This window comes from Mustela nigripes, chromosome 3, assembly GCF_022355385.1.
Source record: "Mustela nigripes isolate SB6536 chromosome 3, MUSNIG.SB6536, whole genome shotgun sequence".
NCBI classification, from domain to species: Eukaryota; Metazoa; Chordata; class Mammalia; order Carnivora; family Mustelidae; genus Mustela; species Mustela nigripes.
The window spans coordinates 104764066-104836154 of NC_081559.1; positions in this window are offsets into that span (position 1 = coordinate 104764066).

The window sequence follows — 72089 nt, forward strand, 5'->3', positions numbered from 1 at the left end:
AACCTGTTGAATATGGGCGAGGAGGGAGGTGAGGGGAAGGATGACTTCTGGGTTTCTGCTCCTTAAGTAGCATGGTGGGTGTCACTCTGTAAGAGAAAGGAAGCAGGGAAATGAAGTATTTGTTGAAGGGAAAGAAGACTATCGAGATTGCTTTTGGACTTGTTGAGTTTTAGGGGCGCCTCGCACTTTTGGGAAGAGATACTCTGTAGTAGTGGGAATCCGGGTTTAGAGTGAAGGATCTGTAAGTGTGGGAGTCCTCAGCAGGAGCCAGAAGCCTTGGCTGGGGAAGAGAATAAGCATGGGGAAGACTTGGAGTGAAGAGGCCAGAAGGGGCAGGACACAACTGTGGGGAGTAGGGAAGGAGGACCCAAGAAGGAGGCTTAGCATGGCTGGCCAGAGAGCTGCAGCTGGTGACTGAAATGTGCCTGTTGTGTTCTCCACTTATTTCCCTGCCAGGGATTCCCATGTAATGGAGCCTTGGTGACTTCTCTGTAGATCCCCCCTTACTGGGGTTTTGTTTTTTATGGTTTCAGTTACCTATGGTCAAATGCTGTCCAGAAGTAGTTGATCCTCTTTGTGGTGCATTCTAAGGTCAATAGTGGTTTGATGCTCTGTCACTGTGGCCATGTCATTCACCTCATCATGCAGGCATTTTATCATCTGGCAGCATCACACGAAGGGTGAGCACAGGACAAGAAGGTACTGTGAGGGAGACAGAGAGACCACACTCATATAACTTTTATCATCATGGTATATTGTATAATTGTCCTATTTTATGATTAGTTACAGTGTTAATCTCTGGCAGTATCTATTTTATAAATTAAACTTTATCATAGGTATGTATTCATAGGAAAAATCATAGCATATATAGGGTTTAGTACTATTCATAGTTTCAGGCATCCACTAGGTTATTTTCCCTCTTTTGCTCTCACCTAAGAACACAGGCAGATGCTCTTGGCAATGGAGGGTCCTAGATAACCTCTCTTGTGAGCTCAGTGACTTGAATGAAGTCCAATGTCCTTGGGGCTGGTTGGTATCAGTGACCAAGGTGAGGGGTTAGCAAAGAAGAGCTGAGTCACTTCTCTGCTGGGCAGAGGCATGAGTGTGGAAGCTGGAGCCCAGAGCCAGAGGTGGCCACAAGCTGCCATTGTCCATCCCAGACATTCAAAATACTTAACCCAGTATGGGGGAGGGGTGGCGTGATCTGGCGGGCAAGTAATGCCATGGCTTTGGAGTCAGAGCTCCTTGTTACGTTTTCTAACAATGTGACTTTGGGCAACATGTACCATTAGCTTCTTACACCTCAGTTCTCCATCCTACGTAATTGAGAGAATACATAGTTCCCAGTGTTGTTCTGAAGATAAAGCGAGAGAAGCCTATCTGTGTGAATCACTCAGCACGGTGCTCGGAATGCAGTAGCATGTGTCCAGGAAATGACAATAACCTTCTCCCTTCCTTGTTTTTCCTTGTCCCCAGCTGGAGGCCTGCAAGAGATTCTGAGATTTGGGGCTGGGACCTACACTCAAGTTCAGGAGATAGATAAGCAGAAGGAGGGTGTTTCAGGAAGAGGAATGGCCAGGGTGTAAGCAAAGAGCTATGAAAGGTCATGGCGGGCCTGGAGGATGACAGCCTGGCAAGTATGTTGTAGCAGCTGTAACAGTGTCGTGAAAGCTTGTGAGAGCTGAGTCCAGAAACATACATGGGGGCCAGATTTTAAACAGCATCAAAGATCTATCATGGAGTTTCACTGTATCCTGTAGACAATGCAGAGTCATGATAGGTTGGGAAATGGGGTGATGTCACTACACCCATGCCTTAGAGACACTGTTTCTTGACCTCTTTCAACAGGGAGCCATGCTCTGACTCCACCAGTGAAATTCTTATGGAGGAGTTTTAGCACCTTGGTGATTTAGGGGGTCATAAGCACTGATGAGGGGCTGGGCTTCCCAGGATTCCCACCCATAGGAATTAATAAACTCTTTTTAGCTGAGATTCCACCACTGGAAAGCCAGCTGACCACCACTGTGTCAGAGCCTGGGAACTTTGATCACAGATTCTTGACATCCACTGGTCTAAAGCTGAGCCGACATGTATGCCTTCATCACCTTCACCGTTTTTCTCAAGATGCCTCTTTGTGGTTAGGGAAGAAAGGGAGATCAGTATGTGCTTATTATGTGCCAGGCTCTGTGCTAGGCCTTTTTTTCCTGGGCTCTGGGCTTTAATGCTCACAGCCACATTCTGGGAGCGATATTGTTCCCCATTTTACTGCTGTGACACTGAGACTCACAGAGAGCTGGATGAAGCTGTCTGTCCTCTGTCACTCAAGCTACCCATGAAATCAGAATTCAAGCCTAGGGCTTTCTGACTGTGAAGGCCTTGATCTCTTTCCCCTTCTATTCCATTCTCTGTCTGGATGCCCAGGTACTGTAAGAGGGCTCCCTGTGCTTACAGTTCTGGGGAGACACTGGGAGGCCAGGTGCTGTAGAGGGGTGTAGGGAGCAAGTCTCTGGGGTTGGACCAGCTGTAGACTATCAACCCTCCTTGAAGATTTCTTCTCAGTTCATCTATCTTCATTTGTTAAGGTTTTGCAAAGAGCTGGGGCTTAACAAAACTACAATTCAAAGTCTCGTGGAGACTGAGGGTGGGGTTAGGGTGGTTGCATCTATTTTTGTACTTCATCTTGACAGTGACTTTACCTGTGACCATTACTGTCATTTTGTAGACAAGGAAATGCGGTTCAGACGGGTTACATAACCTGCTCACAGGCTCACGGGAACAAGCACAGAACTGTTAAGTAGAGTTGCTGAGATTTAAGCCAAGTGTATGATCTTTCTTCTGTGTTCAACTCCGTTTTTTCTCACAGAAGACTCTTTATCCCTGTCCCTTGAAAGACCCTGTAGTTAACTTGTGCGGTTTCTGGTTTGTACCTTCTCTGAGCATGACCCACTAGATAGCTCATGCCATGCCCTGTGGGGTTGGCTTATGTGTGGCATTTGTAAGGTTGGTTGTTTCTTGCGTGGAGGAGGGGGACAGTTTCGGTTGCTTTTCTAAACAGGTAAGATCCGTGATGGTAGGATGTTTATTCAATCAACAGATACGAGTTGTGTACCTACTCTGTTCCAGACACCATTTTGGGCACCAGGAAAATAGTCATGGACAAAATAAACACTCTGCTGTTTTCCCCGAGACTTCTATTTTGGTCAGAAGATAGACCATTTAACTAACCAAAAGTTTACCAACTAATCAGCTAACAAACATGCACCCTTTGCTAGAGAATGGAAACTGCCATGGAGAAGACAAATAAACAAACAAACAAGAAAGGGGATGGAATCATCTTTGGGGAAGGAGCTTACAATTTACAAGAGATGTTCAGAGGCAGCGATAAGGTGACATCAGAACAAATTTTGAAGGTGATAAAGGTTAGGAAACAGAAATAACGGGAGAAGTCTAGGAAGAGTGTTCCAGGTAGAGGGAATGGCAAGTGCAAAGGCCCTGAGGTAAGAGGTGAAGTTCTATTTGTAGAGTGGTGATTTGGACTGAGAGCAGTCCTAAGAGGTGACAGGGTGAGGCAGGTGTTGGGGAGCTCTGGGAGAACAACTGAACATGAATTGTTTTGTTGAATTTTTCTTTTATTATGAATGAGATTGGAAGTTAGAAGAGGGTTCTGAGCCTGAGAGAGACATGACTCCAGTGATATAGTAACAGGGCTGCTTTGCAGATAAAAGCCAGGAGTCAGGAAGCGATTGCAATAACCAAGGCCAGTGGTTAGTGCCCAGGACCAGATCTGCCTGTGTTCTTTGGAAAGCACTCTCCTTCTACAGCTCATAGAAGAGTGCTTGGCAGACTGTAGGTGCTTGATAAACATTTGCTAAAACCAGAACGCAAGAAGGGCAGTGTCGTGTTGTGGCTGAAGAACGTGGCCATTACTGTGCGAGTTCAAGCCCCAGCCTTGCTGCTGTGAGGTGCACTGCTGTGTATGACCTTCTCTCCCCATACCTCAGGTTCCCGAGCTAAAAATGGGAATAATGACAGTGTTGAGGTCACAAGCTTTGCGTGAGGATTGCACACAGTGTGTGTCACGTGCATGCAAGAGGCCACGCCCCATGTCAGTGCTCAAGAGATATCAACAATCACCAAGTCAAGAGCAGGCATTATGCTCTGTGCATTTGTTGAAGAGCTAAGGGAAATGTTGAAAGGAAAATACTAGAAATATTTTTGCAGTATTTGGAAATGTGGGAAGTTCAGAGTATTTCTTTTGCTAATGCTTTCATTCAAGCAATTGCAATTTTTGCCTACCGTCATTTTTCTTTCCTGTTATGCCATCAGATTTTCTTCTTGGCGACATAAATTGCAAATATGCTGGTGGTCCAGTTGGGCAGGAATGGGGACATGGGTTCTGTCCCTTGCCTCTGCTTCTCCATGTGGAGCAGCCCTCTGTCTCTTCCTTTTGATCAGGCTTCATGGCAGCCATAGAATAAAGTTTATTGCTAATGTTATTAGTTTCTAATCAGAGCCCACTGTGATTATTACCTAATAGTTATTGCTTTGCACTTCCAACCAGATGTCAAAAATAATGAGCCAATAAAACTGCTATTAATTTAGTCTGCATGACAATTTTAGGCCCTCAGAGCTTGAGATTCGGGGCCTCATAAAAGCAGGGCACAAATAATTTGAGTGCTCAAAAGTAATAACAAAAATGGTGAGAATATGAATTGATATGTAAGCATTTCTAATTTAAAAATGAAATGCGCGGCTCTGCATACCAACATCGCTCGTGTGCTTTTCTGGGATGCATGGAGCCATCCTCCCAGATTCTGTCCTGCAGAATTTGGGCAGCATGGCTGAGGGAGTTTGGCTCTTTATAGGAAGAAGATATGGTGCTGCCACAGATCTGTTTGATTCTTGTGAAAGAAGAGGGCCAGGTTTGCAGGTGCCTGGAAGAGGGGTCTCCTGGAATCACAGAGAATTCAGTAAAACCTGTATGTGCTGCTGTCAGGCTCTGGGATGTTCTTCTTCTTCTTCTTCTTTTTTTTCTCTCAATATTTTATTTATTTATTTGACACAGAGAGAGAGATCACAAGTAGGCAGAGAGGCAGGCAGAGAGAGGGGGGGAAGCAGGCTCCCTGCTGAGCAGAGAGCCGGATGCGGGGCTCGATCCCAGGACCCTGAGATCATGACCTGAGCCGAAGGCAGAGGGTTAACCCACTGAGCCACCCAGGTGCCCCTGGGATGTTCTTTTTAAAGGTTTTATTTATTTATTTGACAGAGATCACAAGTAGGCAGACAGGCAGGCAGAGAGAGAGGAAGGGAAGCAGGTTCCCTGCTGAGCAGAGAGCCCGATGCGGGACTCAATCCCAGGACCCTGAGATCATGATCTGAGCTGGAGGCAGAGGCTTTAACCCACTGAGCCACCCAGGCACCCTTGGGATGTTCTGATGGACCCCTGCCCGTCCTGACACACATCCTACTTTAGAGAATTGTCCTCTTTCTACTCATGCCCTTTGTCATCCTGTGTACTATGGGGTGTCAGAGACTTGTGTTCAAACCCTAACTGCTTTGTTATCTGAGGGAATGGTCTGGAACATCATCTCTGAATCTGAGCTCCCAAGTCTTGGAAAGCAGCAACATTAACAGAACCTACCCTATAGGATTATAGTTGAGCATTACAAGAAACAACAGAGGGGTGCCTGGGTGGCTCAGTGGGTTAGTGTCGGCCCTCAGCTTGGGTCATGATTTCAGGGTCCTGGGATGGAGCCCCATATCAAGTTCTCTGCGCAGTGGGGAGACTTCTTCTCCCTCTGCCTGCCGTTCCCCCTGCTTGTGCTCTCTCTCTCTCTGTCAAATAGATAAATAAGTAAGTAAGTAAGTAAGTAAGTAAATAAATAAATAAATAAATAAAAAGAAAGAACAGATCAAAGGAGCTTAGCGTCATGCCTGGCACACAAATGAATTGGGTAAAATGTTGCTGTTCCTTAAATGATGCTGATGTTCTCTTCCCCATTCTCTTCACTCATTCGTTCCTTCTATTTGTTGGTGATACTTGAAAAAGTCCACTGTTCCCCTTCCCCCATCCTCTTGTGCATAAGCCTGACCCTGTTTCCTTTCACTTTGCTGTAGTACCTGAAAGACAAATATGCATTTCGCAAACACTCATCGTGGCTCATTTCAGTGGTAGGAGTGCGGGCACAGGGGGGAAGGCTCAGTCAGTATTTCAGGCTCCTAGTATCTGGGGGCTGTAATTGAGGAGACCCCAAGCACACGAGGGGGAAAGAGGCGGTGTGGAGCCGCCGAGAAGATGTTGCCTCACAGACGTAGGCTGATTATTTTCCAATGGCCGCTTTTCCGGATACACTCCATTTCCTAGCCAGCGGACTGTGGGCAGAAATGAGGTACAGAAGCTTCCCTACCCTGTGGACCGGGCCCCTAAACCCTCCTTCCCAGTCCCTCAGGGGGTCTCTTCCTTTGTCTATCAACTGGCTGTAAGACAGGCAGTCCAGTACTTTGGAGCCTGGGGATGTCAAGCCACTGGGTGGGAGGAGCCTTATCCGTGAATGACCTCCCCAGTCACCTGCACTGATTGGAGAAGGCACTGAGATTTGGGGCTGTTTGTTACAGCAACTGGGGCTCCCTGACTCATGCACATGGATGGGACCTGGCCAGGCAGATGAGCAGAAGGAGAGCACTGCAGGCCGAGTGGACAACATGAGTTCAGGCGTGGAACAATGTGCCTGGGAACTGAAATTGGTTAGGTTTCTAAGATGATCGCAGGAAGGCTGGGGGCAGAGAAGGGTGGCCCCAGAAGGGACTGAAGGGCCATGCTTGTCATTTAGGATTACGCAGTAGGCAGTGGGGACAACTGGGAAGTGCTAAGCAAGAGCTCAGACCAACCTTTCACTTTGGGGATGCTGTTCTGGGGGGATCCTCCAGGGACAGTGGCTGAGGGTGACACAGGACTTGTCCCAGGCTGATGGATAAAGAGGCCTTCCAGATGATCTGGGGGAGACATCGTGGAAGCCTGGAATGGGAAAATGGTGGTGGAGGCAGAGGGGGAGCTGGCAAAGTAGCTGTTTAAGAGGGCAAATCCACAGGAGTTGGCCACTGAGCTGAGCTGGAGGTGTGGGGAGGGAAGCACCGACTGCTTGCTCTCCCGTTAGATGCTCTCTCCCCCACTCCCGTTTCATCATGACGCTGGCTGCAGAGTATGAAATTTGGTTCTTGTTTTCTGGGTGCTCTCTTGCTTACCACAGAACGTGGTGATCCATGCTGATGCTTAAGCAAACACCGCCTTGCCCGTCCACGAAACTACTCATGTCCTGGCCCTGCTCTGCTGTCACCCCGGGGGCATCGCATGTGGAGGGAGCAGGCATCCATGTGCATGTTCTCTTGCTTCTGCCTACCTTGCTGGGACCGTGTCCGAGCTTCGATTCTTCCATTAGTGGACCTGGGGTGTTAGGCTTGTAGCTCCCTCACTCATAGGTGGATGGTGGGCATTCAATCGTTCCTTCAATTGAATGTGTTAATAAATTCTTCACAAAACAAGAAGAGGGGAAATTATTTTAAATTGATTCAAGTAGAATTTTAACATGTTCAGCACAGCCTACTTTGTGCTCAGGTTTAACACTTGGTGTGTTAATTGAGCGGCCAGTTCGGCCAGATTATCCTGTTAAAGTAGAAATCAATATTAATATTTCCTCACACTGTTAACCGTCTTTCTAGAATTGGGATTTTTATTCCCTTCTTTTCCCTCTATGACTTTTGTTACCTTTGCATTTCTAATTGTGTGTGGAACTTACGGAGGTTTGTTTTGTTTTGTTTGTAAAGAACACAGGAGGTTTGCGGTGATACTGCATTTCCCATCCCATCTGGGATCAGTGTTTGTAATAGACTGGCTTTTATGCCCAGCTCCCGAAGAGCATTCTCATTATCTGATAAGAGAAGCCGATTTTCACTAGCCTTCCGAGGTAATGCATCTTTTTCATTTGTGTTGTTGCATGTCCAGGCTGGTGGGGTGGGGGGAGCTGTCTGACATACGTCCTGGGGGAGAGCTTTGCTGGCCATTGGCAATGTGCCTCTGAGGCCCACACCATCCACTTGCGACCACCGACCTGTGTTGCCAGCCTTCTCTTTGTGTGTACTATCTTCTAACAAGGTGTGGATGCTCCTCTGTATCCCCCGGGATGTTCACTCGCGTGTGTTCCCCCCTGCGTGGGGCCCTGGGGTGCTTCTGTTTGGGCGTATCATGGGTGCTTCTGCCAACAAAGACTCTTGTTCCTTTTCTCATGATCCATATTGAGTGTTGTCAGGGATTTTATTATTCCCTCTAGGAATGGCTCTCAATCTGTTAGGCATAAACTCCTCAGTGTGCCATATAATGGCACCTGTAATCTGTCCCTGCTTATCTCCTTGGCTTCATCTTCAGCCCCTATAACAGGAGCCCAAGTTGGAGTTATGCAGAGCTGTTTGCAATTTCCCATAGAAACCTTGCAGAGGTGTCTTGCAGTGCTGTTCCACCTCCCCAGAAAGCTGTTCCCCTCTAGCCACTCCTCCAGGTTGAGTCTGAAGAGCACTTCTGCTCAGAATCTACCCGTGTCTTGCAGAGGAGCTGGCCTGTTTCCCCCTTTAGAGTCCTTGTCTGTCTTTTCTTCCTCCCCCACCAGACAACGGAGTTCCCTGGAATTAGGACTCTGTCCTCCCCATCTCTCTTGCTCTCCCCTAGGTGCAGCCTGGCATAGAGACACACCTGGTCACGGCTAGCTGAGGGACATCTTGTCACGTGTATTATGGTAACCAGCCCCTACAAGGAGTACTTCCTGTGCCTTGTTTCATTCCATCCACATGACACCTCTGTGAAAGCAGGTGCTTTTTTTCCCTCTGTTCCACAGATGAGTCATTCTGAGGCACAGGAAGGTAAAGTCACGTGGCTAAGGTCACTCAGCTAGTAATTGGAGGAGTCAGGAACCGACTACTGGCCTCTCCTGTTCCAAACCGTATGGACTGAGCCATGTTGATACATGGCTCTTTCCCTCCTCTCTTTTCTCCTGCCCCTACTTAATGACAGGCTTACGTCTCCCCCATGACCTTCCTGCCTCTCTCAGAGATAGACATTGTTGTAAAGGAAGATGGTGATGTTTGAAAAGTCTAAAAATGTAGCTTAAGCGTGCTGCGCATGGTCTGTTTGCTGCCGGACCCCCCAACTCCCCACTCCATATACTCTCTGTCTCTCTCTGCCCTGCTCTGTGTCCCAGGGCTCAGCTCTGTGGGCTCTTACCCTGCTCTCTGGCTTTCCACACAGCCGGCTGACGGGGGCACTGGGATGGGGGACAAGGGGCAAGGCAGCTCTTTGCCCGCTCCCTTCCTGTGTTATCCCAGAGCGGGGGCTGGCAAACTCTTTCTATGAAGTGCCAGATGGTAAATATTTTAAGCCTTGTGGCCCAAGAGACAAAATTAAGGATGTGATTTAGGTACTTATATAACCATTTGAAATGTAACCATTTGAAAATGTAAAATCATTCTTCACTCATGAGCTTTAACAAAGCAGGCAGCAGACCAGATTTGGTCCACTGGCCGCAGTTTGCCGACTGATGATCTGGACGCTAGAGCCAGGCTTCAGTGTGTCCCAGGGTCAACTGCAGGGCTGTTCCAACGCAGATCACAGACCCACACCCTCAGGCGTTCCGATTGTGTGGATCTGCAGTGGAGACGGAGGGCTTGCCTATCTAACAAGGTTCCAGCTGGTGTGGATGTTGCTGGCCTGGTCCCCACAGTCCAGGAACCATCTGTGTAGGGAGGGCACTTGGCAAGTGTTCCCTCAGGAGCAGGGACTCCGTTCTATCCCTTTGCCCCATCGGGCCCGAGTGCTTCCCCATCCTTCACTGGTCCCCTCAATGCTGCCTGAATCTCTGCAAGCCGTCCTTCCCTCTGGCTCTCTTCAGTTAAGCCCTTTGCATGTGCTGCCTTTGTTTGCTGAAATCTTACGGATACTGCAAGCATTTTCATTTTCCAGAAATGGTCTGGGAACAGAGCGCCACATGTAACTCTTGGAGGAGAATGTTGCATCTCTGAGTCATTCTTGTGTTGACCACATCAACGTTACGTTGGGGTCGCCTCTGTGTGTGGTTCTGTGGGAGCTGGGAGCAGGTTACATGACGAATAGGACAGGGTCGAGTCCCTGTTACGAAATAGGCTTCTGTAGAGGGCTATGGGTGCCCAAGTCAGTGGAAGTAGCTCTCCAAGGGAGGTGACATTTGACATAAGTTCAAAGAAAAAGCAGGCATGGGCTCACCAGGGACTGGAGGGTCCTGGGAAGTGGAGCATGCAGAGCACCCACGTGTGGCGGTGTTTAGGGAGCCATGGGACTTGGTTTGACCTAAGAATGATGTGTGTGTGTCTGTGTATGTGTGTGTGTGTGTGTGTGTGTGTGTGCATGTGCACATGCGTGTGTGCACGAGGGAGGGGCATGGTTTGAGAGCGGCCAATACAGCTAGAACAGTGAATAGAGGCAAGTTTACAGGGAACTTCGCTGCATCCTGGGTAAACATGAGGTCACTGGCGGTTTTAATCAGGGAATGACATGGTGAGATTTCCAAGAAGGAAGATCACCTAAGTGGGGATTGCATGAATGGAGCAGGGCACGGCTGGTGGCAGGGGAGGATGGGCCCCTAGAGGCTGCTGGGCTGGATTCCCACCCATCTGGGTCAGGACTGGCTGAGCCTGAAGGTGGTGACGGCAGGTAAGCTTTCAGGTAATCTCAGATCAGTATCCGCCATCGGGCATGGACCCCCTGGTGGGTCTGTAAGAAGCCAATGCTTAGCCTAATCGAAGGCTTTGCTGCCTTCCTCTGGGAGGTGATATTCTTGCTCTGCCAGAGGCTGAACCCCAGGACTCCACTCGATGGCTTCATTTCACAAATTAAAAATATCAACTAAGCGAATCATTTCAAAGACTGCCAGTGTAAGGAAACCATTGCAGCTCAAAGTTTGTGTTTCCTGTGAAGCACGTGCTTCTCTGAAACATTTACCCAACACCTCAGAGAGCTCCCACCAACACATCTACCTTTTTGGAAAGGTCAGACTTTTTAAAGGTTAATTGTTACCCTTAAGAAAAACGTAAAAACAAACTGCACGGCTGCATATTTAATAAGTGTTTGGAATAGCATTTCCCAGAAGCACAATTCCTGATGATTTGATTTAAACAAATAAAGCGGGCTCTGCAAGTAAAGCGCCATGGGCAACTTCGGACTTGGAGAAAGCGCGCATGCCGTCTGTGGTTTAGGGAGTATTATTATACTTCTAAAATGTCCTCTGGCCAAAGAACCCCAGCTGGCCAGGAATGGGAGCCATGCTAAATCCTTGGATCTGTGTGTGTGTGCTATGGTGGCTGAACAGGTGAGCTCCGAGGGACCTCAAGATTTCACTCCCGGCCCTCTTGTCAGACCTCTTTCTCCCTTAGCAATGGCCTCCCCTCCCAGGTCGACCAGCAGCCTCTCTGACGGGGACTGTTTCCCTCTCCCTCCTTCTGGTCCGTAGGAGAGCTCTCCCCGAATGCCCTGCAGGTAGGCGCCTCTAGCCACGTGGCCAAACCAGACCCGTGTCTCCATTTCGGGTAGTGCTGGCTCTGCCATTCACCCCTCCCTGTACAAGCTCTTCCTTCCCCCTCCCTGTACAAGCTCTTCCCTCTTCCTGCCTGTGCTCACCGCCCTCAACTTGAATCGGCCACTGGTTTTCTCATGACTCTGTGTTCTTTTAGGATACTGTCCACCCAGTTGTCAAGTTCTGTTGATGCTTTTCTCCCAGTCTGACTCAGGATTGTGTCTTTTCATTGCTGTGGCCACCCCTCTGGTCAGAACCTCTTTCCTAGATTACCACAATAACTTCCCACCTGTCTTTGTTGTGGGGCTTCCGTGTGGCCCACTGACACAGACGAATTTTCCTGAAGATCCCTTGTGATTCTATAAATCTCTTGATCAAAGTTCTTACTGTTTTCTTATTACCTCTGAAATGGAACTCAGAATTTCAGCATCTTCTAACCTTTGTCCTAATCTTTTAACTCTCCACCCACCCCCATTTAAATTGGAAGAATAGTTAAGAGAACTCCTCTCTTAGCCAGTTGGTAAGTGTACAATATGGTATTAACTAGAGGCACCATGTTGAACAGATCTGTGGAGTTTATTCATCTTATGTAACTTTATCATGTCAAAGTAAATCGTTTCCATACCCCAAACTACAGCTCAACTCCCCCTGTGCCTCTCCTGTAGCCCTTCACATGCCTGGAGGCCTCGAATGCCCTCTATGCTCCCCTCCTTCAGGGATATCCTGGGGGTGCCCCATCTGCTCACCCCCTTTCCTGATCACTACATGTGTGTCTACCTTGGGTGTCATTTCACACAGGTTGCTGGGTCTTAGGGCTATTTGTGTACAACAACAATAGGTTGTTAATCCCATTGGAATGTAACTTATTTACCTTTTAACCTCACAGGCAAACTTTCTGAACTTTTTTTTTTTTTTTTTAAATCTGTAGAATAAGGGTAGCTCTTCCCCCAAAATAGAGGTTTGGTAACTATTAAATGACTTAAGCATACAGGTTCCTAACAGAGTATCTGGCATCCTGTAGTAAATACACAACTATTGTCCATAGTAGGTAGGGTCATTTTCAAAGGACGGGAGAAGGAAGGGAGAAAAGAAAGAGTGGAGAGAAGGAGGAGAAGGAAGGAGGCAAGAAAGGGAGAAAGGGGGAAACAACGTACAGCTAACTGCTAGAACATCCTTAACTGTTTTCTCCTTTGCAGTCAGACTGTCTCCTTCCTGCCCCTCTGGCATAGGCTACTCCATCCCACCTCTGTGCCTTTATCATATCTTTAGATTTTTCCAAAAGTACTGCCATGTGCTAAATCCCTTAAGTATTTAGATAAGATTTAGGAGGGATCCTCTCCATATCCCTCACTGGCCTCCTTGGAGGAGGCTCCTTAGAGTTGTGCTGGCTCCGTGGGGCACATCAGGAGGAGAGGGAAATACAGGTATTGATTCCTGGCTTCTTTCTTTCTTGGTTAACCAGGCAGGCTCCCTGAGTGAAGGCCTCCCCATCTGATGTTGCTGTCTTATTCTTCAGGTCAGGTGACCCCTCCTACTTTCTCCCCTCAGCTGCTACTCCTGCTTGTTACTCATGCCAAGGTGACTGTGTATTCCTCTATCTCTGCTCACAACTTAAATAGCTACTTTATTAAACTCCCCTTACATCCTTCTAAGATGCTAATATTTTGACTGATACACCCCATGAATGCTCAGTGGATTCAATCTCAGAAACATTGTGTCCAGCAAAGAAATCTTTGAATGCTTGTGAAAATGACCCTACCCACTATGGACAATAGTGTATTTACTACAGGATGCCAGATACTCTGTTAGGAACCTATATGCTTAAGTCATTTAATAGTTACCAAACTTCTATTTTGGGGGAAGAGCTACCCTTATTCTACAGATTAAAAAAAAAAAAAAAAGTTCAGAAAGTTTGCCTGTGAAGTCAAAAGATAAATAAGTTACATTCCAATAGGATTAACAACCTATTGTTGTTGGACACAAAAGAATGCATGTGGGGGCACCTGGGTGGCTCAGTGGGTTAAGCCTCTGCCTTCAGCTCAGGTCATGATCCCAGGGTCCTGGGATCGAGCCCCCCATCAGGCTCTCTGCTCAGCAGGGAACATGCTACCCCTTCTCTGTCTCTGCCTGCCTTTCTGCCTACTTGTGGTTTCTGTCTGTCAAATAAATAAATAAAATCTTAAAAAAAAATGCATGTGAAGTTCAAGAACAGATAAAAATAATCCATGGTGGCAGAAGTCAGAGCTGTGGTTGTTTGGTTTGGGGTGGACTTTTGGCAGGAGGGAACTTTCTGAGGTTTTGGTTTTTTTTTTTTTCCCCCAATGATTAGGATGATGGCTATGAAACTATATATCATTGTCAAAACTCATTGAATGCATACAGGCATTTCTTTGTATCTAAATTATACCCCAATAAAAAGTAAATATATGGGATTACATAGAAAAGTCCTTACATTGACATATATTTGACAAAACACTAAACACAAGTTTGTGGTATGGAATAAAAACCATCTTCCTTGCTCTTCAATACACAGATCAACACACATCAAAATTCTATACAACTGGTACCTTGATGAACTCGCAAACTTGGTGGGGGACAGCTCAGTGCTGTCTCCAGCCATCCTCCACAAGGCACAGCCACAGACTGGTGACCACTAAATGGTCAGGTGTCATTGAGTACAGGCAGTGTCTTTTCACAAGGAACGTAGGATGTTTAGAAACTGGGGTACAGTTCCTGGCACAATTCTATACACAGAGTAGGTGCTTAAAGTTTAAAACCAGAAGTCAGCCTTCATTTAAAAAACATTCAAAGAATGCTTATTCTGAGCCAGACAGTGAATTGACTACTGGCAGAAACTATTCTTCACTTTGAAAATTGAATCTCATGTACTTGGAAGGAAGGCTCCTGGCCCTTGGAGATTTGGTAAACCTCATTTAACCCTCCAAGGTCATGGACTTGTGAAGGAATGGGACCCTCCCACATTCTCTGATTCTTTCTTTCTTTTCTTTTTTTATTTTTTTACAGTTTTGTTTGTTTTTTTTTTTTCCTCAGCAGAGGCCCTCATCTCTACTTCTATTGCCATTCCTGTCACGTCAATGAGACTCCCACAACAACCTGGACTCAGAGGCATGCTGTTTAGGTGATCTCCATAAAAAGAGAAAATATACTCCAGTCAATCATCATAAGCTGAGTGACTTTATGAAGGATATTGGGGTGTCATGGTGGAGGGTCACCCCTGAATATGGCCAGCCTCTGAGTGTTCTCTGCTTGCCAGCTCATGGTCCACTGACTTCCTTCACTTGGATCTCAGCCAGCGACCTTCCCTACCCTACCACTTGGGAAGTGGACTCTATTTCATCCATTCTTCCTTGAACCACTATGTCATTTTCCCACTTATTTGAATCCTTTTTTTTTTTTTTTTTCAGGGACCAATCCAACCAGGTTATTTTAACTTTCATACAATTTCCTGAAATTCTTGTAAATATAATTTTTCCATCTTGTTATATCTGCTAGAAAAATGTTTCAATCTCCTGATGGTTCCAGTGCAGATTATTTCTCCAGGTGATGGACGAGGAAAGGACAATAAATTGTGCCCAATTGTGGTCTCTGGCCATCCTTATCCAACATTTCTTCCATCTTAGTTGATGTGTAGTACCTGCCTCTGAGACCCTGCCTGAGAAGGCTGTTTCCATGGCACAACCTGGATTTGGGATACATGTTGTCCCTTCTACACAAAGCTTCTTAGCCAGGATGGGACACTCATGGTAAGTGGCAGTTGTCAGGTAGCCTGGGGGGTATCCAGCTGTCATGGGTAATAGAACTGCATGGACGTTTAAAGGCAGCTGGATATGAACAGCCAGAATTCCCAGGCTAGATCTTCTATATCTACTCCACCCTCAGAGCCATATCTGTCTCTAACATACCCTTTGGGAGCTAGGGTTGTAAGGGGGCACCTACTTTGACTGGCTCTTCTTCATTCTCTGATCTTAGTTTCTGGAGTCCCCACAGGAACTTATCGTTTTGGTGCAGTTGGTCCCAGGACGTCTATCAAGAGTTGAATGCAAAATAAATGGAGTGCAGTTCCACTGTACAAAGTGTTGGGCACCATTTTGTATTTTCTTGAATCTGTTCCATGTAGTTGGGCTCTGAATAATGCTGTGAACAGTTGCCTGGGAGATCACACATGCATCTGGAGGGGAGTAGGTGTAGTGTCTCTCCATAGCCTCTAAGTTGTTCAGAGGATCCTTTCTGACTAGATTTGAGGAACCTAATATGACTTCTTCTGAGAATATTGCCTGGTTGGGGGGTTAGCCTTTTGAGTAAGTTTTAGTTTGGGGAATCTGAATGTAAGCTTCTAGATTTCTGTGAGGATTTTTTCCTGAAGGTAACAGGTTCCCTGAAGGTAGCAGTCTACTATTTCCCTGAAGTCATAAGAACTGGGAGACTTTGTCTCAGCCTTTTGTGTTGGCTCGGTTTCTCTGGCTGTGCCTCATTGTCAATCACTTCCTTGCCACCTTGCTCCAGTTGGGTCTGATCTTCCAAACTGCAATCATGAGGGGTTGGTATATAGCTTACTGCAAAAGTCTGGGGGAGGTCTTACACCTTGATGTCTTTTCTCCTTCCTATTGGTGCAAGTTCAGAAATGTGCCTTGTGGGTCATGGTACCCTCACACTGCTGCATGCCAGTGTGAGTCCTCTTGGATATTCTTCTCTGGAGACAGAGAGATTTATGACTTCTGACCTTGTATAATTTCTAATTCTGGATCATTCATTTTTTTTTCTATTAGTCGCTGTTTTTCCACATCTGAGGTCTGCCTTCCTTAGAACACTTCAGTGGCACATTTCCATTGTAGCTCAAAATCCTCCTCTTCAATCTGGCATTACCTTCCCATGATGTCTTATCTAGCCTGGCATCCATGTATCTGTGACTAGGGAGTCCAGGCTTGCTTGAAGTTACCCCTTGACTGAACACAAGGCTCTGGGGAAGTCTGTGCTGACAGGAGAAGCAAAAGGCCCTTCTCAATTATCTCAAGCTGGGTGATCAAGGACTGACATCTTTTAGGATTGAGCATCATTAGAAGCTGCATTAACCACCAATTTCCAGGATTACCTATGGTTGATCAGCTTATAAGTTGATTTTTTGTTCTTTATTACCCTGGTCAGGACACCAGGACATGCTCTGTATGAATTGCTCTGTACCTGCCTTGACAGGAACATCATTCCCTCACATTGTCATGTTAGTCTCTGGGTTGTGTCTCTGATTTCATCTGACCCAAACTTTGCCATGGCCCACACAGGAATGATCATCTTTCTCCCCTCACCTGTACATCCACTGATTTGGCCATCAGGATAACAGTGGTCATTTCATTTCCATTCCACGGGGGTTCAGTTTCTCAGCTTTAAGATCCTAGGCAGTACCCTAAGGTCACTTGGGGCTGCTTTTCCTCCTGATGTTTTGGTAAATAGGACTCAAGTGTTCAATTTCATGGACTGTGTGAGTTCAGCGCTTTCTGCACAATTCCTGTGAATTCTAAACGTGTGTCCTCAGGGTCCCCCCCAAAGACCTCTTTACTGACTTGGATGCAAAACTGGGCCCATTCATAATTTCCTTCTAAATTTGACTCAAACCAAGCTCATATTATGCCACTTCTGTGTTCTGTTTGTTTTTGTTTTTGGTAGGAAATAAATGCTACAGGCCAGACAGCTTTTCTTATTCTCCTTCCCTCAATTATGATGAATAGAGTTTTCTTTCTTTCCTTAGCAAAGCATTCCAGAGTTGGACCTTGATATAGTCACCATTATTACTCCAGGCTCAATTGCAGGCCATAATGCCAGCATGAAATGGGTTTGTGTTTACAAACAAGGAGGTTGGTGATGATTATTTAACAGTAGTTGGTCTAAGAGATGTGATCTAAACGTAGATAAATGAGAAAAATGAGAGTTAAGCCACTTATTTCCCCATTCAGCTAGATTTCCACAAAAAGTGCATTAGCTGTTTTTCCTACTCCTTGTGCAATTACTTTTTATTAAAATAACTGCATTCCTATTATTAAGTATTTACTACATTCATATTGTAAATAAGATTTATAATATGCCTTAAATAAATGATACACACTGAGTTACAACTGGTACTTGGTTTAGTTCAACTTCCCAGCCACTTTTAATGCAATCCTGGGATTAACACTGAGGTATAAATATATTCCACACACATTTCTTATTCTACGGGTCATACTACTTTATAGACATGTTCTTTCCAAAGTGTCAGCTTGTCAATCTTTCAAAAGCCTCGACATGGTTCTTCATAGGGATTTCTGCTAAAAAACATTTTAATTAGACATTTAATCTGTTTAATAGTAAAGCAGTCACTGCCACCATCACCACCACCATTACCACCATCATCACCATCACTACCATCATCACCGCTATCATCATGTTCACCATCATCATCACCATCACTACCATCAAGATCACCACCATCACCACCATCATCATCCTCACTATCATCATCACCACCACCACCACCATCACCACCATCACCGTCATCACTATCACCATCACTACCATCACCACCACCACTGTCGTCATCATCATCACCATGATCATCATCATCATTAAACTTGCAGCCTTAACTCTTCATGATATCTTGACTCAGACATTTGCAATAGCTTGCGTTCTTCTCTTAGCCCATAAACCATTCTCTCCACATGAAGTCCCACCACAATTTAAAACCATAATCTACTCTTGTTTAATAGTATACTTCTGCATTTGTTTGCATTATCTGTAGATGTATTTTTTAAAATAAGATGTCCATACCATTTTGTCTTCTTTTTTGTTCACAAATTTCAACATTTTTCCAGAGGTTTCAGAAATGTAAATCTTTTTTTTTCTTTTTCTTTTCCTTCTTCTTCTTTTTCTCTTCCTCCGACTCTATCTTCTTCTTTTGGTTTAGACTGATACCTTATTTACTTATGTGGTGTAGTTGACACAGAAATGTAATTCTTAGAACCCATACAATTTGTTATTCTATCTGCATCTGCAAAAATCAAAACTTTTATTTCCCTTCTGACATTTACAAATGCATTTTCACAGAAATTTGCACATCTACAAATTCATTTGGACAGAAATTTGCAACATTCCAGAGCTGGTTTAGGTCAGACTGCCTGGGTCTAACTGTAGACTTGGCTCTCCAGAGGCTCTATGACTTCAGGTCCTCCTTGCTCCACTGTTCTCATCCACACAGGTCTGATGATGAGAGTACCCATGTCAGAGGATTGCTGTGAGGACCAAATGTGAATTATGTGAGAAGCCTTTGGGTCAGTGTCCACAGAGTAAGCACTTGATAAATGTTGTCTCTTATTCTTTTCTCATTCTTATTCTTATTCTTTGCCAACATCTCCATTAGAAATTGCCGTCTAGTTTCCCTGGCTGCCTGCGTGTCTGCACAGGTTGCAGGTTGTGCATTGCATACCCTTAATTTTTTTCATTCTTCACAGTTCATGGAGAATCCCTTGAAAATTCTGTACTGTTTGCTTTAAGTGGCTTTCCGGTAGAGTTAAATAAAGTGGTTTTGTGTGGAGGCCAGCTGGCCACTTTGCATTAATTACAGGAGTAATAATAGTGCTCCCTAAGAAAGCAGCTATTGCTTTTGGAAAATTTAGGTGAACAGAGCTTTCTAAAATACAATTTGTTTGACAAGAAGCAATTTTATTTCTTCACAGGTAGATGCAAACCAAGAGTCAACTAAGAACATAAGGAGCGGAAATGTATGGAATTAGAATGACTGCATTACCTAGAAAGCAACCTAGCTGACTTTCTGAATGAATTGGTCGTCAACTAATTTACTCTTAACCAGTACCCTTATAGCTAACTGTATTGCTTACAAGTCCCAATTAGACCACATGAAATCTACCAAGTTGAATTTCATTTCTCTGTCTCAATTTTTCACTTGCCAATTGAAGAGAAACTTGACAGGGATATAAAGTACTTTGAAATGTAAATACAGCTATATATATTTTAATTTTTTATATGTATAATAAACTATAAAATGCTACACAAATATCTTAATAAAACTGTGTATTTTCCTCTGAAAGAAGGTGAAGGTCCAGAGATTGTTTTAATTCCTATTTTTAGGAAGGCTATCTTTCAATTAAATTTAGGAATGGTTGTCTTTGTGAATGAGGCAAAGTTTATTCAGATACAGGTTTCATTCACACTGCAGAGGGACTTCAGTTCAGATCTCTGTATAACATAATGCTGTTTTTTCTTTTCAGGAATGCCTTTAGTTTTCAAAGGTTACCTGTGTAGGCAGGTAAGACCAAGGTCATATGCCTTCCTTCACTGTGTGCTGATGAGGTTATACATTGGGTAAATTTCATTTTTGGATTAGCAAAGACAAAAAATATTACATGGTAGAAAGCACAGTGGATTTGAAATTAGCAGACCTGCGTTTGCCTTTGATTCTCCTGAGTAATCTCAGATAAAATAATGAATCTCTCCCTACTACCTTGCTCTTCTATCCTCTTGCTGAGTCCTCTGAAAACTATTGCATGTCTGAATTGTTCAGACACCCACCTACTTCTGTGTTGAGTATCAGTGGACTCAAATATAACCATTTGTAGTTACCACCATAAAAATAATAAACATAACCATTTTAGCTAGCTAGATTGTTTTTTAGCATTTTCTTGGAATCTCAAAGATGAATTTTAGTTCAGATCTCAGAGATTATCAGATGTCTGGTTTTTCTTTGCATATTAAATTAATACTAAGCTTTGATTAGAAAATATATGATACTTATTAAAGTAAAAGTTTTCTTTCATGTCCTCATGTTCTTTTAAAGACTTAAGAAACTATTTTCAAGGGAAGAAAGAGATATTTAAAAAGTACAAAAGCTATATGAACAAATATGTTATATTTAGAAATTACTCCCCAAATTCATATATGGAAGTTCTGCTAGAATGCTATCTTACCTGGATATAGGGTCATTGCAAATGTAATTAGTTAAGATGAGGTTCTCCTAGAGTAGGGCAAGTTCCTCATGTGATATGATTGATATCCTTATAAAAAGGGGAAGTTTGAACACAAGGCACACCCTGGGAGAATGTCCAATGAAGATGAAGGCAGAGATCCAGGTGCTGCTTCTACAAGCCAGGGAATGCCAATGATTGCCAGCAAATCCCCAGAAACTAGGAGAGAAGCCCCAAAAGGCTTTTAGGAGATTGTTGGTAAAAATACAATTGTTAAAGGTGCTTCTGATGATGTCTTAGATGGAAATGAGGAGTATGTCTTTGGAAACTAGAGAAAAGATCTTTGTTAAAATGTGGCAGAGGACTTGGCTGAACTGTGTTCTGTTTTTGGAAAGTAGAGCCCATAAGCAAAGACTTGAATATTTAGCTGAGGAGATTTCTAAGCCAAGTGTTGAAGTTATGGTCTGGTTTCTTCCTGTTGCTAATAGTAAAACAGGAGAAGAGAGAGGCCAATTGGCTGAACAACCATCTGCTAAGGAGATTAGGCCTGTGGCTTGTGATCCCATCAACCATCTCAGCAGAATGCTGCCAGCTTGGACTTAAAGGAGACAGTTATGGGATGGAATGATGGGAGCCTACTGGTCTTCTAGGATTCCACAGACAAAAAAAAAAAAAGGCTGATAGTGCTATTCAGCTGTGAACTCTGGACTCTGGACTCACATCCAGTGGGACATAATCTGTTGTCACTAATGAAACTTGATGACATTCTCCTTCCATATCAAATTTTTTGTCCTACCTGCTTGGTTTTGATTCATTAAGAACTGTCTCTCATTTTTTTGCCAGCTGGGGTGCAGAGTGCCAAGTCAGTATTTGGAGGAGGATGACCATCAGGTTGGGGGCCCAAGACCAGAAATGTAAAAGTGCATGTTCTACTAACCACTGCCAGCTTGCATGTGCATGTCTCAGCCATCTCCAGGAAAATCTGCTGCTATTTATTCACAAAATAATTCAGAATTATTTTGAGTGTGTATGACCCAGAGTTACCTGACCTCTATCAGCTTATACACATGGTGGTCAGACCTCAGATGCTAAGTCCTGGCTGGCAAACATTAGTTACACTGGAAAGGAATCTACAGGACGCCTTTTTCGACAATAAACCTGGAGGTTAAAAATAAGTCTAGAGAAGTTAAGTCTCCTAAAAGCCACATCTGAAACATTTCCAATAGAAATTGATTGGACCATAATTTAATCATGAAAAGCAGAGAAAACATGCAACTATAGGAGATTTTTGGGAAAGACAAGAAAACACTTACTAAAAATATTCAAGAGTTTTAAAGAAGGCATCAGTGTAACAATGGCTATTTAACTTCATTTTGTCAATGAAATTAAATCTGAAATTGGAGCCCTAATTCAAAAACAGAAAGTAGAATGGGAAATAGCCCCTTTGTTTGAACCACAATACCTGGAAGGCCATTTTGAAGGAGATTTAGAATAAAAAGGGAATAGGACCCCAAATAAACTTATGCCCTGTAGATCAAGTAGCTGGGTAGCGCACTTCCCAGTTGATCACCTTCTGACAAGGACATATACAGGTATTGTAACTAGAAGGCACCCTGGAAAAAAAGATGGTCTCATCTTGCAAAATAAAAACAAGACAAATACAAGTCCTTCAAGTTAGATCAGTGAACATGCTTCAAGGAGAATAAAAGCAGCCAGTACCTGCCTTTCCCTTAAATACTCACAGTGAATTAACTACATAGATAGTGGGTCAACCTCATCAATGCCTGGTGGGTATGGTTACTTTTTCTATGTTAAACTCTGATATCTTTGCTCAAATTCTCCCAGATAAACATGTCAATAGGTGGTAAATGTTTCAGATAACACAGAACTTTTTCCAATATCCCAGCTTTTATCGGTAACCTTTTGGCTCCTTGACTGGAAAACATTCCTTACTTCTGTGATACTACCCCAGCACATTTAATAGGGAGAGACTTATTTTGCAAATGGAATTGTAATTTGATAAAATTTCACAGTAGAGGAACTGTTTCTTGAGGTTCCAGTGGATTCTTCTACTTAGAATCAGTTGGTTTCTGCTCTGGATATACCTTTGCCTTCTCCACTATGTTTGATGTATACCCACGTCAAGACCTTGACCCCATACTTGAAATTCTATGGGCTTAAAAATTCCACTGAAATATGAAAAATAAAATGAAGCAGAACTCATTAATTCAGAAGGATCCACTAAACTGTTAAATTTCCCTAATATTCCTTAAAGCCAGAAGCAAAGGAAGGGTTCCAATCTTTGTTAAAAGGTTTCTATCCAAAGTCCTTGTTATACTCTGTACTAGCCATTATGACTCTGGTCTTGCCAGTAAAAAACCCAAATGGGCAAGGATATTGTTTTGTTTAAGACATCAAGGCTGTCAACAAATTTATCTCTTACTTTGTAGCAGTACCCAACACAAATACCAATGATGTTCTTTAGTTCCCTCTGAAGCCACTTGCTTTATTACAGTATGACTTTGCTCCTTCTTTTTTAGTGTGCCTTTAGATTAAGATAGTCAATACCTTTTTGCCTTCACTTGGGGAGAACAACAATACACCTGGAGAGTCATACTTCAGAGGCTCACTGAAGGCTCCTCCTATTTTTCCCAGGTCCTTAGTACTTTCTGAATTTTCCTTGTGATTCACATCACTATTCATTGTTGCAACATCCTGACTGCAGCCAATCTCCTGCACCTGTAGGAAGAAGGGCAATTTCAAGATTTTCTTACCTTAGTTAGGGGACGTTTTATACCACACTCAGATTTATTAGAGATCCCCACTGAGAATTCAGACCCAACACTATTTGTTTATGGATCCTTCTTCAAGGCTGAAACTGGAGAATATGCTAGTACCAGTTTAAGCTGTCCTCTAGAATATAGTCCTTATCATAAGTAGAGTCAACCCAGATGGCAAATTTATTACACTTACTAGAACCTGTCAACTAGCCAAAAAACAGGGTGCAAACATGCATACAGATATCAGGTATGCTTTTGCTTTTGGAGTAGCACTTGACTTTGGAATGCTTTTGAAAAAAAGAAGAGTTCTTATATCTACTGGAATCCCTATCAGAAATGGGCAATGAGTTAGGGAACTTATACATGCACTCCTATGTCCAATAGAGGTGGCTATTATAAGGTCAAGGCCCACGAGAGGAAAGATAATATGGATGCTAAAGGAAACACTCTAGCACATCATTATGAAAAATAAGCAGCCTTAACTAAGGTTATGATCTTAATTAAACCCTCAAAGGATTTAACCATGTCTTATAAAATATTAGTGATTACCTTGATTTTGAAAAGGAGGAATGGAAAAAAAATCTGGTTGCACCCTTCACTCTATTTCACCAAGGTGGCCACTTGGTGGTACCAGATTATTTCAAATAGATACTAGCTAAATTTCTCTATGAAGCTACTCATAGTACAAATTGGTTATCATCTTAAATTAGCATTTGTGGGGAAATGTCCAAAGAATGGTTGGTTATTTTGAGGTCCTATGTCACCTGTTAAGAACATAATCCTGAAAAAACTATAAAGAGGCATAGCCTCAGGGACCCTTTTGAACACCTTCAGATGGATTTTATCCAATTTCAAGTCTCCATGGGATTTGAATATGTTTTAGTTATTGTATGTCTATTTTCGGGATGGGTTGAAGCACTTACTTGTCAAAAACAGTAGTACAGAAGTGAAACACTTACTTGATTCTCTGTTTCTAATCCGAGCATACCAACTTTTATATCACGTTACTAAAGTGCGTACTTCATGGGAACCTTTATAGAAAAACTACTGTAAGACATCACCTATTACTCAAGAGCTACAATACTTTTATCATGAATGATCTGGAATGATCCAAAGAACCAACAGTATTCTTACTTTAAAATTAGCAAAATTTTCAGAAACCCTGTAGCTCCTTTGGCCAAAGCTATTCTGAAATAGCTTATGGCCATTAAGTTTATTCCTTCTAAAATATATTGATGATGACCCTACTAATTGGTAAGTTGAAGTCCGATGAATTTAAGACTTTATTTCCAACCCAAGATTCTGCCATGTTGCATGCAGACCTAGTAAAATATTGCAAGTAACTCATGTGGTCTACCCAGACTATCACCAGCAGATGAACCCATCATCCCACAGTATCTTCCTGAACAGCTCCTTCATGAAACTTCACCATGAGATTTCATAGATTAGAATAGACATAAAAAAAAAAAAGTGTTCTTGAATCCTTTTGGAAGGGATCATATGTTCTGTTAACAACAAACACAGCACTGCAACTCCAGGGAGTCAATTTTTGGGTTCACATTTCACAACCAAAGAAGAAATTCAGAGGAGCACACAATTGAAAGGTACTCCAAAAGGGGACACCAAACTGTGGATTCTTAGAAATCTGGTCGGACCTGTTCTTCAGAAGTAGACAGTTTACCCAAGACCTTTGGAACAAGTATATGCCTTCAGATAGTGGAAGCTCTGTCAGTCCATATTGGATCTTTTAATGGCTTATTTTGTCTTTGTTGTAACTGTTAATTATGGACCCACTCATACTCTAACACCATTCTTAGATTATCCCAAACAGTTCCCACTGCCTTCAACCCACTGACTACTGGATGTGCCATCCATCATCAACCCCTCATGATAAAACCTCTGGGCCATTCTGGTTTCATCAAGTGAGAAAGACACAGACAATGGCATTGCCACTTATACCATATACAACTGACCCGAAACAGGTCACCTTAATTACACCTTAACACCTTGACTTTGCTAGTGTTCCTCTCTCCCAGAAAAAGAACTATTCATTACAATCTGTTGGTCAGACCCTAAGAAAGTCTAAATTTGAGCTCAACAAATGTTGTAGGGTAATAAGCCAAATAGATGCTAATACAGATCCAAGTGTAACTCAGCTGGTGTAAGGCCTTGGTTTCAATCACCTGTCACCAACAGCTGCTTTTTTCTTGATCTCCATGTGCCCCTACTGCATATTATTTCCTTTGCAGCTGGGATCCTTGGTTCTGTTTGCCTTTAAAACCTCATGTACTTTAAAAATGGGATTACAAGACTTGTTGATACACAGAGGCACTATTTCTATAAATCACGAAGGCTGGAAATTCCGACTCTAACGTGGGCTCTGAAACAAAGCCACTCTTGACTGGTCAGGCACTCTACCGGGAGGAATTACTGACCCATTGTTTATATGACTAATCAGAGCAGTGTTCTCTATAGGCACTAACTCTTGTACAGGTTATTAATGACACCACCTCTGCCCTCGCTGGAATACAATTTGGTCTCAACTCATCGACATGAGGAGTAATGGACATTGCTCTAGATGTTTTTATTGGTTGGTTATGATGCAGTCTGGGCCATTGCTAATACTTGCTGCTGAGTTGGGTCAGTGAAACAGGGTGGAGCAGGCTTTATATTGCCTCAGGGAAAAAGCTACTTGATTCTGTTAAGGTTGATCCTCATGGCCTATGTGGGATTTGTTCCTGGCTTGCATTGGGCAGCTGGGATTTCCAGGTCTGAAGCATTTTACAGGAACTATAAATTGTTCTTGTTTTTGTCAGGATGCTAGTCTGTTGGCATTCTATCCGGAGTCTTAAATGCTTCTCTGCAGTTGTTCTCTTATTGCCAAGATGCTACAATAATAAAAAGATTAAGAAGGTCCCACAGTACATGAGATCTTGACCATGGAGAAAACGCTACAATCCAGAAATGGTGACAGTCTAGATCTCTAGCTTTCTCACAAGTGAAAGGTTCACCAAGAGGCGGGACTGAGAGACTGAACAGACAAACAGACAATGGCCAGACCACATACGACAACAGAATTCTGACCCACATCAGCAGCAACCACTCCAGGAAGCCAAACCAGAACCTCTGCAGTAATTGCCCCAGAATGGTCAGGGCTTGATCAATGACAGTTTCCTAAGTTTTATTCCCATCCCTGACCTGTATCTGGTTTAGGACTAACCAGAGAAAGCCAGCTATGCTCCTCAAGCCGATTAAGCCAGATGCCTCCCCCTAGTTAGCCCACCCTTACCAATGCATGGCAAAAACCTCCAGGTAGGGCACCCTGAAGCCTTGCTTTTTCTTCCCTGCACAGCTTTCCGACTCCCCTACCTGCCTTTGAGTCTCCGCCAAGCTCACGTGGCGGTGACTGACTCCCTGGCCATAGCAAGTGCCAAATAAACAGGCTGTTTGTTCTCACTTGCGGAGTCTTTATTTATTTCCATACTTGCCAGCAATAAAGAATAAAGGGCAATCTCCCTAATTAAGAATAATGTGCATATGGGTATGGGGGAGGAGGAAAGTCTGGGTAGGAGAGGGGAAAAAAAGGGCAGTCTGATTTAGTACAAGGATGAAATAGAGAATATTTTCCGAATTGCAATTTTTCTTACTTGCAGATAATAACCTTTTTCTAGTCATTGTCTCGCACATGGGGGGACAACTAATACATGTTTGTCAGATGAATGGGTGGATGGAAGCTCATTCGCCCCCTCCTGCCTCCTCCACAGCGACTCTCGGAGCTCCTGTGGTCTGTAGGCTATTACTGACCTGGGCAGCTGGCCCTGGGCAGAACTGCACAGGCTAGTTTCATGCATCATCCTTCTGATCTTTCTTTTGGTGCTGAGGTTAGGTTCTATTGTTCTAGGACCCCTAAGTTCAAAAAGGTTGCTATTTAATATTAGATTCCTGGGGCACCTGCAAGGCTCAGTCAGTTAAGCATCTGCCTTAGGCTAGGGTTGTGATCTCAGGGTCCTGGGATTGAGCCTTGGATCAGGCTCCCTGCTTTGGGGGGTGGTGTTCTGCTCCTTTCCTTTCCCTCTGCTTTCTCCCCTCTGTTCATGCTTTGTCCCTGTCTCATTCTCTCAAATAAATAAAGAAAATTTAAAAAAATTAGATTTCTTTGATTCAAGAGAAAGACTCTGTATGTATGTTTTCAAGGGCAGCAATGATTTAGGAGTATTTTATTCTGAAGAAATTATGCAAGGGGCATTTTCAAATTGTTGAAGTCTTATCATTGTGGTTTTATAGGATGCAGGATTTATTCCTACAGCAAATGATTATAAGCATTTAAACAAGTTTCAATAAATTAAGCTAAAGTAAAACACTGGTGAAAGGTATGACTTTATATTAAAATATCTCCATGGAGACAGTGCATCTGGTTGGATTAAGTGAGTCATGGCTCTGGGCAGGCATGATGTGCATGAGTTCACCTTGCATCCGCACTACCCCTCTGCTCCCCCTGATATTCTCCTAATCATTCCTCCTCATTTTTTTTCTTGCTACAGTTTTTCTTACCAACTGTAAGCACACTTTTTTTTTCTTTTTTAAAATAAATGAGGGACACCTGCCTCAACTTCCCTGACTTTGGTTGTCTTCTGCAGCTAACTTTCTTTACACTGTGCTTCTCTCTTTCCTATCTCTTGCCCTGGGTGTTATTTTATACTCATTTTATGATCATTTGATCAGTAGGCTAGGAGAACCTTCTTCTTCTTCTTCTTTTTTTTTTTTTTTTTCAAAGATTTTATTTGACAGAGAATGCAAGCACAAGCAGGATGCAGAGGAAGAGGGAGAAGCAGACTTCCCGCCGAGCAGGGAGCAGGACTTGGGGCTCAATCCTAGGACTCTGGAATCATGGCTTGACCCAAAAGCAGACGCTTAGCCAACTGTGCCAAGCAGGTGCCCTAGAACTATGTGTTTGGCTCACAGTTTAGCATAGTGCTTGACTCAGTAAATACTTATGAAATTAGTGGAACAGAAGCATTAAAATCATCTAACTACCTGTTTTCATATCTCTTTCCTCAATAACAATGCTGCTTTCTTAGAACCCAGCCGTGAGCTGTTTCATCATGCTGCACTTTGGACACGTAATAAATGTCTGTTGTTGATATGAACTGGTTCTGTCTATCCAGTGTCATCATACCATCCTCGGTGGAAGGCTGGACCGAATAAAGTACCAACGTGCCTGACCTAGGAGAAGCCAATAATAAATTACAAAGGAAAGATGTGGCTGCCTCAGAGGAACCCGCTCCATTTCTTGCAGAAGATGAGTGATTAAATCAAGGGTTAATTTACCTTGAGTGGCACTGGATTTATTGTTCTTTTGGTTTCTAAGAATGCTTGATAATTGGATTAGTAAGTTAGTGAAGGAACTAGGAAATTTTTATTAGAATGTCTTGGAAAACTTCCTTTGAGAATCAGACCTGGCTTCTTCTTTCTATTGTGTCTTTAGTTAACGATTGGCAAAAAGATTGTACTCTCTGTGCTGCAATTTTCTCAGCTTAAAGGAAGATTTGGGAAGAAAAATCCCTTAAAATTTTAACCTCAAAATCCACGTCTTGGAAAATAAGACAGGGTGTTAAATTTGAATTTTCATTTATTTTACTTATTTCAGCCATGCATTTTTGCAAGTTTTGTTTCATATCTTGTAAAAGTTGAGCACTTCTGAAAGAGTATTTAAATGACAGAATGATGCTGACTTAAGATAGAACAACAAAGCTGAAATGTAATAACATCCATTTTCTATTTTCATACCTATCTGGTTTCCCGAGGCTGTCATCACAGTGATTTTTTACTCCTCATGAACATGGATGTTGATTGATTGTGCTCTGGCCCAGTTCTCTAATTATTTATGTATGGTACATTTTATGTGTGTAGTAAGAATTTTTATCTCTAACCCATTATGGAGACATGGTGTAATGCATGGGCTTGTATGTCAGACGCAACTGGGTTCCAATCCCAGCTCTGGGGCTCAGTAGCTGTCTGATGACAATTTCCATTCCTTCCCCTAATAAAGGATGATGGTGATGATATCTGTACCATACTGTAGTTTTTGTAGGGATTAAATGCCCTCATACAGAGCCTCTGGGACCGGCTGTGATTGAGTTCCCAAAACATTTCCAGTGTTGTAGTTCACAGTAGGTTCTCAGGTGGTGGGTTCTTTACCTTCAACTATATTCAGAAAACTTCTTGAATTAAGCAAGTCTTTCCTCTTTGTAACTGCTACCCCCCTATAATCAGCAATTGTCAGAGTAAGAGCTTAATATTGGTTGGGGTGAAAGACAGCTTAATACCTAGAAGGAATATAGAGTTGAAGAATGTTTTCTTCAGGTCTGGGAATTAGAAGGGGGATCAAACCAATAAAATCAATAAAATGTAAATGTCACAGGGAACAAGGGAGACAGGAGACTGCCCACGAATGGTGAGGTACAAGAGTGGCTGTGTTCTCAGGGTAGACTGAAAAACAATTCTCCTATTAAAATGCTTCTCTGGCTCATCTCGGCAAGGTGGCAGAACTGTAAAACTGTTGTGCATTATTTCCCAGTAAATCACAATGGAAATGCTATGAATTTGTGCAGGAGAACTTAAAGGATTCATCATGGTTTATTCCATTACAATAAACACCAAAGAAAGTAATAATGGTATGCCATTTATTATAGTATCGTCAACCTTTTTATATGTTAGACGGGATCTCTACAGGCTTGCTAATGGTATATAGGCCATAAAACCTTTACACAATAATGTTTAACTGTATCTGAAATAGTACAATCTTCTGGTGGTTGTGTAAGTGGTCTGGTTCTTAAATCTTCTCTAGGAGAATAGCAGAGGTGCAACCAAAGGTCTCTGAGAATTTTTTTTTTTTTTCCAGAACAGATAAAAATTGATTGACAGATACTTACTGCTTATGTATGATTTCTAAGGCTTCGTCCTGGCCATGTATGATAACATAAGCCTATGAGCAATCATGATTACAATAGTTACTTCAAATTAACAAGTCAAACAAAACTAAAACTGAAGCTGACAGAGGCAAACTCCCCAAATCTGAACTGGACTTCCTTGTTAGGCTTTATTCTATTTTGCTTTAACCGGATCTCTAATCAAATGTACTTTTTACTTAACTTCTAGAAAACAAGTATCAACGCACTGAGAATGAACAGATAGGAATCATTAAAATATTGTCAATAGTGAGTCTGAAATGAACCATGTATTGTTCCATGGAAATGCCTGCCACTGGTTTTCTCCCCCACTTTTCTTCCTGCCTCTCCCCTTGGTTTCATGCTTCCTCCTTCTCTCCCCTGCTTTGTCTTCAGACTCCAGACTCTGGAAATCCTTTCTCCTTGTCAAATGAATGGCTGTACTGTAAAACACAGCAGTCCTTCACAGAAAGGAACTGCAGGATGTCACAAGATCCAAGTCCATAGTTTCAGATTCAATCGCCCCTGGAAAACCCATAGATGATTGTTGATCTGGTTCTTAAACATGATTGCCCCATTCTCAGCTGAAGTGTTAATAAGGAAAGGTAAATTTCTGTGTGGGAGAACCTATCCAAAATTTACCTTGCTTTAGTACAGTCTATTCCTAGAATTATAGAGAAAGGTCCAGCATGAACTACTCATGCATATATGAGACAATCGGCACATAGAACAGTCTCATGATGCCACAGGTTAGGGTGCAATACATGGAGTGATTTATCTCATTATAAACCAAAATTTACCCTCTGTCTGTGCTTCTTCCCAACTGGGTGAGTACTGATCAGTGGGAAAAATCTAATGTTTTCTCCCATTTTACCGAATGCTGCAATGTAGACTATGGTTCAGAGCATTTAGTGTCTATGTAAAAATGAAACATTCCTTACTATTCCATGCCTAATCCATTAAACTGTTCCTGTAGCCAATGAAAAATTCTGTTGTGAGTGAAGAACAGGAATTTAAAAAGAACTTGGCTGAGGCTATGGAGAAAGAAAGACCCCAAATATGGAACTGAAGATTTCCTTTTGGCCTGTGATCTCTTGGCAGTTATCAGAGTGAGTCCAACTGGAACCTGGAAGAGTTGAAATGGGTCATTTAAATCAGGAGGATAGTATGGTAGTTGTGAATGTCTTGTGGGTTTTAAGCATGGAAACAGGGATGGGTTTTAATTCCTGGAAGCAGGAATTCCTTTTGCTATGCAATGGCTGAACAATCTGTTATTTCTGTAAATGCATTGCTCAACTCCATCAGAATAGAAGGACGTTGTCTGAAGATGGGTCAAGTTTACTCCACCTAGAGGAATTCCAGAAGGTGGTTTCTGTTGCAGATGTTGTAGGGAGATTTCTCGTGACCCAATCCAGTGTGGCCTGGGTCCCTGCCAGTCTCACTACTTTGGTAGGACTCACAGGTACCGGACATGGAATGGCAGTAAAGTCAACCCAGAAATTAACACTGACCTCTTTTTGTAAAAGGCATAACTGAGTGGTGATGTCCGTCTAATTATTCTTTTTTTTTCTTTAGATGACAGTGACTGCAGGTCTATTTTATAACTTAAAAAGAATGTTTTATAGTCCCGTGATACTAGACTTTTGTAATGGAGAATGACAGATTGGTCAGGGGAAAGGGAGGTCCTTGTTTTCCAAGGGAGGGATGCATGAGCAGTCAAATGAGTTCAGGCTTTGAAGCTGGCAGGGCAAGCTGCCAGCTGCCCTCACTGTCTCAGGGAGGAGAGGCAAATCATTTACCCTCTTTGAGCGGCAGTGCCCCTATCTGTTACGGGAGCGTGATAAACCCTGCCTAATGTAGCAGTGTGGGGGACATAGTAGACATCAATACATTTCAGCTATTATAATTATGAAAAAATTTGTCTGGTAAATGCCGAATGTCAGTTAAATCCCAGGGGAAAGTTAGAAGTACATAGATACCTCTGTGACACCGTTTAAGTGCAAGTATACTCTGATTGTAATAGTATACTCTGTCATACTTTGGATACCCTGGGAGTATAGCAGAGGCTGTGAGGACCAGGACCTAGCTCCCCAATCTGGACTGAAGTTCTTCATCTGAGAAATGAAGAGGAATTGTACCATTTTGAAGGTGGCAATTAGGATTAAACATAATCCATGAAGAACATGTAAAGCTAGAAAGTGCTCAACATACCTTATTATTTTAAGTGTTTTTCCTTTGAGTCCGATTTGGGCAATAAACAAGTTGGAAGAGTCTACCCTGATAATGTAGCGCCATCTTGTGTCTTGGGGGTATTTCAGGCGGTAACTGGTCAACAAAAGAGATGGATGGCTATTATATTTAACCCTTTAAATGTCAAAGGTGATTGAGACTTTTCTCTCCCATATCCCATGTCTTTAACATTAGATATGACATTTTGGATGCTTTATCAGATAATGAATACAAAGATTGGTTTGGCAATGATAGGGATCTAGGAACTGATTGAATAGAAGCATGAGGCCTTTAGAAGCATAACATTAGAAGGATAATACTGAAAAACCTTATACCCGTAAAACCATTAGAAGCATAATACCTAAAAAATTAAATTGGCATCCTATCAAAGGGGGCCCTTCAATGTGCTAAGGCTGAAGTCCAAGATGGACTCTTCATGCGGAGAACAGATGGGAAAAAATAAGGTCAGACAGTGAATGTCTTGCTAGCATTCTTGACTTCTATTATTCTGCCAGAATTGTCAGTCGCTCATGCATACAAGTTGACACCCCCTTGAGAGTTCAGACAGGATGTGTTCTCATTAAAATTAAAGATAAAAAGATTAGTACTCACTGGAGGAGATGTTTTGTGGATATCTTCAATTAAATCTCCGTAGTTTATAACTGTATATTTAATTTCCTCACACAGAACCTAGTAAAGAGCTATAATACCTCAGAGGACCACAAACATTTCGTGACAAAAGGAGCCCATGAGATAAATAAAAAATGGGAAAACCTACAGAAAATAGACGGCAACTTCACTAACATTTTTAATTTTTTAAAAAATTGGCTCTGTGCCCATGTTTTAATGATCTAGAATTTTCAGTAAATCCCTAAGAAACCTGAGAATTCTGTAAGAGCAAAAATATTTAAGAAGAGACACATTTCACATAAAGGTAAAGATGCACATATGGCCTGTTTGTTACTGTGAATCTTTGGTTTCACCTACCACTGCCCCCCAGATGTGTTCTGTGTATTCCCGATACTGACCTTTGTCTAATTCTTTTATCTTGGCCGTAGGTGTATTCTACAGCTCTGTATCTTCCACTAAGCCTTTTACTAGCCATTCACTGGAAAAATACTGGCTCCCAGACAATTTTTAGGTTTCAATTCTCTTGTTTTTCAGGTTAGTCTCATGCACCTTAAATTTAACTGTTTTCTGCACCTGCACCAACCCTTTGCTCTACAGGCTCAGCTGATGCTAAAGGGGTGTACATAACTTGCAAGGATTTTTCATTCTGGGGTTATTATTATATGTTTATGTAACTATATAAAATAGAAACTTCTTCTTTATCAATGATGGAAGAGCTACCTTGATGTTTTTCCCATAATGGGATTTATTCTGCTAATTTTCAAACCGAAGACCATACCCACAAAATCTGTAATGTGTATTCATGACTTCCAAAAAAAAAAATAGCTATTAATGGACACCACATACCCTTTTCTGTTGTATTCTCCTCCCTTTTTACTTTATTTTCAAAGCTCCCTATGGAAACACCAAACCGTAATTGAAAAAAAGTGGTATTTTTTCCAAGATAATGAAATTTTAATTTGCTCTTATAAATAAAAAAGAGAATAAGTGCATGAAACAGAGAGCCATTGACATCTCATTTTCAAAGTGTTTTTCTCCCTGTTTGTTACATGGTGGATAAATTTGCTCATACATGTATAAAAAATGCTATTGTTTTGTTACCATTTTCATAAGGGAGAAATGATCATCTTTAGGAAATTGGATAGTGGGTAGATATATCTCTCTATATGATCAAACTGGCTAGATGTCATTCAAAGGCTTAGAATTGTTATATGTGAAAATAATTCTGGCACAATGAAAATTTAGCCTCTCCCCAAACCCAGATCCTAGCTCCACTCACTTTCCTTGTGACCCCTTGCATTTGGGTCTTGTGAACACTTCCAGGAATGTTCATTCATGGGCACTCACGAACAGGCCCATGAATATTTTATATACCCTCTCTTTGAGGATACAGTTATTGTCCTAGGTAGATTGATTGTTTTCCCTTAGATTTTGTAAAGCTATTAGTAAACATAGATGTAATTCTTGCTTTTTGAAAAATAATTATTTAGGATAATCTATTATATACACATTTATCCTATACACTGTATAACAGAAGTTGGCAAATTCTGGCTTCTGACCCACTGCCTGTTTTTACACAGTTTTATTGGCACACAACGGCCTTCACGTATTTACATGTCCATGGCTGCTTTCCCACTACCATGCAAGTTTGGATAGTTGTGACAGAGACCACATGGCCTACAAACCTTGATTATTTACCAATTGGCCCTTTAAGACACTGTTTTTCAACTCCTGCAATACGATATGATATGTGTGACATAAAGGAACATATAGGCATGTGTACAGCTTAATGAGTTCTAACAAAATGAACACACCCATGCCAACTGCATCCAGATCAAGAGACAAAATAATGCCAGCACCCCCTTATGCTCACTTCTTTTCAATATTGACATCCTTCTTTTTAATTGCCTTGTAATATTCCATTGTTTGGATGGAATAATTTGTTAAACAGTTTCCTATTCATGGGCATGTACATTCTCTTGTTTTTGTTTACAAACCATGTTTCCTTTAACATCTTTGTACATATTTCCTTGCACCCTAGAAGCTAAATATATATGTAGGATAATTTACTAGAAGCAGAATTTTGGAGTCAAGGGAAATGAGCATTTTAAATGATAATTATTGCCATGTAACACTCTAAAGATGTTATACCATTTTGTACCCTACACCAGGGAATCAGAATGCTTTCCACATTGTAATCTAGCAAATGGGTTAAACTTTGCCTTCTGGTATTTGACAATTGTATGTCATTTTAAGCTTCCTTTTTAAATTTTAATTTGGAGTGAGATTGCATATCCCTTCATTTGTCATGAAAATGTCACTTCTTTTGGAGGGGATTGTTTTATGACAAGTTGTTCTAAATTTTCTGTAGCAATTGATCTGTTAAATATATTTTCTTTTGTCAGTGAGTATTAGCTATTTATAGTTACTTAGATGAATGTCCTTTGCATCCAATTCTACAAACATTTTTATACAGGAACAAATAAAATCTTTTGTGATTCTTTTAATTTCTCTCTGTGTTGGTGACTATGTCTCAGTTTTTACTTTTAAATGCTGTAAGCTTATGCTTTCTGTTTTTCCTTATACACATTTTTTCCTAAGAAAAAATTCTTACACCTATTGTATAATAGTTTTCTTTTGTTCTGTTATTTCATTGCTTTAATTTTTCTGCATTACTTTTTATATTTTGCTTTTTCATACTATTTCTCTACCTTTTAAATTTTAATGAATAATTCAATTATTTTAATTACTTTTTATTTAACAACTTAATATTTAAAGCTGTAAGTTTTCCTCCAAATACTGTTCAACTAATGAATGGGTAAACAAAATGTGATATATCCATACAATGGTGTATTTATTCAGCCATAAAAGGAAATGAAGTACAGATACAAGTCATACTATGCATAAACCTTGAAAAACACTATATGATATTTATTGTGTTACTACAAATTATTTGCATTAAATAATGCATATATTTATTGCCTTGAAATTCTGGTAGTACTATCAATATTAATATTTTTTTAATATTGTTCAACTTGACTTCATTTTCCCTTTGAGCCAGGGAGTATTTAAAGGAGAGTTTTCAGAAATTATTGGTGGTATGACATTTTTATTGTCCATTTGCACCATTAATTTCCAAATTTTTACATTGTTATCAGAGAGCTCAGAGAATATAGGCTAATTTGTTGGGCATATTGAAGTCGTCTTTGTGGCAAAAATTATGGTCATGTAAAAATAATACTTTTGGGGTGTCTATAAAGGAGGTACGTACTCTGGTTTCATGACAGAGAATCTGATATGTCTATCAGATCATGTTAATCAGGTAGTTTAGATTTGTAATGGTCTAATTTATTTTTTTACTTTATTTTTTTTAAAGATTTATGTATTTGTTTTACAGAGAAAGCTGGTGAGTCAGGGTAGGGCCAGAGGGAGAGGGAGAAGCAGACTCCTGGCTGAATGGGGAACATGACACAGGGCTTGATCCCATGACCCTGAGATCACAGCCAGAAATGAAACCAAGAGTCTAATGCTCAACTGATTGAGCGACCTAGGCACCCCTCTACTTTATTTTTTATTTTATTTATTTATTTAAAGATTTTTTATTTGTTTGACAGAGAGATGGATCACAAGTAGGCAGAGAAGCAGGCAGAAAGAGGGAGAAGAAGGCTCCCTGCTGAACAGACAGTCCAATGTGGGGCTCGATCTCAGGACCCTGGGATCGTGACCTGAGCTGAAGGCAGAAGCTTAACCCGTTGAGCCACCCAGATGCCCCGATTTTTAATTTAATTTAATGTAATTTTTTAAAAAGACTTTACTTATTTATTTGACAGAGAGACACAGCGAGAAAGAGAGCACAAGCAGGAGGAGGGGCAGAGACAGAGTGTGTACAAATCTGGGGGGAGGGGCAGAGGGAGAGAGAGAGAAAGAGGATCTCAAGCAGGTTCCATGTTGAGCGTGGAGCCCTGGGGGGGGGGGTTCGATCTCACCAGTTGGCTGCTTAACCAACAGAGCTATGCAGGTGCCCCTGTGATTATCTCTGTAGTTCTTTTTCCTTTAAAAAAATTTTTTTAAAAGATTTATTTATTTATTTATTTGATAGAGAGAGGGAGAGGGAGAAAGCACAAACCCAGAGAGCAGGAGAGGGAGAAGCGGGCTCCCCACTGAGCAGGGAGACCAATGTGGGGCTCTATCCCAGGACTCTGGGATCGTGACCTGAGCCAAAGGCAGATGCTTCACCAACTGAACCACCCAGATGCTCCTCTATAGTTCAAATAACAGATTCAAACTTCTATTTCTTGCTCTTAAGTATTAAATAGTACCCATTCTCTGGTATGAGAAATGAGCTAATCAACAACTAACTGTCCTTTACTTTCTCCCAAAAGCTGTATTTGTAGGAGTGTCTTTCTGTAAGTTCATCCATATGTCACTGAATTCTTGTAACTAGCTTTCACACACTGTGGGTTGGGGTTATAGCAGTGTTGGGTAGTTACTATTGTGCATATATACATTATATACATGCACTATATTGTTACGGAACCTGGACTGGATCCTGGCCAAAGAACCAAGCAGCATTTAGAGATCTTGGAGAATCGGAGGTTTATTTAACACCCGCAGGATCAGAGGAGAGTCATCTCCCAGACCAAGCACAAACAGAGGGGATAGTTTATACACTTTTACTTCCATATCTGTGCCACTTTTGTGGCTGCAGCCAGCAGGAAAGGGGAAAATCCAGAATGGCCATGGGGCTGGGAATAGGATTACCCTGTTGGATTGGTCAGCCACCTCAGAATACAGGTTTTCCTTATCAATATCAGTATAAGAATCATAAATTTATTTAGTCTTTGCATTGTTTTATATTGCATAAATACATTTTATATTTTGTTATATATTTTATATCTTATATATCATATAAACTATTATCTTTCTGTATTTTAGACGATGGTAAAATACACATAATGTAAAAGTGTGCCATTTTAAAGTGTACAATGTAATGGTATTTAGTACTTTCATAGTGTTGTGTAATCCTTACCACTATCTAGATCCAGAACATTTGTCATCCTAAAAGGAAATTTTAAATCTATTATGCAGTTACTCCTTATTCTTCCCTGTTGCCAGACCTGGCAACTAATCTGTTTCTCCCTCCCTCCCTTTCTTCCTTCCTTCCTCCTTCTCCCTCTCTTTCTTTCTTCCCCCCATCCCCATTGGTTTGCTTATTGTGGTTATTTCATATAAATGGAATCATACAACATGTGGCCTTGTGTGTCTGCTTCTTTCACTTGCATAAGACCCAGCAAGTTTACGCCTAGGTTGAAATAGTTGAATACAGGGAACACAAAATGTTGAAAACACACAAAATAGTTGAAAATAGGGAACATTCTCAAACTCATTTTATAAAGCCAACATTATCTTGATACCAAAGCCAGAAGAAAACTGGAAAAGAAAACTGTAGGCCAGTACCCCTGATGAGTACAGATGCAAAAATCCTTAGCAAAATATTGCACCAGTATTAGATACTATGTTTTAGATACTGTATATTAGATACTGTGTACTAGATACGGCAGCACATTAGAAGAATCATTTACCATGATTGAGTGGGCTTTATCTCTGGGATTCAAGGATGGTTCATTGTGCACAAATCAATGCATATGATACATCACATTAACAGAAGGAAAGAAAAAAAAAACACAATCATCTCAATAGATGCAAAAAAAGCATTTGACAAAATTCAGTGTCTATTCATGATAAAAATTCTTAACAATTTAGGCATAGAACAAACATATCTCAACAGAATAAAGACCACATATGACAAGATGCAGTTAACATCACACTCAATTGAGAAAGGTTGAAAGCTATTTCTCTAAGATTAGGAACAAGACAAGGGCACTGACATTCACCACTCCTATTAACATAGTACTAGAAATCTTAGCTAGAACAAACAGGCAAGAAAAGGAATAATACATTAAAACTGGAAAGGAAGAGGTGAAACTGTTTCTTTTTGCCGAAGGCACAATTTTATACATAGAAAAGCCTAAAGATTCAGCCCTCCCCCATTGATTTAATCAACAAATTCAATCAAGTTGCAGGATACAAAATTAATATGCAAAAATCAGTAGCATTTCTGTATATTAAGAACAAATTTTCTGAAAAAGAGATCAAGAAGTCAGTCCCATTTACAATAGCATCAAAAACAATAAAATACTTAAGAAAATTTCAGGAGGTGAAAATCTGTACTCAAAAAACTGCAATAATGATGACAGAAATCGAAACCATGAAGCTCCTAGAAGAAAACACGGGAACAGAGCTTTTTGACACAGACCTCAGGAGTGATTTTTGGATATGACATCTAAAATCCATGCAACAAAATAAAAAATGAACAAGTGGAACTACACCAAACAAAAAAGCTTCTGCATAGCCAAAAAATGAAAATCAGTCAGGGACTCCATATGATCTTACTTACATGTGGAGTCTAAACAGAACAGAACAAAACAAACCCCAAACTCATAGAAAAAGAGATTAGACTTGTGGTCAGCAAGAGTGAAAGGTGGGAACAGGTGAGACTGGAGGAAGGTGGTGCAAAGTTACAAACTTGCAGTTATGAAATCAGTTAGTACCAGGGATGTAATGTACAGCATAGTGACTATTGTTAATGGCACTATAAGATATATAGAAGAGTTGTGTGAGAGTAAATCCTGTAACTTCTCATCACACACATGGTTTTCCCTTTTTTCTCTATTTCTTCTTTCTATTGTATCTATATGAGAAGATGCATGGGAGCTGAACTTACTTTGATAATCATTTTACAACACATGTAAATCATACCATCATGCTGTATGCCTCAAACTTCTACAGAGACATATGTCAGTTATTTCTCAGTAAAACCAGAGCCAAAAACATGGGAGCTGAACTTACTGTGATAATCATTTCACAACACATGTAAATCAAACCATCATGCTGTATGCCTCAAACTTCTACAGAGACATATGTCAGTTATTTCTCAATAAAACCAGAGCCAAAAACTTGTACACAGATGTCCACAGAAGCTTCATTCACAAGAAGCAAATGGTGACGACACCACAAATTTCCATCAGCTGAGAAATGGACAACGAAATTGTGGTATATCCACCCAATGGAATACCAGTCAGCCGTTAAAGGAGCTGAAAGGCAGATATATCCACAGATAGGTGAACCTTTGAAAACACATTATTTATTGTCTTATACAAAGTATTTGCTTATTCATAGAAATTGCGTATCTCTATTTGGGAGACTTCGGCTTTAGTGTTCCAAAACACTAAACCATTACAGAAGATTATTTAGAAAGGCAGACTAGGGGAGCCTGGGTTGTCCAGATCATTAAGTGAACACCTCTTGATTTCAGTCAGGTAGTGATCTCAGGGTCATGGGATTGAGACTGTCTCGCCCCCACACCCATCAGGAGCCTGCTTAAGATTCTTATCCTCTCCCTCTGCCCTTCCCTCCACTGCTCCCACCTGTGCTGTCTCTTTCTAAAAAAAAAAAAAAAAAAAAAAGACAAGGTGCCCTTCCCTCTCCCACCCTCTCTCCAGCCTAGACACTAATACCCTAAAAGTTGGGAACCGAGGCTGAGAGGAGTTTGACTGAGGATGACAGTAAAGAGTTTGTTCAACCCAGAAGAAAGTGTTCAGTGCCCTGCTCCCTGGCATGGCTGTTTATTCTGGGCACAGGGCAAGACCTAGAGGGTTCTAGAGGGAGTGAGGGCTGAAGGGGATGTGCCAGCATTTCTTGCACTGGGTCCAGGAGAGTGGCAGCTGCCTGAGGGCACGCTGTATGGCGCAATCAGCAGTGGCCAGACAGTGTGGCCTGGAAGACACGAAGACAGTCACACCCTTAAGGCTCACCTAGACTATCAAGGAGGGGCAGAGGCAGGTGCAAATGGGCCACGGGCACAGGCGCCAGTCCTGCAGCCACAACCTGTGCGTACCTGTGCCTGAGGATCTTCGAGGCATGGACAGAACATTTCATTCTGAAGACTTGTAAACCTGATTCTAGATGGCTCCCCTCTGCCTTCCCTGCTTCCCCCGTTTTCAACAATGTACAAAGTCTTACCTCCTTGGTGTTACACAAACCTCTGGAATTTGGGCAGGGCTTTGGAGGGAGTCTGAGGGAAAGCAGAATCAATTGAGATTAGTCTTCCTGCACTTCCGTGGGTGGGCTTTAATTGTTAGAGAAAAAGGAAGAGAATGATAATTTCTTTTTAACAGCTGGGTTTGTGTACTTGTACTTAACCTCTTTATACATGTGTAAGTGGGGATTAGAGTTCTTTGCTTCAGATTTCATTTTTATTCTTTTTGTCATTCTGTTGCTTTCAGAGAGGAAATGGGAGCAGAAATGTTTTATTTCAACATCTGTCATCGGAAGCTCTGCATTAACTATTTTAGACACTCAGATTAAAAATAAAACTGATGTAAAAGCTTTTTGGTAAAAATAAAGAAAACGTAATATTACTATGGTCAAGTTCTGGGACGGCCTAAAGGGTTGTCTTTGAATTTTCTAAACTTTGCCAGCAGACAAAGTTCATTTGGGAAGAGAGTATCTGCCTAGATAAGGACTTGTCACCTATCATTTGCCCAAGAAAAGAAGGAAGCCAACCCCAGGACGGATGTCTGGCCCCCCTCCCTCATGTCTAGCTGTCCTTGGGTGTTCTGAGGCCATGCAGGAAGGACTGTATCAGGCTAGGCCGTCCACTGTTTGCAAGAAGAGAGTAAACCTCTCCAAAACGTCTTAATTAAAACTTAGCATACAAACTTGAAGGAGATACAAGCAGGGATTACAAAAGCTGAACTAGATAAACCCGAAGGTGAATAAACACTCTGGCTTCAGAGAAGCAATGGAGAAGAAGCCCGATTATTTTTGAAGATGAGATGCCCATCCATGCACAGCCCACACTTGGCCAATCTGCAGGCCTGGAAGGGGAGAGTTTGGGTGAGGGTGAATTCATGAGGCCCTCATCAAGTCTGAACAAAATGAAACAAAGAGAATCATTCAGTTGGGCACACCAGCAGCTCTTGGAGCTGAGTCTGCAATCTGTTTTGGAGATTGGCTTCATCATTAGGATGTTACACAGTGGAGTGACATGACCATTTTTCTCCTTTCCAGCTGTTTGTTATTGTTTAGACACCCTCTTTATGTTAGATATAAAATTACCTGACAAGGTAAAATGAAACGATGCTATCTTTTTAATAAAGGTGTAATGGCCAGGCTGATTTCAGCAACATGATTGAGAAGCCCGTCTCTGTGATCCAAAAAAATCATTAAAGGTGCCATTAGCAGTTCTCTGCTTGATGCTTTTGGGAGGGCAGTGTGGTGAGAAGTCACCAGGAGCATGCATTAGTATGCTTTTCTTCTTTCTTTCAATAGCTCGTTAGCTATGCCAGGAGTATTTCCCAAGCCTTTGCTTCTTTGTGAGGACATTCCCGAATGCCCAGGGTTGGATTTGCACTCAGTACTCAGCTGTTCTGCCGAAGAGGAGCAGCAGCAAGTTGGACAGGTCTTTTGACTCACCTGCAAAACGGGTGCTCCTAGAGGCCTCCTGATGATTCCATGACGTCTGCGCAGACTCTGATGAGGCCAAGGAGCTATTCCAGGCTCACCCTGCAGGCAGCTGAGGTAGTGCGGTGTGCGAAAGCTTGGAGCTAAGCAGATCCATGTTCAAATCAAGTTCTTTAGCACTTCACTACTCCTTTTTAAAAAGATTTTATTTATTTGAGAGAAAAAAAATGAATGCACGCGAGAGCACAAGGGGGGGCGAGTGTGCGCATGTGCACGCGCATGTGTGCATGAGCTAGGGCGAGGGCCGAGGAAGAGAGAAAGAGAAGCAGACGACCCATTAAGCAGGGAGCTCAACATGGGGCTTAATCCCAGGACCCTGGGACCATGACCCGAGCCTAAATGACTGAGCCACCCAGGCATCCCAGGACTTTACGACTTCTGTGGCCTGGAATGAGTTTTGGAACCATTCAGAGCTTTAGATTTCTTAAATGGAATATAAATAAAAACTCTATCCAAAATCCTTCAATGGAGTCAATGCATGTATTCAATATCTATTGTGCACCAGGGTCCATTTGGAGAGACATTTAATTTTATTCATTCAATAAATATTTATTGAGAATTTATTATGTGCCAGGCACTAAAGTGAATGCAAAAAAAATTTTTTTGTTTTCTGGGAAAATGTGTAAATACAAGAATAGAGGTGATTAAATTTTAGTGAGAGCATAGTGACAGGATCAGGGAAGGCTCACAGAAGTGAGCGGCCAATGTTTAGCTTAGCTTTGAATGAGGCAGAGAACATTCCAAACCAGGTACTGTCTGGGCTTCCCTACTAAACGAGCGCTGGAGAGAGACCCAGAACTCAATGCAGAGGCTTTGGGACTCCTAATCTAGTGCTCTTTTCCACTGATGTGTTCTGCATCTTAGCTTAAGCTTTAGATGATTAAATGCTAAATATGATAGTAAGGATATTTTAGGAAAGAATGGGTAAAACCACAAATGAATCAGATGCAAAGAATCATTTAAAATGCAGGCTTCCATCAGTCTCTCATAACCAAGCTTGACATTCTGATGCTCTCCTGAAAGGATAATGTCCAACATAGAAAAAAAGAATTAATATCAAGGCCTAAACTGTGGGGGGTGAAAGGCGGGGTGGAGAGAATGCATTACATGATGAGAATTATTTAAGTCATTGAGATAATAAAACCTTCATTCTTATAACAAGGATGAGATAATGAGATGTTAATCCTTCCAAGATTTAACAGATTTATTATTCTAATGAACTATAGCTGACAGCTTTGAACTGTATATAAAAACTTATTAATCCTTTGATAGACATTGAGGGTTTTCTTTCTTTCTTTCAGTATGGTGCAAGAGTTATGGCTGAAATTGCTCACTGAAATTTTCCTCATGGCATGGTGGAATATTGAGGATCTCTCTCCCTGCCATCCCGACTTTATCGAATTAAACTGTGGAAGTAGAAATTAAACTGCAAAGTAGAAATTAGAGGAGGAGTGATGTGTGTGTGTTCCGTGATAAACAAAATTAAATACAAACAGTGGAGGCTCTTACTAGGCTGCTTAGCAGGGCCCTGTCTCTTCAATTTAACAGCCTTGTTAATTTAACAAAGACGTTCCCAACACCTATTTTGTTTCAGGCCCAGTGTTGGTGCCCCGGATGCAAAGTTCACCAGGATATGGTTTCCGTCCTTGAGAAGCTCTGCCTCACGGGAGCAGCTGGGGTGACCAAGGACTCCTAACCAGAGCTCGAGTGAGCGCTGAGCTGGGGGAAGGATAGGAAAAGGGGCGGAGTTAAGGAACCGGAAGCCTTGGTGTAGTTGAAGAATTGCCAAAGTCAAGGTCCTGGAGAGGGTGGATAGGACCACAGGAAGTGGTGATGACAGCTTGAAGATGCTTGAACTAGTAATCTAAGAAGGGGCACAATTACAATTACTGGCCATGTTAAGAGCAGTGTTTTTCCAACTTTTTTGACCATGACTTAACAGAAGAAAAATATATTCTATAACTCTACCCGGGAAATGTGTATATAATTGAAAAAAAGTTTTATGAAAAAATTCCAACCTGGACTATGGAAAATGTACTCTGATGTTTCCTCTTCTACTTTATTCTATTTTGTGTAATTTAAAAATTGATGTCATTACTTCCTGATATACTGCCCCCCTGGCTTATAAATTACTAGAAATGAGTAGCTGATAAGGGGCAGAAGGCAAAGTCACTGGCAGTGAGAAGGTAAAGTGTCCAGGTGTTGGATGGATTGTGCAAGTGTTTGAAGCTGTCAAACAAGAGGATAGGAGTCCTGGGGAGAGAAACACAGCGATTCAGGAGATAGACTCAGTAGTAAGGAGAAGTGAACAGGAGGAGAGGGGACAGCTGCAGCAATGAGCAGGAATGGTGGCTCATAGTCTGGAAGAATGTGCTTCAGAGGGGTCAAGAGGAACATGCTGTGAAGCAGCTATGAGGGGCAAGAGGGTACCTGTCTCTTGGTTATGAGAGCAGCACAGCTGTCCATTGAAACGATTGCAGGAGAAACAGTTATCAGGGAGAGACATCCAGTTAGCTTCCAGGGAAGTTTCTAGTTAAAAAGAGGTATGAGATAGAGAGGGGAACTCTTGGTCTCTCATCAGGTTTGGAAGATTGAAGGAAGATGGGAGTTTGGGTGGGTTTATGGGATGTGTTGAGCTTTAAGGAGATGAGCCTCAGGCATGAGTCCCAGGCTTGTCTATAGTGACTGAAGTAAAGGGAGAGTATTGCCCCATGGACTTCAACGTGCCGTTCTCTGGGCAGAAGTTTGACCATTCTTTATGAGACAAGTTTCTCGAACAGTGTGCACTATTGAGTCAGGGAGCATTTTGGGAGTCATGTCTGATGTATTCACAAAGAGGAGGGATGATAGCACCGTGCTATCCTCTGTGTGAAAATTTAGGAGTTTGCTCAAATGAGAGCCTGCAGTGAAATAATGTAGCTTGCAGGTGCCAATGGCTGTGAGAGAAAAAGAAGACGGAATTTCTCAGAGGGATTGGGGAGGCTTCACAGAGAAGTTGAAATCCAAGTTGAGTCTTGAATAAGGATGAAGACTTTGTCTGGTTGCAAGAGAGCAAACCATTCCAGGCAGTGAGAATAATGGGTTAGAAAGGACAGAGGTATGAAACTGATCAGCAAGTGGAGGGAATAGGGAACACATCCAGGAGGAGGAGGTCCGTTCAGAGAAGCACGCCATTCTAAGGGCTTTAGTCATCTTCTGCCTCCTTGTGGGATGGCCCAGTCATCTTCCATCAACCTGTGGGCCCCCTGCTCACATGGATGCCATGGCCTATGCTCATGGGCTTCACCAGTAGGGTCTGGGGCTTCCCATGGGAGAGGACCATGGCCACTCATTCGTAGCCGTGTCCCTAGCCAGTAACAATGACAGAACCAGAGAAGGCAAGAACCATTAACCTGGAATTTTTGAATTTCTAGATTAGGAAGAAGATTGTGTGGGACTGGACTCTTTTTGGTAGTTTTCTCCAGGCCATTCATTCCCTTGTCATTTTTAACTTTTTCTTTTCAAAAGCATGCACTGAATAAAAACTAATAAGGAGGAAAAGTGTGTGTTAAGAAAATCCCCCTGGAGGGAGTAAGACTTGAGCTGCATCTTTTCTCCGGTTTAGCACAAACTGTGGGTTTCAATCCATTAGTGCATTAAATTAGTTAAACTAGGGGGTCTGCATTATCATCAAAAAGCATATAACACTAGATTAAAAAATATAATGCAGTAAGGGAAAATACAGATTTCCTGAAGCTTTTGTGTGATGGACAGCTAGAGTAAATGTTCTTTGGGCCATAATCCTTGGTATTAAGAAGTAGAGAGCATGGTGTTAAACTATAGCCCCCTAAAAGGATAACTTTGACACCACGCTTTGAGGGACTTGGAGTATCACGGTTCCTTCCCTGTGTTCTCAGCATTGTCATCTGCAAAGTAAAGGGTTGGGTGATCTTTGTATTTTCTCTCAGCTCTGACATTCTCTAATTCCTGGAGTCTCATCTAGGAATATAGCTGCAAAGCTCATAGTAGGCAGAATGCTGATGTTTATTATTTGACAATGTATTTTATCTGAAGTTTTCTGTCTCATGGGGTCAGAGAATTAAACTCATTATCCTTATTGCTAATATGATAAAATATCTTTGAATCCAGACATTTCATTTCTGTAGTTATCACTGATCATTGAGTGATAATTACATGGTCCAATAATGAATTATATTATCAGCTGCATAAATAATGAATCACATCATCAGTTATTTCAAAGCTATATTAAAGTGAAAGAAATTGACTTAATCTCCTAAGCCAAGGAGGTATTTCTCAGAGCTAAGTTAATTTTTTTTTTAATTGATAACACTTAGAGTCTGGCTAAAAGATAACTGTGGAGGTAGGAAATGGTCTGAGAGGTTCTCAAGCATTTGTATTAAGTTGTAGTCCTATATAGAGGCAGAAGACTAGGTGATGGAATATAGTTGTTTTTCCCCGGATCCATCTTCCTCCTTCCTGACAGCACATCTATCCCTGTGCCTTTCATGCTGATCTTTCTAAATGACCAGCTTCATTTGCAATTTGCTAGAAGGAGGCAGAAAGCAACTTCTGATTTTTGAAAGGAAATATTTTTGTGTAATAGAATGATTGAATGCAAGGTACTACTGATACCGTTTCTAATAACTTTCTGGAGATTAGAGAGAAAGCCATGAATAGAAAACATGGTTATCTCTGAGTTTTCAATGTGCACGGTTAAAATGAAAGATTTAAAAAAAAACAAGGTTTGATGTAGGCGTAAAAGTTGCGGACAACAAAAGGGAAAAAATAATAGCCTCACTCTACTGTTATCTATTGTAGCTTATCATTGAGGATCAGCTAATGGGTTGCAGTACTTCTTTTTTTTTTTTTTTAATAGGATGGGGGCAATCTGCATATCTGTGATGGGAATCAAGTTTTTAAAGCAAAGCTACAAGGAACTGTACTTGTTCTAGACATTGGAAGATCATAGAAGTAATTAAAAAAAAACCAGAAAATAGAAATCTACATTACATGGTTCCTATGAATATGAAAGAAAATATGTGTAAAATCCCTAGTTCAAGGCTTGGCACAAAGTAGGTACATAGCAGGTGTTAGCTATTATTATTCTTAGAGTATTTATTAGAAAGTAGAGTTTGTGACCCATATGTGTGTGTGTGTATATATATATATATATATATATATATATATATATATATATATATCTTTCCACAGATTCCTCTGTATTTCTTATTTGGAAATAACTTAAACTTTAAAAAAGTAGCAGGGATAAGAATACATAAAGTATGCCTATGTGCCCTTTACCTAGATACGTTTGTTGGTGGTGGTGTGTGTACACTCCCTCCTCCCTCTCTTCCGGTTTCCCTTCCCCCCATCTTCCTTCCTGCCTTCTTCCCTTCTCTTTACCCCTCCCTTGAGTCGGGGAGCATTGGGGGTCACGTCTGATGTTTCACGTAGTTTATTCCCTCTGTCCCCTCCCTCCCCCTCCCTTATTCCTCTCAGCCTCCCTTCCGGCTGTTTCTCTCCTTTCTTTGCTCCCTTTCTCTCTTCTCCCCTTTTCTTTTCTTTCTTAAGATTTATTTATTTATTTGAGAGAGCACAGGGGTGAGTGTGCGTAAGTGGGGGGAGAGGCAGAGGGAGAGGGACAAGCAGACTCCCTGCTGAGCAGAGCCCAGCCATGGGGCTCAATCCCAGAGCCCTGAGATCATGACCTGAGCTGAAGGAGACGCTTAACCAACTGAGCCACACGGGCACCTCTGCTTCTTTTCTGAACTGATAGAGAATAAGTTGCATATACCACAGCCCTTGAAACCTACATACTTTATTTCCTAAAATTATGGCCATTCTCTGTAAACAAACACAGTCTAGTTATCAGCTTTAACAAATTTAACAGGGATGCAATATATATATATATATTTTTAAGATTTTATTTATTCATTTGAGAGACAGAGAGTGAGAGAGAGCGTGGGAGGGAGAAGGTCAGAGGGAGAAGCAGACTTCCCCTGGAGCTGGGAGCCTGATGCGGGACTCAGTCCTGGGCCTCCTGGATCATGACCTGAGCTGAAGGCAGTTGCTTAACCAACTGAGCCACCCAGGCACCCAGGATGCAATACTTTTTATCTGATCTGCTATTGATATTCTGATTTGTCAGTTGGTCTGAGAATTTGTTTGTGGCATTTTTCACCCAGGACCCAGACAGGATCACGGATTGCATTCAGTTGTCACGTCTGGAGCATTTCCACGGGGAGGTTTGTTTGTTTGTTTGTTTGTTTGTTTTTGGTCTTTTCTGACATGGACATTTCTGAAGAACATAGCCCCCTCTATTCTTTTAAGTAGAATGCTCTTTGTTTGGGGTGTGCATGTATTTCCTTATAATTACAGTCCGGTTGAGGATTCTCAGCCAGAATTCTGCAAATACAATGTTATGTCCTTCTCGGATGTCATATCTGGAGGTTCATGATGTGCATGTGTTTCTCCCTGGTTATCACTGGACTCCAGACTAAAACCTGGAGGTGAGGTATACCCATTGCTACCGGCCACAGGTGGGTCTTTGCTTTCAGAGGGCCAAGTCAATGATGTATGCATCTGTGTACACATATGCAAAGACACACAGGCACCCGTATCAGCACATACATAAACATACACATATACACACATATACATACATATTCTAGAGATTATACATTCATACCCCAACCTTGTAATCCAAATTTTTCCCAAAGGATTTTTTCTTATTCCCCCAACCCATCCCATATTTACATGTCCCTTCTTCTCAACTACATCAATACTTTCTCTAATTAGCTTAATTCTGTAGAACATCTACAATTATTTCAGGAATGCTTTGCCTGTGCCATATAAAAAAACAAATCTCCTGAAAAGGAATTTAGCATCTGTTTGTAGTTCTTCTTTTCGTCTTATTCAAGACTGAGGGTCTATGGCCACATTTATAAGTTACTTGGATAAATTCTCTTGCTCTCTCTCCTTGAAGAATATATTTATTTGAGAGAGAAAGAGACAGAGAGAGAGAAAGGGCAGATAGAGAGGGAGTGAGAGTATCTTATGAGGACTCCTCACTGAATACAGAGCCAGAGGTGGGGCTTTTATCTCAAGACCCTGAGATCAAGACTGGAGCAGAAACCAAGAGTCAGACACTTAACCGACTGAGCCACCCTGGTGTCCTGAGTTCTCTTTCTTCTTCGTTGTGGGTTTGGTATTTATTTGAACTCCAACAGACTTTCTTTGTTTCAGTTGGCTTTCAGTTTTAGGTGACCCTATGACATCTTTTGCTGATTCAGTATTATTTTTTTGAATATGAAGACCACTCACAAGCTCCTAAAAGTAAAAATGATTCAAAAAGATGCACTCAGAGAAGGTCACTCCCACTCTCCTGCGACCTCATTCGTCATAACAGCCCCTTGCAGGTAACTAACATCACTGTCTTGCCGAATCTCCTTGTGTTCCTGTTCGTGAAGATGAAGAGATACAAGCAAATTTTATTTCTCTTTATTTTTTACAAAAAAGTAGCATATATAGATGATCTTCCCACTTTTAGAATCCTCTCCCCCCATCCCTCCCCAACCACATATTAGTTCATAGAACTCTTCTCCTTTTCCATGGTTGCAGCATACTCCAACACCAGTAGGTAACAGCTTATTTTACTAGTTTGCCTCTAATTGGACACTTAGGTAGTTTCCAAACAAACATTTTGAAAAATCAAGGGACGCTGCAATGCATTGCGTAGCTCAATTGGCTTTTGTATTTTTTGAAATGGATATCAGGGCAAGTGCAATGTTGAAGTTCAGGGTGAATGCATGTATGTATCTGTTAGAGATTGCCAAGTTCTGTAGGGGTTAGACAGTTTGACATTCACACATGTCCTGGGATTTCTTGAGTTGGGAAGGCAGTCGGGGTCCACAGTGATGTGCAGCATTGTCTACTGCCTCTAAATCTGGTTTATTGTCAGAAGGGTTTACCGTTCTTTTTGTCTCCTGTGTAGCCCCATCTCTTGCCTTTGGTAATCAAATCTGCTACAGCTTTTCACTTCTCCCCTGGAGGGAAAGAGGTGCTGACTGAGTTCAATCTTCAACCGGATTTTGCTTCTCACTGTTAGTAGAATTTCCCTCTTTTATTATGGTCAAATTTACTCTTAGAGAACCCGACCTTTATAGAGAACACCCCTACGTACAGCAGGGACCTCCTGCTGAGATCAGAAGGCAGAACAGAGTCAAGAACTGAACGTGGGAAGAAAGGAGTAAGTGAGAGAGAAGAATCAGAATGTGTGGTCAGAAATGAGTCTTTGGAAACAGTGCGTTTGGGATGACTTGTTCCCGGGAATTCAGGTAGACTGGGAAGAATTGTGAGTAGGGAGAAGGGAGCAGTGAGCTCAACAATAATCTGGAACACAGGGTAAAGTGTGGGAGGACAGTTCCCATTTACCTGTGGTGGGAGACAAGTGAGCAACCACGCATCTTCTATGTGTTTGGTATTGGGGTTGGTGTTTTAAGCCTGCTGGTCTTTTGGCTTTGTTCATGCAAATGGAATTAGTTGGGGGACACCTCCAGCAGCTAACTAAATTTTGGTAAACTTTAGAGTGAGTAGGAAGAAGCTAATTTGGAGTAGTCTGTTCTTTAGATTTCTATTCATTTTCCAGCTGAGTTTGACTCAACAAAGAAACACAGAGTGCTTTTTGTAACTCAGAACGTTGCGGACTCTAGGCAGTCAGCACCCAACCTTTGCCTTCACTGCTCTCTTAATCACCACGCCCTCAGGGCGACACTGCTCAGACAGGTAGGGCCAATCTAGTGCGGGAAGTGTGAGAATAAAATGTGTCTTGGGAGCCTGGGGGATCCCCCACAGATTCCCAGAAGACGTGGTGCCTGAAATATGTGTGGGTGAGAGGAGGAGAGGGAATCAGACAAAGGGGATGGAAATTCAGGCCGAGAGATCATCTTCCAGTCCGCACACATGGCCGGAAGAATGAAACACCGGGACGTGTGTGGGTGAAACTGAGGATACTGGGTATTAAACAAGAGGAGGAAGGTGTGGTGGGACGGACTATCTTTGGGAGTCCCTTTTCACCTTCTGTCACAGGGAGGTGCACATACTTCTTGTAATCCATAACCTAACTATCTGTGCATTGTTTTTAGTTGTTAAAAGTCAGGAATAACATAGAACTAGTATAATACTACTTATGGTAGATGGTCCTGTTAGGGAACCTGGATTGGATCGCCCAACGAAGAACCAAGTGACACTCGGAGATCTTAGAGGATAGTAGAGTTATTTAACGCCAGTGGGCTCAGAGAAGAAAGATCTTCAAAGGTCTGAGTCCAGAGCACAAACGGGATAATTTATACACGTCTTCTTCTGTGTATGTGGCACTTCCGTGCGCTAGGCAGGTGGCACAGGAAGGAAAACCCAGATAGGCCCTCCATCTGGGACTGGGATTCCCCTGCTGGATTGGTCTGCCACCTAAGAACACAGATTTCCCTTAGCAGTCCTTTCTTGAGACAGTAATTGAGCAAAGGGGACCTAGAAGTTTGTCATGTTTGGGATAATCCAGCGGCTGCATGATATTTGGCCAGAGGTCCTGGGTGAGTGCTGCTGCACGGTAAGCTGAGTTGGATTCATTGTATTCATTATCCTCTTCCAGAAATTGTCCCATGGGGAAATAGGGAGTCAAAACAAGCCTGAACTCTCTACTGAGATGGGTCGGGTGTGTCGTCTTCTATTACGGGGCAAGCTTTAGCATCCTGCTCTAGTTCTGGAACTATGAGTGGTGGGTGTGCTCAAAAATGTTAACTGCGCCTGGAAAGCTGCCGAGAACATTTTCGTAAGTGATTTGTTGGCTTCACCAAAGCTGTATTGCTCGATTATATTTATTTTCATGTTATTATTTAATATCACTTCTGCAACCTTTGGAACAAAATCAGTGCTTCTCACAGTTACAGTGTTCTTTCCAGGTCTAAAAGAAAAAGAGTGACTTCCAACTGGCTGAAGTTATAGGATCCGAGTTATCAACATACTGATTTTTTTCAGTTTGAGTGTGGGACTTGGCTGTTTCCCTGAAGAATGTGACCTGAGTTACTCATCAACTACCACAGAACTCCCTTTCTAAAGATAAACATTTCTTCTTCCAACAACAAAGATGCTTTAAGTATACTCTTTGCACATTTTTTTTCCTTCCCTATTCTTTACTTTCTCTTTCCTTTCCTATCTTCCCTGAAATCTGTTGTTTCTCTTCCAAATTATGTCCTTTTAAATCTCACTTGGCTTTTGTTACCTAACCCATTCTTCTGTGTGATTATGGATTAACCTGGTCTAGTAACTTTTTTTTTTTAAGATTTTATTTCTTTACCTCACAGAGATATCGAGAGAGGGAAGTGGGAGGGGGTGTGGGAGGAGGAGAAGCAGGCTTCCCACTGTGGAGGGAGCCTGATGTGGGGCTCAGTCCCAGCACCCCTGGATCATAACCTGAACCAAAGGCAGACGCTTAATGACTGAGCCACCCAGGTGCCTCTGGTCTAGTAACATTCTTCAAACTCCTGTGTTCCTTATTATTCTTTTGTTGCAATTGGTAAAGCCATTTAGAACTTTCATCTACTAGCTGGAGAGGGATTGTGTCTCCCTAGGTTTGTTCTCTTCATTAGGAAACTTTTTTTTTTTTTTTAAAGATTTTTTAAAAAGATTTATTTTAGAAACAGAGAGAGAGAGAGAGAGCACAAACATGAGCAGGGGAGGGACAGAGGGAGAGAAAGAACCAGGCTCTGGCTGAGGCTTGATCCCATGACCCTGAGATGATGACCAGAGCGGAAAGGCAGACACTTAACCTACTGAACCATCCAGGTTTCCCTTCATTAGGAAACATTTTAACATTGCAGAAAACACCTTGAAGCCATCTCTTTCTTTGTCTATTGTATGCAGTCTATGTATTAGTGAGCTCTTTGAGCCAATTCTGCTTTGTTTTGTGAGTGACCTTGCTGACCGGTCTTTGCTGCTATTTCTCTAAGTTCCTACTTTTTCTGGGATTGCTTGGCATATGGCAGCTCCTTGGGTTTATTCCTTTGGGCTCACCCAGAAAAAAATGAAGTGTCACTCTGTAGTCTAGGAGCAAATATACACAGAACAAAGAAAAGAAAATATTCACATTAAATGAACACTTATGAAACTCAGTAGCAAATGTATCCTATGAGGATAGAATCATTGTGTGTTATAGACAATGCTGTGTATTTCATGTTTATTTTCACCTGAAACCTGAGGTCAGGGTGTATAGGAGAGTTCCTTGATTTTTATCAGTGGATATCAATTCTAACTGCCTTGTTGCACTCAATTTTAATAATAGATCAAGTGATTCTCTTGTATTTCCTAGCTAGATGATCATACTGCATACTGAGAATGACAAAAATACTATTTCCTTCTTTACAGCACTGGCTAGGACTGCGGTTGAAGGTACAGTTTTGAATTGTACGACTGATAGTCGTTGCTTTCAGTTTTCAAATCAAGTTTGAAGTTGGCTATGGTTTTTGAGAGAGAAAATTTTCAACTGAAACAAGTTTTCATTTCAACCCAGATAGCTGTCTCTTTTTAAAAAACTAGCAATGAGCGTTGAGTTTTATCACAGGTTTTTCAGATTCTATTGAAATGATAACATGATTTTTATCCCTTAGTCCATCTCAAATATAATGCAATTTCATGTAGTATAATGTATCAGCCTGAGAAATAATTTGATATAGAGGCATGATCACACTCCTGAGATAGATCCTATGGTCATGAGTTTGCCTTAGTAGTTACTGTTTTATGTTTTCACCTCTAACTCTGCTGCATTCAATTTGCTAATAGCTTTCTATTGTCCATTTGTTCTTCATCCATTTTAGCATAATAATTATGTTCAATGGAGAAGATGAGTTAGGCTTTTCCTTTCTCTGTGTTCTGGAAGAAATCATAGTATTGCTTCTTGAAAATTTGTTAGAACTCAGAAAAATGATCTGTTCCTGTTCCTAACTTTTCAGTTATAACTTTGGTTATTGGATTATTATCTTTAGTGGGTCAGTATGAATAATTTAAATTTTCCTAACAATGTTTCCTTCTAGGTTTTCAGATATTATTGAAAGGCTATACATACTATGCTCCTATAACTTTAACATTTTTCTCTTCTTCTGCATGTAAAAACTGTTTCCCAATAGTGTTCATTAAAATATCTGTTTTTCTGGGTTCATCCTCTAATTTTCATCTATTTTGATAATTTTTCCAAATTATCTTTTTATTAATCAACTAAAATTGAAGACTTAATTTTTTATTAATTTGTTTTAATTTTTATCAATCCCATTTTGCTCATTGAGTGTATTTTTCTAAACTTTGGAAAACGGAAACTGGTTATTTGTTTTTTATTTTTGAAATTTTTCAATAAAGCCTTTTATATTTTTTCTCTTATTACTGTTTTGGCTAGATCCCTCATTTTATATATGCACCATCATTAATGTTTCTGTTAAGATTGTAATTTTAACACTGATTTATTCTTTAACCTGCAAATTAATTAGGAGTATGTTTTACTATCTAGCATATGGGTTTTCTTTGGATGGCTGTTGTTGTTTTGATTGCATTAATATTCAGGGAAGGCAGACTCTTTGATTTTTACTTTTTAGAATTTGGTGAAATTTCCTTTGTGCTCCAACACATGGTGGAAGTTGTCAATGTTACTTCATGTTTGAAGAGAAAGTGCTGATATGTTAGTTTATGTATGGATAGATAGTAGGTCAGGCTTTCAAAAGATTATGTTATTGAAACATCATTTAAGTTTTCCTTTTTAACTAACTGATCTCTGAGAAAGGTGTACTTAATGATTTTAGGTGTTACATTTTAAAAATTTTGTTTTTATTTTAGTTTTTTATTTCAATTCTAGTTAGATAGCAAATATAGTAAAATTGGCTTTAGGTGTAGAATTTTGTGATTGATCACTTATATAAAACCAGTGCTTATCACAACAAGTGTCCTCCTTAATACCCATCCCCCATCACTAGGACCCTCCTCCTTCCATCAACCCTCAGTCTGTTCTCTCTTGTTAACAGTCAGTTATGGTTTGCTTCCCCCTCTCTCTTTTTATTTTCTTCCCCTATGTTCATCTGATTTGTTTCTTAAATTCCACATATAAGTGAAATCATATGGTATTTGTCTTTCTCTGACTGACCCCCTCCACCCAGCAACCCTCAATTTGTTTTGTGAGATTAAGAGTCACTTATGGTTTGTCTCCCGCCCAATCCCATCTTGTTTCATTGATTCTTCTCCTACCTCCTTAACCCCCCATGTTGCATCTCCACTTCCTCATATCTAGAGAGAGATGGAGAGCACATGCAAGTTGGGAAAGAGGCAGAAGGAGAGAGCAAGAATCTTAAGCGGGCTCTGCACTGAGTGTGGAGCCTGATGAGGGTCTCGATTGCAGGACCCTGAGATCATGACTCTAGCAGAAATCAAGAGTCTGACACTTACTGACTGAGCCACCCAGGTACCCCTTTGTTAGTATTCTAGCATTACTTTCTTATTTCTTTGATTAGCATTTATAATCTCATAGTTTTCCATTTTTTTCAACTTTCTTACCATGTTTTAGTTAGAGGTACATCTCCTTTAGGCAACATATAATTGGCTTTTGTCCATTATTTAATATAAGTTTACTTAATTAAAAAAAATTATTACTCTATTGTGGCAAAGTAAGAAACATAAAACTTGCAATTTTTATTATTTGTAATTGCCCAGTTCTGGATATTAATTACATTCATAAAGTAGTGCAACTATTACCACTGTTTATTTCCGTAACTTCTTCATCCCCCTGAACAGAAACCATAACCACGTACCAGTAACTCCCCCTTCTTTCCTCTCCCTGTCTCTGGGGAAACTCTAATCTACTTTCTGCCTCTATGAATTTGCCTGTTCTAAAAATTTCGTATAAGTGGACTCATACAAGATGTGTCCTCTTGTGTCTGACTTGTTTCTCCTAGCATAATATTTCAAGGTTCACTCATGTTTTAGTGTGTGTTAGAACTCCACTCTTCCTGTGGCTGTGTATGGATACTTTGGATACATTGAGTATCCATTCATTGGTTCATGGACATTTGGGTTGTTTACTTTCTTTTTCTCTTGTGTATAGTGCTGCAATCAACAGAAGTACAGAAGGACCTTCTTTTTGATTCTTTGGGGATTCTTTACTAATTCTCCTGAGGAGTAGCATTATTGAGTCACACTCATGGTATGTGTGTGTGTGTGTGTATATATATATATATATATATATATATATATATATATATATATAGTGTTCAGCTTTCTGGGTAACGGCTAAACTGTTTCTATAGTAGCTGCATCATTTTATATTCCTACTGGCAATGTACAAGAGTCCTAATTTCTCCCATCTTCCTTAACATTTATTTTCTGGATATTACTATTTTTTATTATAGCATCCACTAAGTGTGTACTGGTATCTTCTTGTGATTTTGATTTCATCTCCCTGATGATTGGTGATTTGAGTAGATTTTTATGTGCTATTGGTCATTTGTTTTTCTCTGGAGAAAGGTCTATTCAAGACATATGGCCATTTAAAAATTGGTTCCTTTGTCTTTCTCTTGTTGAGTTGTCAGGCTTTATATATTCTCCATATCAAATGTTTATCAAATATATGATTTGCAAATATTTCCTACCATTCTGTAGGTTGTCTTTTCACTTTCCTGTTAATATTCTTTGATGCACAAAAGTTTTTAATTTTGAGGATGTCCAATTTAATCTTTTTTTTTCTTTTTTGCTCATGTTTTTGGGGCTACAACTAAGACTTGCCAAATGGAGGGGGTTATGGGGATTGACCCCTATGTTTTCTTCTAAGCATTTTCAGGTTTAGCTTTTATATTATGTTGTTTATCCATTTTGAGTTAATTTTTATATATGGTGTGATGTAGGGGTCCAAGTTTATATTTTTGCCTGTGGTAATCCAGTTGTTCCAGCACCATTTGTCAAAGAGATGATTCTTTCCTCATGCTATGAACTTGGCATACTTGTGAAAATTAATTTTGCCATAGATGTAAGGGCTTATTTGTAGATTCTCAGTTCTGTTCCAATCGTATGTATATCTATCTGTTTTGGTTACTGTGGCTTTGTAGCAAGGTTGAATTTGGGATGTGTGAGTTCTCTAACTCTGCTCTTTTAAAAAGTTGTTTGTTCTATTTGGGGTCCCTTGTAATTCTGTATGAGTTTGAGGATTGTTTTTTCTATTTTTGCAAAAAAGGATTTGAAATTTTGATACAAATTGCATTGAATCTATATATTATCTTGGGTAGAATCAAGTTCTTAACAAGGAATGATGCTTTTTTTTTTTTAATAAAGATTTTATTTATTTTATTTGACAGAGAGAGAGACAGTGAGAAGGGGAATACAAGCAGGGGGAGTGGGAGAGGGAGAAGCAGGCTTCCTGCTGAGCAAGGAGCCCGATGTGAAGCTCAGTCTCAGGACCCTGGGATCATGACCTGAACCGAAGGCAGAATCTTTTTTTAAAATTATTTTTATTTTATTTGACACAGAGAAAGAGATCAAAAGTAGGCGGCTGTGGGTGGGGAGTAGGCTCCCCACTGAGCAGAAAGCCCGATGCTGGGCTCGATCCCACAACCCTGGGACCATGACCTGAGCTGAAGGTGAAGTCTTAACTCACAGAGCCACCCAGGTGCCCTGAAGGCAGATTCTTACTGACTGAGTCACCCAGGCACCCCAAGTTCTTAACAATAATAAGTCTTTTTACCCACAAGCATGGACTATCTTTATGTTAATTTAGGTTTTCTTTCATTTCTTTCTGCAGTGTTTTATAATTTTCAGTATATAGATCTTCCTTGACTTACGATAGGCTTACACCCCACTAAATCCATTGTAAGTTAAAAACGTTATGTCAAAAATGCATTTAATACATCTCACTTATACAACTTACTCACCACTTAGTTTTACCTACCTTAAATGCACAAAGAACACTTACATTATTAGCCTACAGTTGGGCAAAATCATCTAATACAATGCCCAATTTAAAGTGTTGAACATCTCATGTAATTCGTCGATTGCTGTACTGAAGGTGGGAGACAGAGTGGTTGTATGAGTACAGAATGGTTGTGAGTATATTGGTTGTTGGCACTCGTGATCCCATGATTGACTAGGAGCTGCAGTCTCTAGCATCATGAGAGCATTGTCCCGAGTATTGACAGCCCAGGAAAAAAAAATCACAACTCAAAAATCCAAGTCCATTTTCTACTGAATATGTATTGTTTTTGCCTTGTAATGTCAAAAAATTATAAGCTGAGCCGCATAAATTGGGGATCATCTGTATAAGGCTCTCCTCCTTGGTTGAATTTATTTTAGGTATTTTATTCGTTTAGCTGCTATTGTAAATGGAATTGCTTTCTTGATTTCCTTTTCAGATTGTTCATTGATTCTCTCAGTCTGAGTTTCTTTTTATTTCAAGTCATGTTTTAATTCATGGTGAATTAAAAATATATTTGGTCTTAATTCATCTTTTAGTAGTTTCTATTTAATGTGTTTTACTTCTTTTCTCTTTTTCTTTCCTTTTATTCAATTGTTTTCAATGGCTTTGAAGAATAGATCTGGAAATAGATTTAAAGAATGTCTGTTCTTTAAACAGCGGCTCAGTCCGTTAAATATAGAAACTTGATTTTGGCTCAGGTCACGATCTCAGAGTTGTGAGATCCATTTGGCAAGTCTTAGTTGTGTGTCAGTCACTGTGCTGGCTGTGGGAGCTGCTTGGGATTCTCTCTCTCCCTCTGCTCCTCTCCCCACCTCTTTCTCTCTTAAAAAAAAAAAAAAAGAATGTTCTTTTAGTGTTTTCTCTTAAATTAAGAGATATGATAAATACTGATACATATATATTTATTTAATTTCTAGGATTAATTAATTTAAGGATTAATCAGAAAACACATCTTTAATTAGAATAAGCAAAAATCATATCTTGTTATTTTTTCCTTTCCCCCCATCTGCTGCCCTTTTTGATATAATGTAGGATTTTACTTATATTATTTCTTTTGCATCCCTTATTACACTTAGTATTAAGTTGTAATCCTTTTTAAAAAAATCCTTATTTGTCCTCACATTTATTTTTGAAAATCATTCTTGGATGCATTTTTGTTTTTGTTTTGTCAAAATGTACCCTTTAGTAGCTGTTCTAGGTTGATCTGTAGAGTTAAGTTACTATCATCTCCAATTCTAAATTAAAAAAAAAATTCTTTTTTACTCTTTTACTTGAATTATAGGTAGATTCAGTAGCAAAGTCTTGATGAAAATATTTTCCCTCAGAATCTTGAAGAAATTATTTTATTGTCCTTCTGCATTTAATGCTTTCAAAAGGGAGTTTTATATCAATTTAATTATGAGTAATCTATCTCTCTTTAGAAGTTTTTGAGTATTGTCTTTATCTCTGACATGGCATTGTTAAGCTTCTATCTGAGATTTCATATCTTTCTTTTAAATTTGAAGAAATTTCTTGTGATATTGATTTATGTATATTTCTCCCCTCTAGTTTCTGCTTTGGGAATTGCTATTAGAGGGTTATTAGGGTATCTCTATCTTACTTTTCTCTTTACTTTCTATTTTTCTACCTTTCTCTGGTATTTGTCTTGTACTATTTGTCAGAACAAACTTGCAGCTCACTTTTTTTATTCCTTTTAAAAATATATTTATCATAGGACATATTACTCAACACCAAAAAAACACAAATAATTCCATTAAAAAATGGGCAGAAGACATGAACAGACATTTCTCCAAAGAGCACATCCAGATGGCCTATAGACACATGAAAAGATGTTCAACATCACTCATCAGGGAAATGCAAATCAAAACCACAACGAAATATCACCTCACATCTATCAGAATGGCGAAAATCAACAACATAAGAAATGAGTGTTGGCGAGGATGTGGGGAAAAAGGAACCCTTGTGCACTATTGGCTGGAATGCAAATTGCAGCAGAGACTGTGGAAAACAGTATGGAGGTTCTTCAAGAAGTTAAAAATAGAAATACCATAGGATCCAGTAAATCTACTCTTGGCTATTTACCCAAAGAAAACAACAGCACTCAGAAAGACAATATGAACCTTTATGTTTATTGCAGCATTATTTACAATAACCAAATTATGGAAGCAGTCCAAGTGTCCATTGATAGATGAATAGATAAAGAAGAAGTGTAGATGAATAGATAAAGAAGAAATGCAATATTACTCAGCATATAAAAGAATGTAACCTTGCCATTTGCAACAACGTCCATGGAGCTAGAGGGTGTAATGCTGAGTGAAATAAGTCATTCAGAACAAAGCCAAATACCACATGATTTCACTCATCTGTGGAATTTAGGAAACAAAATAAATGAACAAAGAAAAAAAGAAATAAACCAATAAAACAGGCTCTTAACTATAGAGAACACACTGATGGTTACCAGAAGGGAGGTGGGTGGGGGATGGGTGAAATAGGTGATGGGGATTAATGCTCATCACTTGTTGTGATGAGCACTGGGTGATGTATGCAAGTGTTGAATAACTATATTGTACACCTGAAATTAATATAACATTGAATGTTAACTATACTGGAATAAAAATTTTAAAAATATGCTTATCATAAAAATTTTCAATATGCTAAAGTCAAACACAATAATAAAATAAGCATTTATGTACATAAAATCTTATTTAAGGAATAAAATAACATCACAATAGTGAAATGTCTGGTATTCCTCTCCACAGTCAGAACCTTTTTCTTTAACCAGAGGAATCATAATTTTGCGTTTGGTGTTTTATAATTTACTACATGTATGACATCGCTTTTCCTTTTTAATATTACACTAACAGTATTATGTATATATCCTTTGCACCTTGCTTTTGAAAAACATCAGCATGATATTATGATATTCACTCATGTTTATAGGTAGAGTTTCAGTTCATTCTTTCAAACTGTTGATTAGTGTTAAAAGGTGTGGCAGACCTCAGTTTACTTACCCACTCTCATTTTGGGTATGCGTTCTGGCTGTTTCCAGATTCTCGTAATTAGAAGTGGCCATACTATAAATATCCTTGTCCCTGTCTTTTTCTTACTGAGCTGTTGATTGCCTAACATATTTGAGAAAGTTATATTTTGGGGGAATTACATACATTTCATATATTGTCATCCCAGTTGATTATTTCTGCACTCCTCAAATGGTTTCTTTGAATAGATGAAAAGAGAAATTTGAATATTAAATGTATTTGGTTGAATTTATAACTTTAAGATTTGCTCTGGTTATGTAATATCCAGAAATTTTTCCCTATGTGAGGTCATAAAATATTCTTCACTGTTTTCTACTAACTGTTTTCAAGTTTTGAATTTTTTCATGTTGAAGTCTTTCATCTACCTACGATTGGTTATTGCTTATAGACCAGTGAAGGCATTCAATTTTATTTTAATTTCCATGAGGATAAGCAAATACCCTAGAATAATTGAAGCCTTATGCAAATAAGAGTAAGGCAAGATGATAAGTGGCTAGTGAGGCTTACCATTTGCAGTATGCTCATGAGTTATTTAGACTTGACTGACATCTTCAAGACTTTGGGAAAGTTAGGTCTCATAGAATTTACACTTGTCAGAGGTGGATGACCTGAGCTAGGAATGAGAGGAGCTCCAGTTGTCTTGGCCCAGAATGTGAGAGCCAGGAGAAGGTTCAGGAGACTTGTGTTCAAGACATCACTGAGTGGTAGCCACACAGGACATTTGTCCTTCTCTGAAATGTGCCAGAGGACAGTGGGCCAAATGGCAAAGTGATTCAGTAAATCTGCTCCTGGGGACTGCTTATTTATTTTTGTTATTTAAGTTATAATCATGACCTTGATATCTCTAGGGTTTCTACCTTGTGGAACATCATTAGAATGCTGGGTGTCTGCTGCTTTGTAATAACTCTTTCATAGAAGATGGAGGAAGCCCACCTCCTTTTCAGGACCGGAAATGAGAAAAAGAAATATATAATTGGCTGTCATCACTGTCAGTCATCTGAGGCATAGAGACAGTGACTAGGTTGAGCCCACAAAACGTAGTGTGGATTAATTTGTTTTGGTCCACTTTATTATTACATTATTGCATTATTTTATGATATATCCTCTATAGAGAAACGGAAGGGATCTTTAAATAAACCCATCAAACTGATGGGCCTGTCTTTTAAAGCTCAGGACCTTAAAAAATAATGGTTTATTCTTAATAATAATCTAAAAATAATCATTAAAAATAATGATTTATGGGGCGCCTGGGTGACTCAGTGGGTTAAAGCCTCTGCCTTCGGCTCAGGTCATGATCTCAGGGTCCTGGGATTGAGTCCCGCATTGGGCTCTCTGCTCTGTGGGGAGCCTGCTTCCCTTCCCCTCTCTCTCTCTGCCTGCCTCTCTGCTTACTTGTGATCTCTGTCTGTCAAATAAATAAATAAAATCTTAAAAAAATGATTTATTTAAATAATAATGATCATATATGATCAAATGATCAAATAATGATTATTTATTTAAATAATAATGATTTAAATAATCATAATCACCTTTGTATCTTGTAAGAGAAGGAGTCCTCCTGATTATTAATGCAAAATTTTCCTTAAATGATATGTATCTATTTCATGGTTCTATGACTGTGGTCCAGCTGTCATCTCCACCTGGCAGTGTATCCACCTTCTCCCAGCAAATAAGCTCCTCTTCAGTCTCTAAGAGCTGTGGTGTCAGCTCTTCTAAGGATCACATTCTGAGATAAGTAAGAGTGACTCTCATCCAGTGTCCCTATCACAACTCTCAGCAGATGTGCCGCGGTGACCTCTTCATGTGTCTTTCTTTCTCCTGGCCTAGAGTTTCTGGAGGACTTGGACTTGTCCTCTCCAACTATATGTCCTCTCTTCTTTGTTATTTGTGTACACCCACACACACACACCCACGCCCACCCACACATACACAGATACACACCGATCTCTTTCTGTCTACATTTCTGTTTAATTGAACTGAAATGAAAGTATCATTGCCTGGGGACGCCTGGGTGGCTCAGTTGGTTAAGCAGCTGCTTTCGGCTCAGGTCATGATCCCAGCGTCCTGGGATCGAGTTCCACATCGGGCTCCTTGCTCCGCGGGGAGTCTGCTTCTCCCTCTGACTCTGCCTTCCACTCTGTCTGCCTGTGCTTGCTCTCGCTCTCCCTCTGAAAAATAAATAAATAAAATCTTAAAAAAAAAAAAAAAAGAAAAAAAGAAAGTATCATTTCCTGATAACCAGAGAAGCAAAAATAACAGAAAGCCCAAATGCTGGAGGGTCAGAGAGAACTGGATTCAAAACCTACTGTGGGCATTTATTGCTCAGATGACTTTGGAGAAGTTAGTACCCAGGTCTTAGTTTATTGTGTAAAGTGAGAATCATAACTAGTGTTAGATGAGAGCACATTACATACTGACTGCCACACAGTAGGACTTCTATTTAAATCTACTCTGTCTTTTCCAAAAGGGGCCGCTCTTGGGTTATTTTCATTTAAAAAGAGGCCTATTAATGATAGTCCCTTATATAAGCAAAGGGTCAAATCATGCCTGCTCCTTAGTCCTTGGTTATTTGCAATTTCCCTGTTCAGGAAAGAATGAGTCAATGAGGAAGGCATCAGATTCCAGGGACCAGAAGCACCTGAGCCACTTGGGAGTTGGTGAGAAATGCAGAATTCCAAGTGTATTGAGTTGGAAATGTGCATTTCAGATGATCCCCAGGATATTCAAATGCCCATTCAAGATTGAGGAGAGCTGAGCTAGAGCAGGTGCTGACCCCTGATTTGAATAATTCTAGGGAGTTTATTCTAGCTTTTGTGCTAAGGAAAGGGAATTTGTGGGGTAAATATGGGCCAGCTGAATAAAACTTCTCTGTGATGAGATGAGGGATGGACTTTAATGGCTGTGATTGACTATTTCCCTGTTGCATTTTATTTCATGGGGTGTACCAGCCTGGAGCAGCTGGAGGTTATGTGACAGCTACTGTCCCCAGAAAAACCAGCTTGAATGGCCACCCTGATGAGGAAGCAATGGGCTGATTTCATTTTTTCTGTTGATCTTTCTTCCTTCTGTTCGTGTCAGCAGAATGTAAAGGGCTGCATTTCCCCAGGGACTTAGGAGACTGAAACAATACTTTCCTTTCCTATTTTGATGTTTTATTAAAAAAATAATAAAAAAAAAACCTCCAAAAGCAAGCTTTAATACAATATATATTGATCTGAAGTGTTCCGTGTGTCATGGAAAACCTATTATTACTTCTTAAAGGTAAAACCTTTGCTGATATTTCGAGTCAAGGATATTGGCCTGGTTGAGTATCTTTTTCTCTTAAGCATCTGTAATTTGAGATTTGAAGGTGTTCTCATATCAATCTGATGTCTCTACTCTGAAGATAATCATTCATGAATGATTCCAGAATTTCATCGGTGGCAGATGAATGTAAACTTGCACATTCATCTAAATGGTGCTTTGTGTCCCGTCTTGTGTGATAACTGAACAAATCTCACTTCTGAAGGTTGCATGGCAGCTTAGGAAGTGATTTTCAAAAGGAAATATGGCTTCCCTATTTTCAGCAGTAATGTGCTGATTTTATGTGTTGATCAGCAAATATTTGAAACATATCTACAATACAGCATGGCTACACCCATGGGCTCTACTATGGGTGCTTGTATATAAGAGTGCCTTAAAAGAATTTCTTAATGGATCCATGTATGCTTACTTACTTACCTATTTACAGGAGTGATCTACACAGTTTAAGCCTTGATTTTCCACAGGGACAATTACATCCCCTCAAATTTTCACAGATGAGTTTCAGTGGCAAAAGCCCAGCTATGCCCCACCCTCAAGATGGAATCAAAATTTGGTGAGCACACTTAGCCAGGGAGATGTGATCCCCTTGATAGTTTTTAAACCTCAGTTAAGGAGCTAGCTCCTGACTACGGCAGATTTCTCAAGGAAACTTTTTTTCATTCATTCACTCATTCCACAACTATTTGTTGACCAACAAACAAATAACATGATCTGGAGAGATAAGTATGGAGGTGGGGAATAAGTTTAGATTCACCTACCCTGTTCCCCAAGAAGTTTTTTAGTGATAGCTACCATCACCTAGATGAGGCAATATGGAGCCATGAAATACTTACTATATAAACAAGCTTTGCCAAAATTAGATGCAGTTTCTAGCAACTTCTGGAGAGCAGACTCAATCCAGCTCTTCAGGTCTTTTCTTTATTATCTTTTCCTTTGATTTGGAACAGGCCCAGCCTAGATTCTCCCTGGACCTTCCACCAAAATGCTGCCCGCCTATGCCATGTGTTGCTTTGCTCTGATTATTACTTAGTTAATTTGCATGTGCATTTCCATATAATAATATCTTTGTCATTAGGAGGGAGCTCTGTTGCCAAGGCAACTAAGAGTGGTGCAAACACAGCTTGTCCTTTACCCCAAATTTAACTCTCTTCAGTCAGATACCAATAATGTTCCTGGTTCCTCTGTTTGTGTTAAAACTGTAAGTCATTCTATAGGTCTTCTGGTTTCTTCCTCCTGTTTTGTCTGTCTCTCTGAAAGGTCTCATTGCCTTTTTCCCAACATATTTTTTTAGTTTAATTTTCAAAGTGATAGTTGTAAGCTCTTGAAAAGTTAAATAGTACCAGCAGATCTATGACAAAAAACCATAATTTTCCCTGCTATTTCAATCTCCCTCCATTACCACCCCTAATTCCTGATCCCATAAATAATTATTTTCAATAATTTTTAGCTGATTATTTAGTATTTTCTCTTGTATTGCTAAATAATGGCCTGAAGTATGACATCTAGACTTTTCAGTTTTAGTTATGATCTTTGAAATTTCCATCATGGAAGATATGGATTTAATTTTAGTTTTTTTTTCTGCTTCCCTGATCTTCCTGAAAGCATTTAGCTCAGGCTTTCCTCACAGCCACTGTTTCTGGAATTCAGTAAAGACGTGGAAGATGTGGCCAGAGAGGTAGGCATGTAGGATATGTGGATGCTGTGGGCAAGTTTGGGTTTCATAATATATGTGATGGGAAGCCACTAGCAAAATTTAACCAGAAGGCTCACATGATTTGCCTTATTGAAAAACCACTTTGAAAGCTATGGAGAATGGGTTGTAGGTGACAAGAGAAATCAGAGACCAGAGAGATAACTAACAGTAGTCTTGGGAGACATAATGGTGGCTTCAACTCATGTGGTTGTCACATCAATTTGGAGAGAAATAGTTAGATAGGGGACATGTTTTCGAGAAAGAACCTGTCCTATATCATGACTGGAGTTAGGACCTGGGAAAGGGAGAAGAGATGAATCAAGAATGACCTCTAGGTTTTGGCTTGAGCAACTGGATAGATGGAGGAATCATTTGCTAAGATTAGGGGTAAACTTATGTGTGTTACTGTGCAGGTTGGAGTGGTGGTAACCAAAGATTCTATTTGTCTGAGATGAATTTGTGATCACTATTATTATCAAGGTGAGATGTCATTTCAATAGCTGAATAGATCAGTAAAGGGCTCAGTGAAAACATCTGGGTCCCGATGGATAAATGGGAGTGTCCTTGGCAGGTGGGGGGCATCCAAAACCATGAGATTGACTGAGATCACAGCAGGAGGGGATGCAAATAGAGAAAAATACAGCGTCTTGTTTTTAGTTCAGTGTGCTCCAAAATTAAGAGATCTGGCTGAGGAAGAGAAAACAAAAGCTAAGACTGGGAGTTGGTGCCTAATATGGTAGAAGGGAGACTAGGTAGTTGTGCTGGTCCTTAAAATGCCATCAAGGATGAGTGTTTTTCCGAAGGAAGCTTTCAATTGTTTTAAATGCTGAAAAGATGTTAAGAGGCAAGGAAGGAGTCACTGCCTTTGGCAACATGGAGAATCATGGTGGTACGTTGGAAAGAGTAATTTTGGCAGAGGAGTGGCTTTGGGAGAGGACATGGAAGGGCTTGAAAGCAGAGGATGTGGAGATTGTGACAGGTGCTATACCAGAGCCCAGGAGGCAGTGAAAACACACTCTAGAGGGACATGGGCCTAGTCAGGGAAGTCAGAAAGGTGTTCCTGGGGAAATGAGGCTCTGAGATCTGACTTGAGGTGTGAAGGAGGAGGAGACGTGAACTAGTTGGGAGGGAAAAGAATGTTTCAGGAAGAAGGAACAGCAGGTGGGAGACTTAAGAGATAAACACGGCACGGCAGATGCCAACAAATGAAAAAAGGCCAGAGAAAATGGTAAGGAGTCCAAGGGGTATTTAGGGTCCCTTGCTTTGTGAAACATGCTAATGTTACTTGCCTCCCTAAATGCAATGGGATGCTGTTGACAGGTTTTCTAAAGGAAAGTTTTGTGGTCGTGAAATATGTGGACATATATGAAGAGCAGACATGAAGTTGTGGGCATGGCTAACAAGAGACAGATTAGGAGGATTTTACAGTAGTCCATGTGAGAAATGGTGGCAACTCCTTCTGAGCATTTGGGTCAGTGAAAGAATTATGCCACAGAAACCCTTCATAGAACAAAGAAGTAAGTTCAACAATAGCAGTAAAAGTGTTTTATCTTTGGAAACGAGCACGATCTTGCATTTGACAATATCTCATGTTAATTTATTCCGTGACTAATTGTTCTTTGGAGAAATTGAACTCATTCACCATTAGGTTTGACATGTTAAATTAATCAGATCTCTTAAAAGGCTTCCAAATTCTGAAAGCATCAGACAGTTCAAAATTGCATCCACATTTATCAACACTGTTTTTGACATGATATGCAAAGAAAAATAGCCTCATTCATTCCTATCTATACACCAACACACTTCTCAAGGCATGGGGCATTTACTGGGTTACAAATTATTTCCCTGTTTTTCAAGATGAACTGATTGCCTTAAACTTGGTTCTATTACCCAATCAATTATTGGTTAATAGGAGCCTTCAAGTACAGTGTTTTAAAAATTGCAACATACCATAAATCACGTTCCAATTCCTTTAATTTCTCAATACTTCTTTTCTGATTTTGATATTGCTTTCAAAAAAGATTTTCTCATCTCTATAATGAGATCTGGTGTCTATCACACATTGTCTATTACACCACCATTTCTCTTTAATGGTACTCCTCTTGAACTATCTATTCTTCGCTTGGAGCAAAATGATTCTTCTGCTGAGCGAGTGCATTAACGATCCCTGTTGTGTTGGCTCTTGCTCTTCAAAACCCTAAGTGATGTACTTGATGGTTCTTCTCACATCTCACCCATATTTCTACATTTCTGACAGATCCTAAATATTCTCTGCCCAAATCCAGACTTTATGCCATTTACTAAGCTCCCCACTTACATTTTAACACCTCACTTAGATATAGTTTATCATTGTTGTACTTAAAGATGTGCTTCTTGTTTTAGGAGGTGCTTGGACCTAAAACTAACTTTTGCAAAACTTTCAGATAGACTAAATTTTTCAGTCTTGAACAAACATTTAACTACTTCTCTGTCTGCAATTTGTAAAGTCTCAACACGAACGAATGCTGTAGTGGTCTTAAGAATGTTGAAAAAGTGTTTCACTTTCCGTGAGTGGGATTGCACTTGTGCTCACTCTCTCTGTACTTTTCTAGAGTCTCCTGGCCCGCCTTTCTTTGCTCTTCCCTCACATGCATCTTGCCCTGTTCCTCTGGCTCCTGATAAAAGGTTTGTAGTTTCACCTTTTCCCTCTACTATCCATTTTAACCCAGAGATTATATTCAACAGACTCCGTGCTGAGCATGGAGCTTCAGGGGGCTTAGTCTCAAGACACTGAAATCATGACCCAAACTGAAATGAAGACAGATGCTTAACCAACTGAGCCACCCAGGCGCCCTACACTTGATCTTTTTATTCACTTGCATATTCATTGGCCACACTTTAAAGGTACTGGAACAGCAGGCATCATTCCCTCATTCATTCATTCACTCATTCATTCATTCCTTTGTTCAGCCAGCCGACAAACATTTAAAGTCCCCTCACTAGATAGCTGGTATGCTGCTATAGACCAGGGATACAGACATGAAAGAGACAGGATTCTTGTCCTCAAGAAGAGCCATGAGGGAAGGACATATTTAAGCCTGGATTCCAAAGTAAGACTATTGGAAGACTTGCTGAGATGGAATCTGCCCACTTGGAAAGGCTAGTATCAACAAGATGTTAAGGCTTTTCTTTGGGTTTTCTATAGTATCTACAAAGCATTTTTGTATTATTAAGTACTTACGGGGAGTCTGTCATTATGCAGGCCTATTATAGTTATTAATCTCCAAAGCAATCATGGGAGGGAAAACATTATCCCTGTTTCATTGATGAAAAAAGCCGAGCTCAGAAAATTTAGAACTTGTCCCATATCACACAGCTAATAATTAATTTGCAAAGGTGCATTTTCTTTTACCTTTGTAAAATACACAATGGAGGCCAAACTTAAAAATGCCCTGACAGACAAAACCAAACTAAATCTAGCTTATTTCATGAGCAGAAGTGAAACTTCACAAGGTTATTTCTTATAAATGCCTTTGATAATCATAAAAGAAAATGTGTGTTATCTTCCTAAAATGGTGTGAAATAATCACTTTTAGCCCATCCCCTGTCATCTAGAAACCCTCACTATAATCACCAATCACTGTCAAGGTCAAACAAATTCCTCATTTTCACTTTATAAGCCATCCTTTGGCACCATGTCTCTAAGCTTGATCAGTCCTGAATTCAAAAACTCCCAGTTTGTGAACTTTTTAAAATAGTCACAATAAAATCTTACTAAATGAGATTTTACTGATCCAGTGGTTTTAATTTTGTTGTTCCTGGGTTTTGTATACCTTTTATTAGGAATGTTTTTAAACATGCACTATTTTAGCTCCTATAACCACCTTCATCCATTAGCAACATTTGCCCTTCTTCCTCCATCCATCATGGTCACCCCGCCCCCATTTCTTTTTATTTTTGGCAGAGAGAAGTTTTTTAAGCAAATCCAAGGTGTTGTATCACTTCATCTGCATATGCTCAATGTGTGTCCATAATAGATACAAGCTTAAAAATGTACAAACACAATATCATTATCACAACAAACAAAATTAACCATATTTCTTAATAATTGCTTACTATCATTGAATATTCAAGTCAACTCACTTTCTCCTGATTGTCTCAAAACGTCTTTCTGGTTGTTTATTCTGTAGAATTTCCCATCTTCTGGATTGGGCTGATTGCTTTTATTTGATTATGTATAACACATTCCTCTATCCCTCATACTTTCACCAAACTGGCAGGTCAATCTAGTGGCATCATTACATTCAGATTAATGTGGGTTTTGGGGGCAAAATTTTGTCTTTATATGTGACTTCCTATTGCGTCATTTCAGGAAACAGTCATGTCTGGGGTCTCCTTTCTATGTAGATGTTGCTTTTGGTAACTGGATTCATGTGTTGTCATTTGTAAAAATCGCCAGGAGTCTTTCACTCACGACTTTGAGACCATGATGATCACTATCAAGGCTGATTATTTCAGAAGATGTTGTAAAATCATGATTTCTATAATTCTATCATTCTTATTACATTCATTAGTTAGTATTCTTCTGGAGTAAGAATTTTGCTTTCATCAATTATTTAGTTATCCTGAAATGCGATTCATTTCCTAAAGGCAAGATAGATGCTTGATTCTGACCCCGTTTTTGTCAAGTTTCAGAATAATGAGTTGGTGCATTACAATAAGTATAAGACTGAAAACCAGGATCATATGACTCTAAGCCTTTTTAATTTCTACATAACTGGAGAGTTTAAAATGCTGTCAGAATAAAAAAAAAGTCTGAAAGTCCCAGTGATTTTTGGCAGACAAGAAGTTAAGGAACCAGGATCCCTGAGACTCCCTCATTCTGATGTTTCAGGAGAAATGTCAGCGGTCACCAGGTATCACACCAGCTTTAGTGCCCTTCACAGGCTGATTAAGCATCGTAATCACCATGGGCTCTCAACACTCAGGTGGTCAACAGTTACATGTAATTAATGGCTTATGTCTGAGCAGTATCTATTCATCTTCCCTTCTCTCTTGGCTGGAAGAGGAGCAGAGAGGGTGCTCAGTGTTCACTGGGGCATTTCCCTCTATCTCACTTCCTGCAGTGGTCAGACACCTTTGAAAGAAGAGGGGAATTATGTGAGTAAATATAGTATTTCCTCTCTGCCCCAAGGGGGTTGCCTTTGTCAGCATCAGCAGCAGACTGTGGCTTAGAAGTGACTCAGTATTTCTCCTGAGCTCTGAAGGCACAGCAGAAACCCATGGGCAGAAACACGTTTCTGTGTGCCCATGTGAATACTTGAAAATAATGTGTTTGTCCTTGTGTTTTAAATGAAAGGGATGTC